Genomic DNA, 72,089 nt, shown 5'->3' with positions numbered 1-72,089 from the left:
TTGAGTAATACAGAAGAGGATGCAGTTGTGAACAAAGCTTCCATCCAGGAAATCCACTTCTCTCCAAATCCTTTAGCTCGAAAAATATCAATGATTGCATCATGCTCAATTGTATCAAAAGCCTTCTCAAAATCTAGCTTTATTACTAATATTTCTTCCTTAGATTTATGACACTAGTGAATGTACTCATATGCCCAACCAAGACAGTCCTGGATCACTCTATCTTTGAGAAAGCCATATTGATTAATATGCACCAACTGTAGTATAACTCTTTGTAGTCTATTGGCCAACAGTTTTGTAATGATTTTCAGAACTCCATTTAGTAAAGAAATTGGCCTGAAGTCATTAGGAGAAAGTGGCACCTCTTTTTTTGGCACTAGAGTAATGAAAGAGGAGTTAATGCTTTCAAGATTTACATTCCCAGCATGAAATGCCAATATAAGCTCAAAGACATCAGTCTTAATAATATCCCAACAACTTTTAATAAACTCATTATTGAATCCATCTGGCCCTGGTGATTTATTAGTAGGTAGGTTTTTGACCACTTCCTCAACTTCCTCTTGGGTAAAAGGCTTTTCTAGATCAATGAAGATTTGGGGGTCCACTGTGTTTTCATAAAGATTATTAAGGTCAAACTGCATTGAGTGTCCATTAGATTGTCCCAATCTATTTTTAAAAGCCTCCCAGAGGATTGCAGCCTTTCCATCATGATCTGTTACTTCAACTTGATCTTTGTTCAGTAGCATAGCAATCTTATTGTGCCTATGATTAATAGAGGCTTTAGTGTGGAAGAATTTTGTGTTTTCATCTCCAAACTTTACTCCTTTAATTTTTCCTCTTTGTTTCCAATAAATCTTCGGATCATTGAGCACAGTTAATAGATACTCCTTGAGCAAGGTCCTGCAATTATTTTCAAATAGAGTAAGGTCCCAGAATTCCTCAATCATATCCCAGAGAAATATACGATCATTTAGAGCTGCAATTTGCTTCTTATGGCATGCAAGGTTTTTGGCCCACAGCTTTAGAGCTCTTCTGACATTCTTGAATTTTGCAGTAATCTTCTTAGAACAGTGTGAATGACCTACTGGAATAGTCCAAGCAGTCTGAACCACCTGTTTAAAAGAACTGTGATTAAGCCAATAGTTTTCAAATCTGAACACTCTAGACTGGGATATTTGTGCCAATTTTAATCATGCAAGGGAGGTGATCAGAAATTGGTTTAGCCATGGGAAGAGCCAAGGTATCAGGATAGTTGGTCATCCAAGCTGCAGAGGTAAAAAAACCAATCTAATTTCTCAAGTAGTGGGTTGTCTTGCATGTTGCTCCAGCTAAACTGCCTACCTTTTAGGGGTAATTCAATCAGGCCAAGTTCACTTATTGCCTCATTAAACATGAGCATTTCATTTACATCCCCTCCAGGTCTGTTTCTGTCCTCGGGAGTTCTGATGAAATAAAAATCCCCCATAATAATCCAATCTATATCATTAGGCATTTGAATATTACCAAACCAGTCAATGAACTCAATTTTATCCTCATGATTGCAAGGACCATAGATGTTTTTGAGGACCCAACTTTTGGAGGATGTCCTGCATGTGAACTGAATAGATAATGAGAATTTGTTTTGAAACATTAGCTCCCCAGAGAATAGAGCTCCATTCCAAGCAGTGAGTATGCCACCTGATGCCCCAATGGAAGGTAAGTACTCAAATTTATTAAACCTTTGAGGACATTCTTTATGAATGTAGGCCAGATCAAAGTTTTCTCTCTTAGTTTCCTGTATACAAACAATTCCAGCAGCACTTTCTTCCACTTTTTGCCTAATAGCCAACCACTTATCTAAGGAATTAATGCCCCTCACATTCTAGTTTAAGATATTCCATGTTGTATTGTTATTCATTAACAATCAAATTGATGTTACTGTAGTCAGCAAGGTCCACCACATGATGACAATCCCAGGCCATAAAATTATTGGGATCCACAAAAAGGACAAAACACTGAAAGCAATTTGAAACATTCCAGCAGGAGACATAAGCAGAAGAACAGGTGAACCAAAGCAACCACATATGATGGCCAGAAGCTTCCATAGCATCAGATAGTATAGTAGTCTCTACCACAAGGAGATACCAGAGCTGACACAGCAGCAAAGTGCATATAACATACAGAATGTGCCTACCAGGGCAAACAAGCATTGTGCAGCAGTTGCAAGCATTACATTTGACTGCATACATAAGACAAGTAATTCCCAAAAGCGAATAGCAGGCCATCCTGCTATCTATCATAGACTGATGTTGTAGACACATCATCACACAGGCCTGGATTTTGCTGCTTCTATTGTGGCCTTGGACACCTTAGCCAGATCTTCCTACCCCTTCTTCTTGGGTTTCTTGGTCAACTTCTCCTGTATCTTTTCCTCAGCAACCTTGCAGAAAGATTTAGACAGGTTTTTAACCACTTAATTGTGAATAATTGGAGGTATCGCATTACATGGTAAACAAGACTGAGTGGCACAAGACTTCCTTCTATAGCCATTGTTATCCTTTTTAGTCCTATCACTTCTTCTTACCTCAGTTTCTACCATAGGTTCTTTCTCCCTGCTTTTCCTTGATATGGCCTCTCCAAGGGGCAGGACTTTATTTGGGGACACCTGCTGAAGAGAACTGCTGGCCCCAGTGGAAGAGTGGGCAGTAGGGCTAATACCCTCATTTCCTTTGCCTAGCCCCAGGATGAAATCCTTACATGCAGGTGCTGGTATTTCTATTTTAAAAGTTGGTGTAGCTCCTGTGTTGCTGCTGCAAAGTGCTGAGGATGTGCGGGTGGGTAGAGGGATGGCCTGGCGGTAGCATAGCTGGCCACGGGAGGAGGGAGCAAGCAGTCCTGCCGGCACTGGTTTGGGTGGCTAGAGCAGGAAGATCAGAGATTGAAGAAGCATGACGGCTGTTGGATGGACATCCAACAGTCACTGCTCTGTCTTGACTAAGTTGACAAAGCCTTGTGTAAGCGTCAATTTTTTTAGGACAGTGTCATCGTTAACCAAGTAGGCCCGGAAATCAGCCTCCAAATCTGTGGAAAACAACATACAACCCATTAGCCATTATTTTCAATAATTTACAACCCATTTGCTAATTCTTAAGGATATTTCGAAGCCCATATTCTTTTTATTAGCTTTACAAACCATATTTTGGGCACTACTAAAAAATTCAATGAAATTTTGCATATTTCGGTGGGGTCCAAACTCTTTTAATCACGAAATTTCAAGTCACCTTAAAAATAATTTTTTAAAACTTATATGAAAATAAAATTCAAAAAAATCTCCACAAAAAATGATTGAAATTTAAAATCCAGAAAATCTGTGGAAAACAGCATACAACCCATTAGCCATTATTTTCAACAATTTACAACCCATTTGCTAATTCTTAAGGATATTTGAAGCCCATATTCTTCTTATTAGCATTACAGACCATAGTTTGGGCACTGCTAAAAAATTCAACAAAATTTTGCATATTTTAGTGGGGTCCGAACTCTTTTAATCACAAAATTTTGAGTCACGTTAAAAAAATTCTTAGAAACTTATATCAAAATAAAATTCAAAAATATGTCCACAAAAATGATTGAAATTTAAAATCTTGACTAGCAAGATGCCCGTGCATTGCACGGAACATCAAGATGCATTTGTATAAGTAGTTTATCTTGTGGGAGAAAAAGCATGAATGAGGGAAGGCCTTATCTGCAAATGTGGATAGGAGTGCGGGTAAATTGTCATAGTTTCCTTCCTATCCATTAGATATAGATCAGACGACCTATATTGCAGGATGGCAAGCACACCATCATCACCAACTTTGTTTTTTATAATAGTATATAAGACAGTAGAGATAGAGATAGAGAAACCCGCATGGAATGCAAGAAACCCACTCCAGCCACACACGTCCGTTTAGGAGCAGGACGCCGGCCAAGCTCCTCCTTCCACCATTTTCAGCTTTTTTATAAGAGTAGAGAAATCCAGAAAAAACAATATCTGAATGTAATTGCCGGTTGGCTTAGGTTTAAAAATTTACAGCCCATTTATTACTAACTTATAGCCCATTTTCTGTGGAAGCCCATTTCTTACTACTTACATCCCTCCTCGTCTTGAAAGATTTGCAGCCTAGTAGGGCTGAGAAAAGCAAGTAGGCCTTGGTTGGGTATTCTCCAAAAAACCCTGAGCTAGCCATTTTCAGAAAGAAAAAAGATATCAACTGGGCTTGTCTTGTTTTTTTAGCAAAGGAACTGGGCTTGTCATGTGCTTAAATAAAAGCGTAATCGTGGGCTAGATGGGCCACAGCCCCCGCACAGCCCGTAGTTGATTGACCTCCATCTCTAAAACTAAAAAACAGCTGGGCGAGCTGCTGGGTCCCTGGTGTTATTTGCTCGTTGTGTAATTTTCTCATTTAATGACTACATTGACAATGGCATGGGACCTAGTTGTCAAACAGTTAGGAGGAAGTTTTTTTGGCTTGTAATAATGCAATGACCCTGGTGGGTCCCTACTGTCAGCCTCTCCGCGTACAATCATCTCCTGATTCCTCTCGGTTATTGACCATGTTGACAACGCCAGACGGTGGCGGGGACCTCGAGCGAACCAAGGCAGAGAATGATGGCGAGGCCTCGGACGAGAACAAACAGGAGCCATGGAAGATGCAGCAGTGTATTGGCAGGCGGAGGGGAGTACGAGCAATAGCAGAGCTAGGTTCAACATATGTCCCAGGTAAGCAATGCAACTACAATGAGCTAAAGTGTTATTTCTGCTATAGTACACTACAGTTAACAAAGAACAAATCCACCACGCTAGTGTCAAGATCATCAAGATATGATACGCCATGTTTGCACTATGCAACGAGAAAAGAAGCTACGCATTGCTGTGCTCCTCTGGGACTGGTGGATGTCGAGGAACAAAGCCAATGCATGTGTAGTACAGAAGACGGCAGCAGAAATCAGTTCTTTCATCACAAAACACTTGACTGATCTCACTTCGATGAACATTCAGAAAATGCCCCAGCCGCAACAACCCCATGTTTGGATCCCTCTAGCTACAAACTTGATCAAGATCAATATGGATGTTGCTTTTCATGTGGAGTCTGAGACTGGTGCGTGGGGTTTCATTGTGAGAGATGAAACTGGCGATTTCCTGGCGGCTGCTGCTAGCAAGATGAACCATGTAAGATCTACACTGCACGCGGAAGTGATCGCTTGTATGCGAGCTATTGAAGGGGCAGCTGACCTGGGTGCACAACGTATCAGTTTTGAGCTGCACGCCCACCTCTTATAAGAAAAAGCTTCTCCTCGTGCTGCGAGGCACCATGCACACGTTGGCGAGGGAGAAGGCGTAGTAAGCAAGCTTCTCGTTGAGTTGACGGGACACATCAAAGTTATTTAGTACTCTCTTCAAAAAGGGCCGACCATGTCCATGGATACCATCCCATGCTCCGTCATTGAGTACGTGCACTATTCAAGTGCCATCGAGGAGAAAAAATATTTCATAGTATACTAGGTGCCATCGAAGTGCACGACTCACTTACGCACTGCATATCTCCATGTCGTTGCATGACACGTCCACCTTGATGCTAGATGTCCCGCATGTCGGCAAAAGGATGAACAAGGCTCATGTCTTAAACAAAAGAGTGGAAGAACATAGATCCCCGACAACCGAGAACTAGCAACAAACCTTGCGGTGGAGCGCCTGCACTCGTAATATTTTATATTATTCAGCGATATAAAATCAACCAAATCACTCCACGTTCCTATACCATTCTATAATATGAGAATAACTTTGAATGTAAGCCATTGATTCACTCTATCCAATGGTCATAGTTGGAAAATCCAAACATAACCAAACATTGGATCAACTCTTTTAGCACTAAGATTGTTGCTCCCTGCCCACCTTGTTCACCTATACATCCGCTCACGTGTGATGACCACAGGAGCAATCCATTCAGATTGTATGTTAAAAAAATCATGCAAACACGGCCGATTATACCCTGAGTAGGTGACCATGCACTTGGCTCTTCGCCTCTTCCAGAATATGAACAATATGATGATGGTAGTACTATAGTATATATGTACTTCTGGCAATCTGACACCGAATGACCGCTGCACGTCCACCGCTTGTACTATAAAGCCTACTATAATTGTAAGCAGAAGCTTCGCCTCATGCTGCAAGCAACCGCGCGTGCGTGGGCGAGGGAGAGGGCGTAGCAAGAAAGCTTCTCGTCATCCTGCAAGTTGACAGGACACATCAAAGTTACTTATTTAGTCCATGGCTACCACCCCGTTCTCCGTCTACATACATGATTCACGTGCCATCGAGGAGAAAAATTATTGCGTAGTACGTCCCATGGAAGTGCACGACTCACTTATGCACCGCTTATCTCCATTTTCTTGGATGACACGTGCACCTTGACCCCGCATGTTTGCAAAAGGATGAACAATGCTCACTTAAAAAAAGAGTGGAAGAACATAGATTCCTGATGACCGAGAAGGAGCAAGGAAGCTCGCGGTGGAGCGTCTGCACTCATAATATTTTATATTATTTAGTGATATAAAATCAACCAAATCTCTCGTCTAGCTGGTTCGTGCATTTCCCCCTGTTTTTTTGCCGCCTGCCCACCTATAGAACCGCCTCACAACCGCCAATTCCTCTCCAAACACCTATGGAGGCGGTTGAACCAAACAAGTCTAACTTGTTTTTAGTGGGTACATTGACGTGGCATCGAAAGGGTGTGATAACTGACTCTGGCAAAATAATTGACTACCACGTTGGCATACATGAGCACGGGGCTGATACGTCTCCAATGTATCTATAACTTTTGATTGTACAATGCTGTTATATTATCATTCTTGGATGTTTTATAGTCATTTTATATCATTTTTTGGTACTAACCTATTGACATAGTGCCTAGTGCCAGTTGCTGGTTTCTGCATGTTTTTTACATCGCAGGAAATCAATATCAAACGGAGTCCAAACGCAACGCAACTCCTGGAGGATTTTTTTGGGCCAGAAGAAAGCCAATGGGCCAGGGAAGCACCTAGGGGGCTGCTCGAGGGGAGCGGCACCCACCAGGGTGCGCCAGGAGGCCCACGCACGCCCAGGTGGGTGCTGCCACCTCGGGTACCCCTCGAACCGCCTCTTTGCTCTATAAATACCACAATATTGCAGAAACATCAACGAAATATTGATCCAGCCGCCGCAGAGTCCAGAACCACCAGATCCAATCTAGACATCATCATGGAGGGGTTCACCACTTCCATTGGTGCCTCTCCTATGATGTGTGAGTAGTTCTTTATAGACCTATGGGTCCATAGTTAGTAGCTAGATGGCTTCCTCTCCCTCTCTTGATTATCAATACAATGGTCTCTTGGATATCCATATGATGTAGGTCTTTTGGCGGTGTGGTTGTTGGGATCCGATGAACTTTGAGTTTATGATCAGATCAATGTTTTTATCCATAAAAGTTATTTGAGTCTTCTTTGATCTCTTATATGCATGATTGCTTATAGCCTCGTATTTCTTCTCCGATATTCGGGTTTTGTTTGGCCAACTTGATCTATTTATCTTGCAATGGGAAGAGGTGCTTTTAGTGGGTTCGATCTTACGGTGCTTGATCCCATTGATAGAAGGGGAACCGACACGTATGTATCGTTGCTACTAAGGATAAAAAGATGAGATCTATATATTCCTCAATAGATAAACGGATCTCGTCTACATCATGTCATCATTCTTATTACATTACACCGTTTCTCATGAAGTTAATACACTAGATGCATGCTGGATACTGGTCGATGTGTGGAGTAATAGTAGTAGATGCAGGCAGGAGTCGGTCTACTAATCTTGGACGTAATGCCTATATAATGATCGTTGCCTGGATATCGTCATGATTATTTGAAGTTTTATTAATTTCCCAACCATAATTGTTTTCCCACTGTTTGCTATTTATCTCGAGAGAAGCCACTAGTGAAACCTACGGCCCCCGGGTCTCTTTTAATCATATTTTCCTTTGCGATCTATTTTCTCTTGCACTTATTTTCAGATCTATTAAACCAAAAATACAAAAATACCTTGCTGCAATTTATTTTTTCCGTGATCTATTTATCCTACCTACCACTTTTTACCTCACGTTATTTGCCTACTTGAGGCGGTGTACCCGAAAGGGATTGACAACCCCTTTAAAATGTCGGGTTGCGAGTATTTGTTATTTATGTGCAGGTGCTATTTACGTGGTGTGAGGAGGTTCTCCTACTGGTTCAATAACCTTGGTCTCATCACTGAGGGAAATATCTACCGTCGCTATACTGCATCATCCCTTCCTCTTTGGGGAAATACCAACGTAGTTCTAGCAGACATCAGGACCCACTTGTCAGCATGCTGGATGGAGGAAGGAACGCAAGACAAAATGGAGCACAGCGGAAGGGTGCAAATCGATTGGCTCACGTGTGATGACCACTAGAGCAATCCACTCAGATTATATTACGTTAAAAAATTCATGCAAACACGACCGGTTATACAATGAGTAGGTGACCGTGTGCTTGGCTTCACCTCTTCTGGAAGTCGAACAATGATTATGGTACTACAATATACTCCTACTTCTGGCAATCTGATACCGAATGAACTGCTGCACGTCCACCACCTGTATTAAGCGCACTATTGTAAAGCAAAAGCTTCTCCTCGTCCTGCGAGCCACCGCACACACGCGTGAGCAAGGGAGAGGTCGTACTAGTAGTAAGCAAAGCTTCTCCTCGTTTATTTCAAAAAGAAAGAAAACTTATCCTTGTTTGCGAGTTGATGGGACACATCAAAAGTAATGTATTAGTCTCCAAAAAGGGCAGACCATGTCCATGGCTACCATCCTGTGCTCCGTCATTCAGTGCGTGCATGATTCATGTTCCATTGAGAAAATAATGTTGCATATGTGCCATCGAATAGAATAACTTAATTTATAACACCACATCATGATCGAACTTTGATTCGTCCATGTGTGGTTCCCATGAACAACTACTACACTCGCCAAATTATCTGGTGAGCTGCCTCTTCATACAGAAATGAGCTCACCGTGTACCCATGCGTGAGTATTAGGGAAAGAGGCAAAGAGTACCTGCGTTGGTGCCTGCACCTCTTCTCTTCGTGCTCGTATTCCTTTTAAACACGACAGCCCAATGTAGTTACATCATACATGGCCAACCCACGCTATCACCATATTTCTTGGCCTCCGTGCGACACCTAGCTCTAGTAATCCACTAGCCTGTATTGCCTCTCGCTCCTCATTGCTCTCAAAGTGCGGCGGGCTGGCGATTTTTCCGTCTATTGAGGTCGGTTAACTCATCACATCTTAGTGACATGCCAAGAGCATTCTAAAAAATATATTGTACTCCATTGTTATGCCAAGAAGAGGAAGCGCTTTGACCGATGGACCAAATGAGACATGCGTGCCATGCTGTGAGTGGGTCAATGTTCTCATTTCAAACTTGTTTGGTGCGGTAGTAACACTTGGTTTTGACTATTGATATAAGATTTTATATAGGGCCTAATGTATTCTTCGAGGTTGCCTTTGACTACTGATAAGATTTTATGTAATTTGCAAATTATATCATTCGAAGATCCTTTCCCATTCCCTTTAAAAAAACCTTTCATGTACGAATTTGACGGCATGCTTTGAGCAACTTGCATGTCCTATATTGCTCCTGTTTGGATACTCTAACTTAGCTATAGGTTAGACTAACTCATGACTAACCCTGAACAACTCTAGCCAAAGAGGTGTTTGGATGACAGGGTTAGATTGACAATAAATGCACTTTACAGAGAGTAAAAAGTGACTTTTTAGTGAGCCCAATGAGAACTAGCTCCAATTAGCACCACTTGTCTAGCGGGATAGAGATCCAATTAGCACCTCTTGGGTGGGATTGTTTTTTGGTGGGTTTGGTGCAACTTGCTCCAATTTCTCTACTCTTATAAAAAACAGAGTTGGTGATGATGGTGTGCCTGCCATTCTGCAATATAGGCCGTCTGATTTATATCTGACAGATAGGAAGGAAACAATGACAATTTTGCAAAAAGATACCCACACCCTCTCCACATTTGCAAATAAGGCCTTCCCTCGTTCATCCTTTTCTCCCACAAGATAAACTACTCATACCAATGCATCTTGATGTTCCGGGAAATGCATGGGCATCTTGCTAGTAACCCTCATGTTTCGATACTTTAGGGCTATTTGAGCACCAACTAGCTCAAACTAACTCTAACCCATGGATCCAAACAGGGCCAAAGTTAGTCTCGGAAAATGCATTAAGCCCTATATACATGGATAGACGGAGTACATGATACTAGCAAACCATGACCATTAGTAGTAGTTAATTGGTTGGTTTCGATTTTTTATTCAGTTGTTGTGCTGCTACCGTCCAATATTCACGTGTGGTTTTTTCTAGAATAAAAATAATAGGTAGTACTTACTGTGGGAAAGGTGAAGTGATGGTTGCTTCACCCGAGCAACTTGTTACTCTGGGAATATTGGAGTAGCAGTGGATTCAACAAAGAGAGAAATGATGGTTGCTTTGTCCGAGCAACATACTATGGCGAAGGTGGGGCTTTGTGATTTGACTGCTCACTAGTCATTATTACCACAGCGCAACGACCTGGGTGAATCTTCCCTGCAGTTGTGCACACAATATTGCTACATGGCAGGTGGAGCCGGATGAAGGATGTCCCACATGTAGGCGAAACAAAGTTGAATTGTTTCTGGCATTGCTATCAATCCTTCAGGATTTGTTTATATGTATGCATAATTTTCCAGCATGAGGCTGGTCATAATGGGGAGTAACTTAGACTAGTAACATGCATAGTGGAGTAGTCTATGTTACTACCTTCATACTGGGTAGTAAACATATGGATGGTAACATGTAAGTCTTCATTAATTGAGATATAGACTCATTTTACCTCGGGGTGTGTTATGTTACAGTAACATATTATGTTTCCACAAGCATCTCTTTCCTCATTAACTCCATGCCACATAAGCAATTTTTTCTTGGGATATGTTATGTTAAATTTACTCCCACTATGGCTAGCCTAATGAAATTGTACTGTGATGCTATGAAGGTTACAACTTAGGATTCATGTGTCCTCTTGCCTCAAGATTGCCTCATTACAACATTCCATCATCAAATACAAATGAAACAACCATGGCTGCTAATGCATCTCAATGGTTCACAGATCAATGCCAATATTCACATCACAACTGAAGACAAAGTTGTGAGAAGGTGTACAAATAAAGAAAATATATAATTGATCGATGCTGTTCGTAGGCATGGCTCCATTTCCTGGGCACAGTGTTCATTGGTTCACAACTTGTTTCACCCGGCTCTGTAGCCAAAAAATAGGTGTATGGAGCAACATCACAATCTGATCATTTTGTGCAGCTCTACTAAAATCGAGCTGATCATCCCTGTTTGCAAAGATATTCAGTCAATGTGATTACAATAATAGTGGAACCAGATGATGAAACATAACACACACAAATAGAAGCCGATCACCTCTGTGATCTCTCTTTAGGACTAACTACTTGTTGGAGAAGATTAGGCACAGAGTTGGATGAGGAGGATAACAAAACCAATCTCCCTTTCTGCAGCCCCACATAAATGTAAAAACATTGTCCGTGTGTCATTTTGGCGGAACTGCACAAAACACTCTTAAGAAAAAAGTGATTTGTGCAGTTCGCCAAAAGGTCGCAATAGCAACGAGGTGAAATGGATAGCCCTGTTTGCAAAAGGAGGTAGAAAGGAAACAATTACTGCCCAATAACACGAGTTGAAGACACATACGCCGACAAAAAAGAAGCATATTCCATGTATAAGGGAAAGATAGCAGCATGTTGGTTTTATCAAAAACGGTTTGAGGACAAGATTGCAAGATGGAAAGTACGTCGGCTGAGATACATTGTAAGCAAACAACTTAAGAAGATTCACATGTAGGATTTTCCACATGCAGCAACATGGGAAGATGGGCAGTGGAGCAAGGCCAGAGGAAGCTGTACCTGTGGGTCATCGGGATGTAAGTAGGAGGGCGCCGGCACCCGGGATCTTCCCATACTGCGGCAACGAGCATGTGGCGAAGGCCTACCGCGCCAGAGCTTGGTCAGAGACAACGGAGGGTACCGTAGATCGGGACGTGCTGCCTCGACACTGTCGAATGGAGAAATGATGCACATCCTCCCTTTCCGTCGATGGACGTGATGCGGTCGGATCAGTGACCAACAGTGTGAGAGAGAGGCCACCGCCGCCTTGTGTGAGATAGCGTGACGAGAGACAAACCCCGGCAGGCAGGCTCCATTGTATACAGTGGAGCAGATTTTTCTTTTTTCCCGACGACAATCATTTTATATTCTGTACGTGCCATTGAGGAATATAACTTTATTTAATACTAACACGTCAAGTCGAACTTTGTTCCGTCTATGCGTGGTACAGGACCCTCCTTCAAGTAAACAACCGCTACACGTGTCAAATGAACTCCACCGTGTACCCGCGCGGGTGTGGCCGGGAACGAGACGTGACTACGTGCGTCGTGAATGCACCTCTTCTTTAGGTGCAGGTACGTACGTGGCTGGGTGTGAGAGAGATGGTTTGTGCAAAACAAAGGCAATGTGTCGATGATATCTCAATCAAAAAAACATAACATATACAATGTGTGTGAAAGAGAGTCATGGATATATCATATATAGAGGGAGCGATCCACGAGAAGATAGTGGAGGGATCATCGGCGTGAGATATCGATAGAATCGATAACAGGGATGAAGTGTGTGCGTGCACGATCGATAAAGAGTGCCATTGAATTTGTGTTTGCCCACGTCAAAGATATATGGCGGCTGGCCTACTGGAATTTGAGAGGGCAGAGGTGCAGTTTTTATCTGTGGCATGGATACCTACCTACAACGTTCGACGATTGGTGTGGGGGGGTGGGAGGGGGATGAGACCTAACTATAGAGAGGTAGATCGACTAGTATATGTGTGGAGAAGGAGAGAGACCTAGCTATGTATCAAGGAAGATCGATCTGCATCCATGCATATGTGTAGCAGAGGAATAAGGTTGGGAGAAAGACAAAGGTAGAGTGTCGGAGGGTTGGTGGTGGAGTTGCTTCTCACAAATGGTGGGACAGGCCTGCTAGACAAACGGACGGTATGAGTGCAATATCAATAAGAGATGGGATGTCTGTCTGTCTATGCATGTGTGTGTGTGAGACGAGCCGGGAGGTATGCAAGGATGATGAGGGGGGCGATATGGTTGTGGTAAGCAGACGTGACTACATAGGAAGATCAATCGTCGTGTGTCCAAGAAAGGGAGAGACATAACTAGTGAGGTAAGTAGATCGGTGCGTGGGGAAAAAGAATTATAGTCGACCTAGCTAGCTATATGTAGGGAGATCTGTACGTATACATGCATGCATGTGTTAGAAGCAAATAAGGTCTGGAGAGATGGACATGTGGAGAGGGGGGCGGCTAGGAAGTGGTGCGAGAGGCCTACTATGTCGAGGGGGAAGGAGTGTGTGAGTATGAGATCAATGAAAAGAGGGGCGGGAGTGTGCACCTGCATGGAACCGTATTGGACATAGGGGGCATGGACAGTGAGAAGACACTACAAAAAAAGACACATCCATGACATTTTGGGCCGAACAAAATTTTTTTATGTCATACATATGACACTTCTATGACGATAATTGTGACAAAACCCGGTATCATCATAGATGTGGTGGGATCCTACTTCTATGACAAAAAATCATGACAGAAAATGGGCTTTTCGTCCTGGGCGGGCTGGAGACGCAGCTGCATGACATTCTTTGGGCCATCCATGACGGAAAAAACCATGGTAGAAGCGAGGGGGAGGAAAATTTTGGGGAGTTCCCGGTTACGGTGGGAGGTCGGGGGCCAAGTGATGCGCGTTTCTCTCGTACACGTACGCGCATGTGTGCGAGGCGTTGGCTCTAACTGAACCCGAGCGAGGCGTTGGGCTCTAACTGAACACGAGCGATTGCACTGCAGGCTACGCATTACTGAACTCGAGCGATCGATCGATGGCTATTAACTGAACCCGATCGAGTGATTCCTTCGCTACTGCTGCTAACTGAAGCCGATCGATGCTGCCTCTGGGATGAATAGTGAGCGTTGCGGGGGGGAGGGGTTTGGATGAACAGTGAGCGGTGGCGTTGCCTCTGGATGAATAGGACCCCATGGTGTGGTGGAGGGCTGGATGAACAGTTGACGGTGGAGGGGTGCCCGTGGAGGGGTGGATGAACAGGACCCCGTGGTGTGGAGGGCTGGATGAACAATAGACGGTGGAGGGGTGCCCGTGGAGGGGTGGTTGAACAGGACCCCGTGGTGTGGAGGGCTGGATGAACAGTAGACGGTGGAGGGGTGGTTGAACAGTAGCCGGTGGAGTAGCGCACGGTGGAGGCTGGATGAACAGGAGCTCGTGGATGAACAATCGTAGGTGGAGGCTGGAGGAGGTCGACAATGGATGAACAGTAGCTCGTGGAGGCTGGAGGGGGTCGATGGTGGAGATGAAAAGTATCCCGTGGAGTCCCGTTTTGCGGTACGCCACACCCCTCCCGATGAACAGGACCCCCATTTCGACCGTAGCGCTCCAACACAAGTCTGTTTCGTCTGTTTTGCGGTACGCCACACCCCTCCCGATCAACATGACCCCCGTTTCGATCGTAGGAGGTTCGTTTCCTTCGTTTTGTGGTACGCCACACCCCTCCCGATCAACAGGACCCCTGTTTTGACCGTAGGAGGTCCATTTCCTCCGTTTTGCGGTACGCTAGACCCCTCCCGATGAACAGGATCCCGTTTCGAACGTGGCCGGTCGAACACAAGGCCGTTTCCTCCGTTGTGCGGTACACCAGGCCTTGTTTCCATCGCCTGTTCCGTCCAAGCCCTCCCGATGAACACGACCATGCATTCCGTTCCGACCCAGCCGGCTGGCTTCCACGCGTTCCGTTGCCTCCCGATGAACACGACGCATTCCGTTGCCTCCCCATGAACACGACGCATTCCGTTGCCTCCCCATGAACACGACGACGACGCTATTTCTTCATTCCGACCTAGCCATGTCAACGAGCCCTTGCCTTACGTATGCGCGAGTAGGCGTTCGAGACCTCGCCTGTATGTACACATACATGGCCGTATTTTCTTTCTTGCACCCTGGCTATTGTACATACGTGTACATGCTACGTGCGCGCCTCTACTACGACACGTGCGTGCCTCTACATTGACCAGTATGTACGTACATGTTCGCGACCAGAATGACAACGCTACGTACGCTTCGACCAGGTGGGTCCCGACTATCAGGCACTTCCTTGCCTGCGAAGATGTAGCTGGTGGGTCCCAGCAGTCAGGGGGCGAATCGTTTTTTTGCCTGGACGCACATCCTTGTGTGCGAAAATGTAGCTGGTGGGTCCCAGCAGTTAGGGGGAAATGTTTTTTTCACGAAATACAGTGGCCCGTCTGGTGGGTCCCAGCTGTCAGGTGGAGGAATCATTATTTTCCGCGTAATAAGGAGGCACTTCCTGCGACCGTGGACCCAACTATCAGCCTCTCCACGTACAGTCCATGTCCGATGGAATTCGTTCCTTGACCACGTTGACCACGGCACGCCGAGAGCACCAGGGCGCTGGACGACAGGGAGCCGGGGAAGACGCTGCAGCGGAAGCCCGCGCGGAGAGGAGTAAGAGGGTTCACTGGTTCGGCTGCGGTGTGAGGCTGCCGTCGCCGCAGGGCCTGGCCAGCGGTGGGAATAGTAGGGGGCGGTGAGCCCTCCGCGGCAGCACAGCCGACCACGGGAGGCAGGAGCATGCGGCACGACCGGCGCTGCTTTGGGCGGCTGGAGCAAGAAGACCAGTGGTTGAAGAAGCACTACGGCCGTTGGATGGACATCGTACAGTCATGGAGCTAGAATTGTTCATATTGACTAAAGTTGACAAAGGCCCCCGTCCCAGTCAACACAGTAGGCCCACAAGTTAGCCTCCCACCATGGTGGGTCCCAGCTGGCAGCGAGAGTATTCATTTTTTGTGCGTAATAAGGAGGCAGTTCCGGTGGGTCCGAGCTGACAGCGGGGGGAACGTTTTTTCGCGAAATACGCTGGCCCGTCCGGTGGGTCCCAGCTATCAGGGGGAACGTTTTTTTGCAAAATAAGGTGGCCGTGGGTCCCTGCTGTCATGTGGAGGAGTAATATTTTGCGCGTAATGAGGCACTTCCTTGCGGCCGCTTGGACCCAGCTCTCAGCCTCTCCACATATAGTACTCTTCCGATGGAAGTCGGTCATTGTCACAGCCCCAGATCAGCCCTTGTTTGTTTTTGCTTTGGCATCCATGCATCATGTTTAAATTTTATGAAACTTGAAATGGGGATTGCCTAAACCCTAGCATTAAAGGAATTCAAATAGGTTCAACTAAAAATATTTTTCAGTGAATCCAATTGGCTTTAGAAAATGTTCATCATTTCTGGGGAAATGCTATAAACCATAACCAGAGGTGCTGCACATTTTCATGATATATTGGGCTCTGGATTTAAATCATACCTTATTTGCATTTGGGCATTTAAATTTTATATATTATATTAAATGTCCAAATATTCATAAACTGAAATTCTGGTTATTGGAAATAATCCAAATAATGGCCATAAGCAGTCTCATGATTTTTGAAAGTGCATAGGTATTTTTCATAAAGCCCAACAGTTTACAGAAAATTAGAAAACTAAAACAAATAATAAAGAGAGGGAGAGAAGGCCACCAGGCCACCTACCTAACCTACCTGGCGCCACCAACCGGCCCAGCACTGCAGCTGGCCGGCCCAGCCCACCACCGCCTCCTTCTCTGTCGCCTTCCTCCTCTGCCAGGAGGATGAGCGCGTGCCGACGCGCGCACGGCCACCGCACGCCACCTCCTGCTTCCCCCGGCCTCCCTAGCGACGCCACGACGACGCCCCATGTCCGCTCGCTCCTCTTCCTCTCTCGCTGCTCCCTCTCTCCTCCCCTGGCTCTCTTCCCTGAGCTCACCCAAACGGAGCCGCCGCCACCGACGAGCTCCACCACGGCCACCGCCTCCCCCTTGCCTCTCCTACATGCCCCGAAGCGCCGCCATCAATCGCCGCTTTGCCCCAACCTGGCCCCAAGTGCTGGGACGGCCTGCATCACCGACTGCCTCATCTTCTTCCTTCTCAGGAGCTGGTCGCCGCCGACGTCGATTCGCCGCCGACAGGACGTCCCCGAGCCCGCTGACCTACCCTGCCGCATCCCTGTGAGCTCCTGCTCCTTTCCCCCCCTTGCTCGCCCCTCCATTCCCGTCCCCTAGCCCCATCCTCCGACCACGGCTGAGCTTGCCGCCGCCGTGCCATGTCATTGCCGTGGCCACAGTCGCCCCCGCCCATTTTTGAGCGTGTCTCCGTGCTCACCGAGCTCCCAGGAGCCGAACGCGTCCAACACCGGCCCCTGCCGTGCACCGTAGCTCCTTCTCCCCTCCCCGCCGAACTCCGGTCGCCGCCAAAGCTCGTCGCCGGCGAGATTCCGGCTGCCCCGCGACCACCCGTCTGGTCCATTAGATGCGCGATTGCAAGAGCTCCTCCCCGGTGCGCTCAGCGCGCCAAACCACCGCCCAAAGCTCAAATCCGAGCCGCACCGCCGTCGTTCTGGTCGCCGCCGGCCAGGCTCCGGCAACTGCCGACGTGGCCATCATTAGCGCTAACCCTGCCAGCTAATGACCCCTCTAATCAACCCCTTAAGCCACTGACACGTGGGCCCATGCGCCTGTTTAGTTTAGATTAATTTTCCTGTTAGTTTAGGTTAACCCAGTGGGACCCACGCGTCAGCCTTGACCGCGCTGACGTGGCCGTTGACTGGGCCCACACGTCAGCGGCACTAACTAGCCCCAGTCACTGACCAGTGGACCCCACTGGTCAGGTTTGACCAGCAGCAGCGTCTGTTGACCTGTTGACGTCATAGTGACGCAATGCTGACGCCATAAATCATTTTCTGGATTTATTATTATTCAGGAAATTTCAGAAAATACCCCAAACTTCTAAAAATCATATAAAATCAACCGTAACTCCAAATGAAATAAATTATATATGAAAAATGATCAGAAAAATCCAATCTATCCATCTGTAATATTTTCATGCATGTTAGAACAATTTATAGCTGCTGTTTAGCACAAAACATATAAATGACATTTGAATTTCACATATGGAGTTTGGTTTTGAACTTAGGGTTTAAACCAACTTCATTTAACTTTGTTGCTAGCTGCATTAGCTCAAATCACATCATATTGCCATGTCACATTCATGCATCATATTGTCGCATTGCATTGATTGTGTTCTTCCTTGTTTGCCGGTAATTGTCCCCTCTCGATAGACGTGTACCGGCGATGTGATCGTTGACACTGATGAAGACTGAATGTTATCTTCAGAAGTGCCAGGCAAGCAAAACACCCTTGTTCATTCCGATATAATCGCACTCTCTCGCTCCTGCTCTCTTTTACTGCATTAGGACAACAACGATTCATCTGTTACTTGCTGCGGTAGCTGATACCCTTTATCCTCTGCATGACCTGTCATTCCACAGTAAATAGATGAAACCCACTAGCATGAGTAGGAGTTGTTTGAGCCCTGTTGTGCCTACTCATTCTTGCTTGTTTGTCATGCTTGCTACTGCTTAGAGTTGTGTCAGGTCTGATTCATCGGGAATGAATCAGAGGTGTGTGAACATGTCCTACTGTGTGTGAGCTAAGTGTGTGAACACGATTTGGTAAAGGTAGCGGTGAGAGGCCATGTAGGAGTACATGGTGGGTTGTCTCATTGAAGCCGTCCTCAGGAACTGAGTTCTGTGTTTGTGATCCATGATTCAGCTACTACCACGCATTGGGCCCGAAACCAATGGACCCTCTCGGCTTCTTAATCACCCTTGTCCTCTGTCCAGGAGTTGCAAGTAGTTTCTGGTGTTTATAGTATGCTGGAGGCCGTGGGCAGCGCTGACCGGAGGGGTGGGCTGTGATGCGGTAGGCACGTGGCACGGTGTACCGGGCGCCCGTTTGGTGTCTCAGGAACCCTGTTCACATCGTTTGGGGCTGTGAGCGAAACTCCGGCCGGATCTCCTCATGGATGGAACCCGAATAGGCGATAAACCTGGACTAGAGACTTGAGTGTTTAGGTAGGCCGTGGCCGACACCCACGTTGGGCTTCCGCTTGAAGGTTGCCGAGTACATGTCGTGTAAACGGCGGTAAGTGGTGAGAGCGTGTGTGAAGAAGTACACCCCTGCAGGGTTAACATCATCTATTCGAATAGCCGTGTCCGCGGAAAAGGACTTCTGGGTTGCTTATATCAGTTCATAGACAAGTGAAAGTGGATACACTAAAATACGCAAGATAAGCGTGAGTGCTATGGATGGTGTTCTCGTAGGGAGACAGGAGCGGATCCATAGTGGTGTATTGATATGGTGAATATGTGGACTCGCGTGCGCCACCTCAAAAGAGTTGCTTGCAGTCGTAGTTTAGGATATCCATAGAGTCAAAGCTGGCTTGCTGTAGTTAAACCCCACCATCCCCTTTGTTGATAATGATGCATATGTAGTTAGTTCTGATGTAAGTCTTGCTGGGTACATTTGTACTCATGTTTGCCTATTTTATGTTTTGCAGAGAGACTTTGGTCTCGCTAGTAGATCCGCGTGGACTTCGACGTTTAGCTTGTTACCTCAGCTACGATCTTGTGCCCTCGACAGGATCTGGTAGATAGTCAGGCTTTCAAGCTTTTTTCATTTATAGGTGTCTGTACTCAGACATGATAGCTTCCGCTTGTGCTTGATTTGTATGCTCTGAATGTTGGGTCGTGAGACCCCTGTTTGTAATATCTCGCTCCTCGGAGCCTATTGAATAAATACTTGAGTTGTAGAGTCATGTTGTGATGCCATGTTGTATTTGCACATATCGAGCATATTGTGTGTATGTTATTGAAATGCTTGGTGTGTGTGGGATCTGACTATATAGTTGTTTATCCTTAGTAGCCTCTCTTACCGGGAAATGTCTCCTAGTGTTTCCACTGAGCCATGGTAGCTTGCTACTGCTCCGGAACACTTAGGCTGGCCGGCATGTGTCCTTCTTCGTTCCTGTGTCTGTCCCTTCGGGGAAATGTCACGCGATGAATACCGGAGTCCTGTTAGCCCGCTACAGCCCGGTTCATCGGAGTCCTGCTAGCCCAGTGCTACAGCCTGGATTCACTCGCTGATGACCGACACGTTCGATGCTGGGTCATGGATGCCTGTCCCTGTAAGTTAGTGCCACTTTGGGTTTACGACTAGCCATGTCAGCCCGGGCTCCTTATCATATGGATGCTAGCAACACTGTCATATACGTGTGCCAAAAGGCGCAAACGGTCCCGGGCAAAGGTATGGCGACACCCGTGGGAATACCGTGCGTGAGGCCGCAAAGTGATATGAGGTGTTACATGCTAGATCGATGTAGCATTGAGTCGGGGTCCTGACAGCGTTGGTATCAGAGCTTGACTGCCTGTAGGATTACCAAGCCAATCTGGTCGAAGTTGAGTCTAGAAATTCTTTAGTTATATAAAGGAATTGATTGTGGGATGGAACGTAAGGCTCTTTTTACTCCTTATACCTCATGGCCTTCTGATCTGAGTCATCATCTTCTCTTCTACGGGGATTAAGAACTAGGCTATCTCTTCTTTCTATCAGGATCACGTGTTACTAATCCGTAGACTTATAGAATTGTTGGAATTAAGCCTCAGTTTAGTTTCTACCTCTGTATGTTAATTGTTGATCTCGAAACCTTCATATTGTGCTTCTGAGTGGTTATGCCACCATTTTCGTGAATGTCTCAAATCTTTTCTGAGCATTTACAGCCGTTATGCTGTCCGAGTCATCCCAGGTTTCTAAATAGTCTGATGCATTTGCAAATCCTTTCTTTCCGTTCCTGATGTCTTTTATGGTCAGAATAAGCACACTAACCGGTGCGTTGAGGTAATTTATTGCCTTGACATATATGTTGGAGCTACTATTATGACCCTAGGTGTTTTAGGGAGTCACCTAGTAATCTAGCAATGTTTTGTGTTCCCAGTGTGAAGATTCTGGCCATCATTCTCAAAAGCATTCCGTGATGCTACTTAGTAGTAGGCATTCTACTCCTGGGTTCTGAACCCGAGATTCACTCTACTTACTTCATGTTGATAGTGTTTGCTAGTTCCTTTAGGATATTAGTAACTTTGCGATAGTCCTCAAGGTCCGTGGTATTTCCTTCTTCCAAATACTATGAACCGTTTATGGCATAAGTTCTTTGAACCAAAAGATCACAACCAGAGTGCTCTTGATGAGTTCTCCATTCCACATTGTGAATCTGCATGTCCTTTCTTTTCAGCATGGGTTATCCGGAAGAAATATGCTGAATTTGTTCGGCATACTAATCCATGTATCCACAACTCAGAAAATTGTATGTTCCATTGAGTTGTCCCTCTTTAGTTGTATTCCAGTGTTCATCTATCCGTTGATAGTCAAGAGTAATTGTGCATTCGTGTTATCGATGCTTATTATTCCTGTGGTCCATCAAGCCATTCTATTCCAGAGTGACTAGGAGAAACAAACTCCAGTACCCTTTTCCATTTCCAGGATTGGGTCAAAGCAGTTGTGTTCTGCAGATCAAGTTGCAATCCAACTTCTGGTCTGTTCTACCTTGAGGTATTACCATTTTTATATCAGGAATATCATGGAAATTGCACACCATCCTATGAACTCTCGATACAGTGATACTCTCTCCATCATTATTCACTCCTCAGTCCCCGTGTTGCTGCAACCGGAATACCGACGGGTGAACTATGATGTGTGAAATCAGTACCCCTAGCAACTAGTTGCTTGGTAGTAAATGGACAATATTCTCATTCTTAGCATGTTGGTTATTGAATCACCATTCTAAGATAGATCGTGCTACCTAGTCCTTATTTCCTGGTGCACTCTTTGATTGATGAGTTAGGATTTTGTTAAGTCCTTGCTCATTTGATCATATCATCTTGCCCTAAAAAGCAAGATTGTTCTCGAGCTTAGTAACATATCGATGGTTCGTGATTTTCCGTATATCTTCTCAGTAGTATTACCAGGTTGTCCCCAGACATTTATGTTGAGTTCGTGATCAAGTTGGTTTATTCCTGTAAACCACCCTTTCTCCAAGAATTCGTGTTGGATACCCCTGAGCTAGTTGGTTAAGCTATACAACAACTTGGAGAGTTGGAAGATAAAAGCTTGCCTGACTTAGTTCGTTCCAAAGGGATATTCTTGTGTGTGTGTGTGTTGAAGAAAGATGATATCTTCATTGATTGGTCCCTGTGATCAGTTGCTGGACCTATTGTCTTACCAATCCTTTGATTTGAGTGTGGGCTATCGTCAAATCAAATCAGTACCAACGATGCTCGTAATGTTGTCTTACTCGTGGTTGATCCCTCGAGCATATACCATTACATCTTTTGGCCTGACCAATACTATCACCGTGTTCACATGATGGTGGAAGTCCAGTGATATGGAAATTCCGATGAGTTGTTGTCGAGCCCATCAGCAGCATTTTGTCTCCCCCATGAGTCATGTTGAACATCAACCTAGTGTTGGAAACTTGTGTAAGCATTTCTTCGTGTTTCGTTCATGAAGCGTATGTTTGGATGAAGGTAGTGACTTCCTTTAATTCATGTGCATCTGATGCAAGTTGCCGCCGTGGATTCGAGAAAGTCAATGTTGTTTCCTTTGGAATCATCCCAAATCAGTCATGCATACGTGCGAAGTATTCTGTGGTTCGGAGACTTGCAACCTCCATTCTATATGTGTCCCTAGCACACCAAGCCACTGATTGATTTGTTCAAGGAAAAGGAGTTGCTGTGCACATACTAGTTCATGCACAAGATTCCTATATCCTCAATGATGGTTCCCTACCAGAACTCGGTCGTGTTTTATTGTAAGACTACCATGTGATCATGTTTGTCTGAGACAGCGTGTTCACACATGTGTAGCAGAACCAGCTCATGTTTTCGAGCTTGCTATCGTAGTTCATTTCCCGAGAATCTCGCAACGTCATTTCGTCGATTTGTGTTGCAAACTTTCATTTTTCTTCCTAGACTCGATGAGTCTGGAATATCCTGACACCAACCAGATCTGAATCTCAGGCAGATATGATGGGTTGGAACATTTCCCAAGAACTATAATATCGGTCCCTCGGAAACCGGTAAAGTGGATGTCGTGGCCAACACACCCAGCCGGAAGACCTGTTATTATAATATCTTGATTGAGGAAGTTGGCCACCTCCCCATAAGGATTTCGTAGGATCTACTCCCTAGTTGATCCTTATGGATTTTTGTGCTCCCGAAGTCCGACGTTTTTACTTGATGGTCTGGTTACCAAACCATTTCAATAAATGGATTACGCTAGCACATTAAGGAGAGCATTAGAAGCGGAGTGCTAAATCTCTCTCGGTCGATCATCCAGATTTTATTTCCTTGGCCTCGCTAAGGTGAAATCTGAGAAAGGTTATCTTCCTTTGCATCTGCATCATCCATCGTTGCTCATCATGGTAGTACGTTGTGTTGCTAGGATCCTTGACACGGATGTTGGTAAAATCTTGATGATTATGGAAATGCTCAAGTTCTTGAGAGCACGCACAAGCGCTACGTGTTATCATCGGCACTAACTGGGATTCCTCTCAGTTTCCTCGGCAATGCTATGACCTTTTCAAATAGTGAATTCACTCTCTATTGTTGGGTTCTTCCTAGTTACCAGAACCATTCCCAGCATTTACATTTTGTTCCCAGCTTGCACCACCAATGTGCCATTCTACCATGGGTCTCTTCCATTTCCGGTGGTAAGCAAATTCATCCATTACGTTGTCTTCAACAAGGTAATCCACATCATCCATTCTAATCCGGGTATGCTATTCTACCGAACCCCTCTAAACAATCGTTCAAGAATTGCCCTAAGTTGGTATAAAGAGTTTCAATGATCTTTGTATCAAAAGTAATTCTTTTTCCCACTTAAGGGAATAGTTCTTTGCGTCACTTTTCCCAAGATGCCCGTTACGGAATCCTGGCAGTTATTTCTTCGCCACCTTGACACCATCCACCATTTTACCTAAGCGTGGAATGGTTGCCTACCAATTTGAACCTTCGTCATCCATTTCTTTACCATCATTCCTAATGTGTGTTTGGTGTCTCAACTCAAGAGTTGTTCTTACGTCTCTCCATGAACTGATCTTGAGTTGCTCGATCTTCAAGAAGAGTAAATCCTGTAGGGTTTCCCCCTTCTTTCTGTTGTTGTGTCGAGTGAAGATCTCGAAAGCAAAGACGGCAAGACCAAAATGATGGAATGAATCAACCTCTTTGAGAAGGGCAATTGGATCATGAAGATTGTGATAGTTTTGTGACTCCCCTTTTCCTCTTACCTCACGTCTTGAATCTCGGGGCGAGATTCTAGTTTAGTGGGGGTGAGTTGTCACAGCCCCAGATCAGCCCTTGTTTGTTTTTGCTTTGGCATCCATGCATCATGTTTAAATTTTATGAAACTTGAAATGGGGATTGCCTAAACCCTAGCATTAAAGGAATTCAAATAGGTTCAACTAAAAATATTTTTCAATGAATCCAATTGGCTTTAGAAAATGTTCATCATTTCTGGGGAAATGCTATAAACCATAACCAGAGGTGCTGCACATTTTCATGATATATTGGGCTCTGGATTTAAATCATACCTTATTTGCATTTGGGCATTTAAATTTTATATATTATATTAAATGTCCAAATATTCATAAACTGAAATTCTGGTTATTGGAAATAATCCAAATAATGGCCACAAGCAGTCTCATGATTTTTGAAAGTGCATAGGTATTTTTAATAAAGCCCAACAGTTTACAGAAAATTAGAAAACTAAAACAAATAATAAAGAGAGGGAGAGAAGGCCACCAGGCCACCTACCTAACCTACCTGGCGCCACCAACCGGCCCAGCACTGCAGCTGACGGCCCAGCCCACCACCGCCTCCTTCTCTGTCGGCTTCCTCCTCTGCCAGGAGGATGAGCGCGTGCCGACGCGCGCACGGCCACCGCACGCCACCTCCTGCTTCCCCCGGCCTCCCTAGCGACGCCACGACGACGCCCCGTGTCCCCTCGCTCCTCTTCCTCTCTCGCTGCTCCCTCTCTCCTCCCCTGGCTCTCTTCCTTGAGCTCACCCGAACGGAGCCGCCGCCACCGACGAGCTCCACCGTGGCCACCGCCTCCCCCTCGCCTCTCCTACATGCCCCGAAGCCCCGCCATCGATCGCCGCTTCGCCCCAACCTGGCCCCAAGCGCTGGGACGGCCTGCATCACCGACTGCCTCATCTTCTTCCTTCTCAGGAGCCGGTCGCCGCCGACGTCGATTCGCCGCCGACAGGACGTCCCCGAGCCTGCTGACCTACCCTGCCGCATCCCTGTGAGCTCCTGCTCCTTTCCCCCCCTTGCCCGCCCCTCCATTCCCGTCCCCTAGCACCATCCTCCGACCACGGCCGAGCTTGTTGCCGCCGTGCCATGTCATTGCCGTGGCCACAGTCGCCCCCGCCCATTTTTGAGCATGTCTCCGTGCTCACCGAGCTCCCAGGAGCCGAACGCGTCCAACACCGGCCCCTGCCGTGCACCGTAGCTCCTTCTCCCCTCCCCGCCGAACTCCGGTCGCCGCCAAAGCTCGTCGCCGGCGAGATTCCGGCTGCCCCGCGACCACCCATCTGGTCCATTAGATGCGCGAGTGCAAGAGCTCCTCCCCGGTGCGCTCAGCGCGCTAAACCACCGCCCAAATCTCAAATCCGAGCCGCGCCGCCGTCGTTTTGGTCGCCGCCGGCTAGGCTCCGGCGACTGCCAACGTGGCCATCATTAGCGCTAACCCTGCCAGCTAATGACCCCTCTAATCAACCCCTTAAGCCACTGACACGTGGGCCCATACGCCTGTTTAGTTTAGATTAATTTTCCTGTTAGTTTAGGTTAACCCAGTGAGACCCACGCGTCAGCCTTGACCGCGCTGACGTGGTCGTTGACTGGGCCCACACGTCAGCAGCACTAACTAGCCCCGGTCACTGACCAGTGGACCCCACAGGTCAGGTTTGACCAGCAGCAGTGTCTGTTGACCTGCTGACGTCATAGTGACGCAATGCTGACGCCATAAATCATTTTCTGGATTTATTATTATTCAGGAAATTTCAGAAAATACCCCAAACTTCTAAAAATCATATAAAATCAACCGTAACTCCAAATGAAATAAATTATATATGAAAAATGATCAGAGAAATCCAATCTATCCATCTGTACTATTTTCATGCATGTTAGAACAATTTATAGCTTCTGTTTAGCACAAAACATATAAATGACATTTGAATTTCACATATGGAGTTTGGTTTTGAACTTAGGGTTTAAACCAACTTCATTTAACTTTGTTGCTAGCTGCATTAGCTCAAATCACATCATATTGTCATGTCACATTCATGCATCATATTGTCGCATTGCATTGATTGTGTTCTTCCTTTTTTGCCGGTAATTGTCCCCTCTCGATAGACGTGTACCGGCGATGTGATCGTTGACACTGATGAAGACTGAATGTTATCTTCAGAAGTGCCAGGCAAGCAAAACACCCTTGTTCATTCTGATATAATCCCACTCTCTCGCTCCTGCTCTCTTTTACTGCATTAGGACAACAACGATTCATCTGTTACTTGCTGCGGTAGCTGAACCCCTTTATCCTCTGCATGACCTGTCATTCCACAGTAAATAGATGAAACCCACTAGCATGAGTAGGAGTTGTTTGAGCCCTGTTGTGCCTACTCATTCTTGCTTGTTTGTCATGCCTGCTACTGCTTAGAGTTGTGTTAGGTCTGATTCATCGGGAATGAATCAGAGGTGTGTGAACATGTCCTACTGTGTGTGACCTAAGTGTGTGAACACGATTTGGTAAAGGTAGCGGTGAGAGGCCATGTAGGAGTACATGGTGGGTTGTCTCATTGAAGCCGTCCTCAGGAACTGAGTTCTGTGTTTGTGATCCATGATTCAGCTACTACCACGCATTGGGCCCGAAACCAATGGACCCTCTCGGCTTCTTAATCACCCTTGTCCTCTGTCCAGGAGTTGCAAGTAGTTTCTGGTGTTTGTAGTATGCTGGAGGCCGTGGGCAGCGCTGACCGGAGGGGTGGGCTGTGATGCGGTAGGCACGTGGCACGGTGTACCGGGCGCCCGTTTGGTGTCTCGGGAACCCTGTTCACATCATTTGGGGCTGTGAGCGAAACTCCGGCCGGATCTCCTCATGGATGGAACCCGAATAGGCGATAAACCTGGACTAGAGACTTGAGTGTTTAGGTAGGCCGTGGCCGACACCCACGTTGGGCTTCCGCTTGAAGGTTGCCGAGTACATGTCGTGTAAACGGCGGTAAGTGGTGAGAGCGTGTGTGAAGAAGTACACCCCTGCAGGGTTAACATTATCTATTCGAATAGCCGTGTCCGCGGAAAAGGACTTCTGGGTTGCTTATATCAGTTCATAGACAAGTGAAAGTGGATACTCTAAAATACGCAAGATAAGCGTGAGTGCTATGGATGGCGTTCTCATAGGGAGACGGGAGCAGATCCATAGTGGTGTATTGATATGGTGAATATGTGGACTCGTGTGCGCCACCTCAAAAGAGTTGCTTGCAGTCGTAGTTTCAGGATAGCCACCGAGTCAAAGCTGGCTTGCTGCAGTTAAACCCCACCATCCCCTTTGTTGATAATGATGCATATGTAGTTAGTTCTGATGTAAGTCTTGCTGGGTACATTTGTACTCACGTTTGCCTATTTTATGTTTTTGCAGAGAGACTTCGGTCTCGCTAGTAGTTCCGCGTGGACTTCGACGTTTAGCTTGTTACCTCAGCTACGATCTTGTGCCCTCGGCAGGATCTGGTAGATAGTCAGGCTTCTCAGCCTTTTTCATTTATAGATGTCTGTACTCAGACATGATAGCTTCCGCTTGTGCTTTGATTTGTATGCTCTGAATGTTGGGTCGTGAGACCCATGTTTGTAATATCTCGCTCCTCGGAGCCTATTGAATAAATACTTGAGTTGTAGAGTCATGTTGTGATGCCATGTTGTATTTGCACATATCGAGCATATTGTGTGTATGTTATTGAAATGCTTGGTATGTGTGGGATCTGACTATCTAGTTGTTTATCCTTAGTAGCCTCTCTTACCGGGAAATGTCTCCTAGTGTTTCCACTGAGCCATGGTAGCTTGCTACTGCTCTGGAACACTTAGGCTGGCCGGCATGTGTCCTTCTTCGTTCCTGTGTCTGTCCCTTCGGGGAAATGTCACGCGATGAATACCGGAGTCCTGTTAGCCCGCTACAGCCCGGTTCACCGGAGTCCTGCTAGCCCAGTGCTATAGCCTGGATTCACTCGCTGATGACCGACACGTTCGATGCTGGGTCATGGATGCCTGTCCCTGTAAGTTAGTGCCACTTTGGGTTTACGACTAGCCATGTCAGCCCGGGCTCCTTATCATATGGATGCTAGCGACACTATCATATACGTGTGCCAAAAGGCGCAAACGGTCCCGGGCAAAGGTATGGCGACACCCGTGGGAATACCGTGCGTGAGGCCGCAAAGTGATATGAGGTGTTACATGCTAGATCGATGTGGCATTGAGTCGGGGTCCTGACAGTCATTCACCACGTTGACCACACCGCGCCCAGAGCACCAGGGCGGTGGACGACAGCGAGGACTAGGAAGGGGATGACTCGGAGCCGGGGAAGACGCAGCAGTGGATGCCCACGTGAAGAGGAGTATGAGGGTTCACTGGTTCGGCTGCGGTGTGAGGCTACCGGCGCCGCAGAATAACAGGGGGTGTGGGTGAGTAGAGGGATGGCATGGCCAACGGTGGGAGTAGTACGGAGCGGTGAGGCCTCCGCGACATCACAGCCGGCCACGGGAGGCAGGAGCACGCGACACGACCGGTGCTGCTTTGGGCGGCTGGAGCAAGAAGACCAGAGGTTGTAGAAGCTCTACGGCCGTTGGATGGACACCGTACGATCACTGCAGGTAGAATCGTTTATATTGACTAAGTTGACAAAGCCCATGGTACGCGTCAACTTAGTAGGCCCACAGCTCGGATTTGGCAGAGAACATATAGCCCATTTGCGATTTGTAAGAATGTACAGTCCATTTTTTAATTCTAATGGAATTAACAACAGCCCATTTATAGTTTGTTAAAAGTACAGCCCAACTTCTAGCTAGGACAACGATTAATAATTTCAAACAACCGCTCAAAATAGAATTCAAAAAAAATGCCCACATTTTGATGGGATCCGAAATATTTTTATCTGAAATTTCTAGTCAGGTTAAATGTAATTTCAAAATAAAGTTGTATTACGCTAAAATCCAACGAAATATTGCGTGCGCAACAAGTAATGAAATTAAAATTTTCAAATTCCAAAAATAATATATTTTTCAAACTAATTACGTGTTTAGTGCATAGTAACTGTCCAGTTATTATAATTACATCCCATTTACTATTTATTAAAGTCCATTTTCTTGTTAAGCCTAATGCATACCTCCTAGGAAAGTTTGCAGCCCAGCGGGGCAGAGAATAACAAGTTGACCCGGATATTGTGTACAACTGTTGGCCTAGTTGCATTGCTGATGTTGAAAAAAAGGCCTGTGTAATACAGTACAACCTAACATGGTTACTCAACCCACATTCAGCGACGCCGGAAAGGCCCAAACAAGGTTTCTGTACAACTTTTTGAAGTCACTGAGCTCAATTAATAACTTAAGAAAAAGTTGGATTATAGTGGAACCTAATTAAAAGCTGTCACGAGCAAATAAATAATTCAACGGGTCCCACTTGTGCGTGTGCGCGCGTGTGTGTGCGCGTGTCTAAGAGAGAGAGATAGAGAGAGAGACCCGTCGGTCGATGCTCGTAAATACATCTTTCAGCCATATGCATTGCTGATGCTCAGTAAAAACTTATATAGTTGACACAATCATATAGAACATCATAGCACACTAAACTTGCATACAAAAATTTCACGCAGGCGGCACAATCATGATGGAAGCAGTGGATCGCTATGGGAAGGGCTATGTTGAAACCAACGAAGTCGTACATAACGGTTGATCGTCGTTATTAATGACGGGGAAATATCTTGAATGTTGTGCAAAGAAAACAGACAGACAACACAATAAGTTCTGCTAGCACATTAAGTTTACGTACATCCCTTTCTAAAAAAAGTTCAGGTACAAAATTAGAACAGGTCACAATCAAATGTACTGGCATATCAGTGCTTCACACCCATAGCTCGATTTTCACTGGTATCTAACAAGATTCAGTTGTTACCTCAAATTAGAGAACATCCAGGCAGCCAGCCCTGCCTCTTCTCCCAAAGAAGCTGTGGCCTCCGCCGCATGATGGTGTAGGCCCTGTGCCATCCATTGTTCCGAGCAACACGGGGAAAGTCTGACATTGACTCCTGTAATGCACGTCGTCGACGGACCCTGGCACCAGCGGTAGCGGCAGGACTTCGATTGATGGATTGACCACTTCTTCGACATGCATGAACACTTGATACAGGTACATCCCTAACGTGGTCCGCGGCGGCCTTGCTGGCGACGAATAGTACAACCCCGGTTCCTGCACCGGTAACTCAACACCAATCACCTTCGGTATGGTGGACGGCTTCTTCATCCATGCCATAACCGTCAGAGCCCAGCTGTCTGGAGGAACAAACATACTTACGAGCTCACCTCCAAGGTCGTTGATAAGCTCGTTCATGGACTCGCTATTCCAAGCACGTCGAGGCATGCCATGGAAGGTAAGTGAGGGAGTCCTAGATTAGGGGGTGTTCGGGTAGCCGGACTATACCTTTAGCCGGACTCCTGGACTATGAAGATACAAGATTGAAGACTTCGTCCCGTGTCCGGATGGGACTTTCCTTGGCGTGGAAGGCAAGCTTGGTGATGCGGATATTCAAAATCTCCTACCATTGTAACCGACTCTGTGTAACCCTAACCCTATCCGGTGTCTATATAAACCGGAGGGTTGTAGTCCGTAGGACAGAATCAACTCCATACACAATCATACCATAGGCTAGCTTCTAGGGTTTAGCCTCCTCGATCTCGTGGTAGATCTACTCTTGTACTACCCATATCATCAATATTAATCAAGCAGGAGTAGGATTTTACCTCCATCAAGAGGGCCCGAACCTGGGTAAAACAAAGTGTCCCCCATCTCCTGTTACCATCCGACCTAGACGCACTGTTCGGGACCCCCTACCCGAGATCTGCCGGTTTTGACAACGACATTGGTGCTTTCATTGAGAGTTCCTCTATGTCGTCTCCCTTAGGTCCGATGGCTACCTCGATCTTCAACAACGATGCAGTCCAGGGTGAGATTTTTCTCCCCGGACAGATCTTCGTCTTCGGCGGCTTCGCACTGCGGGCCAATTCGCTTGGCCATCTAGAGCAGATCAAAAGCTACGCCCCTGGACAGCAGGTCAGGTTTGGAAACCTAAACTACACGACTGACATCCACGGGGACTTGATCTTCAACGGATTCGAGCCACAGCCAAGCGTGTTGCACTGTCTCGATGGGCATGATATAGCTCTGCCGCCGGACAGCGCCTTGGATGCCGCACATGCATCGGTTTCGACCATTAATTCGGAACCTACTGCGACGATCGAGGATCAGCGGTTGGACGCTACCTCAGGGGCTATGATCTCAAAGGTGATCGAGCCGAACTCCGGTCCTGCACTCCGCGTGGCCCATGACTCCAAGGAGTCGGATTCCTCTCCGAACTCCGAGCCCCCCACGCCCCTACCAATCGAATCCGATTGGGCGCTGGTAATGGAGTTCACCGCCGCGGACATCTTTCAACATTCGCCTTTTGGCGACATCCTGAATTCTCTCAAGTCTCTCTCTTTATCAGGAGAGCCCTTGCCGAACTACGGTGAGCAAGGGTGGGATACGGACAGAGAGGAAATCAAAACCCACCCACCACCCACTTTGTAGCCACTGTCGACGATTTAACCGACATACTTGACTTCGGCTCCGAAGACATCGACGGCATGGACGACGATATAGGAGACGAACAGGAACCAGCACCTGTAGGGCGCTGGAACGCCACCCCATCTCACGATGTGTACATGGTGGACACCCCTAAAGGAAGCGACAACGAGGAAAAAGGGGAGGGGACAAGAGATAGACCCCCCGAAAAGCAATCAAGGCGTCGGCGTAAACGCCGACCCAAGCCCTGCCTCGACAAAAACCCAGCCATAGAGCAGGACGAGTCGGTAGACGATGGGCAGGCCTTAGAGCAACCGTCCGAACAGGGCAACATGGATAGAGAAACCGAACATCCCTCCTCCGGCGAAAACGGCATTCTGGACGACCTCACACCGAATAAACTCACGGAGCAGAAGAATCTCCATGGGAGGCTCGTTGCAACTGCACGCAGACTAAAAAAGCAGAAGCGGAAGCTAAAAACAGCGGAAGACGCACTACGGATCAGATGGAGTAAGGTAATCAATGCCACAGATAAGTACGACGACAATCACCGCACTAGAAGCTATCCGAAAAGAAAGCTACTGCCTGAATTCGACGAAGAGGCCTCAGAGCGCTCACATTCAATAAATGAAAAAGCCACACGGTCGGATAGATGACCCCATAAAGCGACAAGCGGCGCCGCACCTAAATCGGCACGCGACCCACTTAAGGATCCGCATCATGGCCTAGTCAGGTCCATTTATGGGCCAAGAAAGCAAGCTCTCGTAAGCAACGCTATGAAGCCATCATCAGAATCCGGCATACCCAAATACAGGGGTGCCGCACACCCCCTATGTTTCACCGATGAGGTCCTGGACCATGAATTCCTAGAGGGATTCAAACCCGTAAACATAGAGGCATACGATGGAACAACAGACCCAGGAGTCTGGATCGAGGATTACATCCTCCACATACACATGGCTAGAGGAGATGATCTCCACGCCATAAAATATCTACCCCTTAAGCTTAAAGGGCCAGCCCGGCATTGGCTTAAAAGCCTTCCCGAAAACACAATTGGAAGCTGGGAAGAGCTTGAGGATGCTTTCCGAGCACACTTTTAAGGGACCTATGTCCGCCCTCTCGATGCAGACGATCTTAGTCACATAACTCAACAACCCGGAGAATCAGCTCGGCAGTTCTGGAATAGATTCCTCACTAAAAAGAATTAGATAGTCGACTGTCCGGACGCTGAAGCCCTAGCAGCTTTCAGGCATAATGTCCGAGACGAATGGCTCACCAGACAGCTCGGCCAAGAAAAGCCAAGAACAATGGCCGCACTAACAAGCCTCATGACCCGCTTTTGTGCAGGGGAGGACAGCTGATTGGCAAGGTGCAGCCCCAGCGACCCAAGTACATCCGAAACCAGGGATGGAAACGGAAGACCGCGACGCAACAAGGACCGTCGCCGGACTAAGGACAAAAGTCCGAAGAGCACGGCAGTCAACGCCGGATTGAAAGGCTCACGACAAAATCAGGAAAAATTGCCCCCCCCCCAGGATAACAGGGATGATCCATCCAACCTAAATAAAATCCTGGACAGGATATGTCAGATACACAGTACTCCAGCGAAGCCCGCTAACCATACCCACAGAGACTATTGGGTCTTCAAACAATCCGGCAGACTTAATGCCAAACACAAGGGGCTCGACACACCAAGTGAAGACGAGGACGAACCCCAACAGCAGAGCACCAGGAAACAAAAGAACTTCCCGCAAGAAGTAAAAATAGTGAACTCACTTCACATAACAAAACGTGCGGTGCCCGTAAAGGTATGCACCACACGGCCCATCCCCAAAGGATCCTGCCACTGGTTGTCAAAACCGATCACCTTCGATCAGCTAGATTATTCTAGGAATATCAAGAATGTAGGTTGGACTGCCTTGATACTCGATCCAATAATTGGCGGACTCAAGTTTTCAAATGTCCTTATGGACGGCGGCAGTGGACTAAACCTGATATATCAGGATACAATACAGCACATGGGGATAAACCCAGCAAGAATCCGCCGCAGCAAAACCTCCTTTCAAGGGGTAATACCGGGCCCGGACACCCATTGTACGGGTTTTCTCCGGCTCACAGTCACATTCGGCTCTCCCAATAACCTCCGCCGCGAAAATCTTACCTTCCACGTCGTCCCGTTCTAAAGTCGCTATCAAGCACTACTGGGACGTGAAGCTTTCGCTCGATTTAATGCAATACCGCATTATGCATCTCTTACGCTTAAGATGCCCGGTCCACGAGGCACCATCTCTTTGATGGGGAAGCACTAAAATGCGCCTCCCCAGCGGAGGACAGTGCGGCCGCTTTAACAGCCCCACAGCAAAATGGCCTCACCGGCCAAAAAAGAAAAAACTTCAAAATAGGTCATTTAAAGACCACGAACGCGGATAGACGAGTTCGGTGCAAAATCATCATTGATGCAGGCCTAGAAGCCATATAACCCCGCACAAGGGGCTCCACGCATATACAATAAGAGACAATAAAGCTCAAACTTCCATATCTTACTTTATACTTTGCTTATTTTAAACTTTTTCTGGCACGACCCGTTTCAACTCAGTTCCTCTCTTTTACAGATGAACGTCGTGCGGCGCCCGTCCAGGATACGGCACAACGGAGACACAGGCGCAGACGTGCAGTAGGGACCCGTCCTAAAGGATTCTTTTTAGATTAAGACCCTGCGTAAACCTTTTTTACTGTCTCTTGTTGCTACACATCCCCTGGTTTTTTCTTTCCAGTATAACCAAGGAGGAGGCTGGCGTCTTGGCATGTGGCCACGTCAGAACTTTTGCACGTACCTGGACACTAGGGGCTTTTTTAATAAAGAGTGTTGTTTGGCCCGCACTCATAAAGACCGAACACCTTATGGAGTGTTCGGCGTCGCGAGTTTTGGCATTATATGCATCAGCTCCGAATCATGTCTTTGGTCAAATGTTGGGTTGCCCGGCTCCTGAGTTCGGCTACCTTACGTTCCGCTCTATCGGCTAAGGTAGCACCAGGAGAACTACTGCGATTGTGCCCCCGGTTCGGCCAGGGCGAGCACCTCAGTAGAGAAAGCCGAAAACTGACTGTCATGATGTAGCGTGAGACTGGTCAGCCACTCGATGACCGATCGGAATCTATCGGATTCCTCCGCTTTAACGAAGGGCCGCTTCCCGGTCAGGCACATACGCGCCCCGAATTCGGACGAGCGCAGTTGCCACCAAGGAGCTACCTAAAGAGTCTCATTTTCAAACTCCTATGGCTAAGTGTAAGTGTTAAAGCATTATAGTCCAGTTGCCTGGCCCGCTGCGCTATCACCTCCTTTGTAGGACCAAGACATTGGGTTAAGTGTGAAAATGTGTATTCTGCGAGCACCCCCGCACTATGTGCGTGGGGGCTGAAGCCACCGACTGCCATCTTTCAGATTCTATATATATATATATATATATATATATATATATATATATATATATATATAAGGTGTTTACAATACTTGGAGGCACAAGTATAAAAAAGGCCACTACAATTTACCAAAATATTACTTCATAATTACATATGCTATCATAACCTAGCATCTTTCGGGCACTGCGTCTCTATTATACGAGCGCCTTCAAGAACTTCCTGAAAATAGTGCTCGGAAGGTACTCGGCCTTTGTCCAAATCTCGGGACGCAACAACGGTGGTCTCCATCTCTGCCTAGTATGTCTTAACATGGGAAAAAGCCATCCGTGCGCCCTCGATGCATGCTGACCTCCTCATTGCAGTTATATGCGGCACCGCGTCAAGGAATTTCTGCACCAAGCTAAAATAACTCTTCGGCTCCGGTCTCCCAGGCCAAAGATGTCCCGTGACGTACGTCATGGCGAGTCCGGACAATCTATTCAGCTCGGCCCATTGAGCCAGGCGATTGTCCAGTGCCAGTGGACGCTCTGGATTGTGAAACTGCGACCAGAAAAGCCATTCCACTTCGCGATCTTTCTGATCTCGAAAGTGTTCGGTCGCATCAGCAGCACTCGCGGCCAAATCCAGATAGGTGTCCTCCACACTCCACATCCGGTCCAACGGAGCAAACTTCGGATCACAAACTTTCCATCGCAGCATAAAGGGCTTTCCAGCCGCAATCTGTTCGGCCTGACGCAGCTCCTCCTTCGCAGCTCTCATCGCAGAGCGCGCTTCCTTGGCATTGGCGACGGCCCTCTCTAAGTCCGTCTGTTTCGCCTGGTCTTCCTTTTCAAGAAGTCTGCAATGGTCGGTAGCACTTTTTAACTTTTTGGCCATCTCGGCCATCTCCTCTTTGCTTCGGCAATGAGCAGCCTGTTCGGCTCTCGGCTCTTCAAGGGCCTTCTTGGCAGCCGCATCGCTTTTTCTGGCTTGCTCCTTAGCTCGGGCAAGTTCTGCCCTAAGATTCTCCACGGCGGCCATACCATCTGCGTCAAACACAAACATTGTAAGACATTGGCATGAAGCTCCTCTTACCTGATGCCGCCCGAAGAATTACATACCTTGAGCCTCATCAAGCCGCTTGTTGACAAGCGCGATGTCAGCATCTGCCACGTCCAGTTGCCGCTTTAGTTCGGCCACATCATCAGTCCGGCTTGATTCCGGACACCTCGCCACCTACATTCAAAAGCGACGTCTTAGACCTAGGATTATGATCCTCTACGTGCCGTCATTTCTTGACAACACGCAGAGTCTCAGGGGCTACTATCTACACAGGGCGCATCTTACTTATGCGCAACTGACAAAAGTGTACATTATCTAATGTACCTCAAAACCCGTCAATAAACTTTTGACGGCCTCATGCAATCCGTCTTCTGCGGATGAAATTCTTTCAATCACCATGCCCATCAATGCACGGTGCTCCTCTGAGATAGAAGCTCGCCCTAGCAGAATCTTTAGCTCCTCCGGCCGAGCACCTGACGGTGCCGGACTTGTCCTATGGCCTCTTTCGAAGGCCGGACGCGGAGAACTTCAGGGGACCGCACTGTCATCTTCCACCCTTGCCGGATTCGGAGAAACCCTCTGCGACGACACCTCAGGGTCGCCCGCCTCGCTAAGCGGCACGGCAGGGGGAGGCGTCCCGCTCTCCATCATCTCCGGAAGAAGATCCCCCGAAGACGAGCTCTGTTGAGAAGGGCTGAGGGACGAGGTACAAGGTAAAATTTTGGTTAGTATTCTCAGATATAAATCAAAGATTTCTCTCATCCCTCAAAAGGAAAAACCTCTCTCTACTTACGGCTCGCTGGAGGGCTGATCCCCTTGAGGGCATAGTCCGGCGGTGGAACTCCCCGGTGCCGGACCCTCTGACGAGGATTTTCTCCCCCGTTTCGAGACCACGGCTTCTGGGTCGTCAGAGGCGGCTCTCTTCTTCCCTTCGGGAGAGGAATTGTCGGTTCCTCCCTTCAGAGCAGCCTCCTTCGAGGAGGCCATAGCTTCCTTGTCCTCCCCCTCCAAAGGCATTATCTCTAGCATCCTGACCAGCACGGGATCCGGCCTGGTTTCGGGAGGGGGATCCAGACACCTGATCAGCTTTGGCTTCGCTATCCACTCCTGTTTAAAAGGACGGCTCTTTTAGGGGCAAGTTTATGACAATTAAACGGATGGAAGGTCCGGGAACAAGGTTGCTTACTTGAGTATCCGGGCGATTGCAGCTTAGACCTGCGTCCTTGGTTAAATCCGGACACATCTCTTGTGATCCGAAGAACAGTCTATACATCTCCGCGGGCGTTGCGCCCATGAAGTTCTGGAGAACTCGTGGTCCCTCCGGATTAAACTCCCACAGGCGAAGGGGGCGACTTTTGCCGGGCAATGTTTGGCGAATCAGCATGACCTGCGTCACCTTGACCAGGTTGAAGTCTCCTTCTAAGAGATCCCTAATGCGGCCCTGCAACAGGGGCACGTCTTTGGGTAACCCCCAAACTAATCCTTTGTTGACCCATGACGATAGCTGTGGTGGGGGACCCGAGCGAAAGGCGGGAGGCGCCGCCCACTTGGCGCTCCTGGGAGCGGTGATATAGAACCATTCTCGTTGCCACAAGCCGAGCTCCTCTTGAAAGAAGCCCTCGGGCCATGGAGCATCGACATTCTTACTTATGACAGCGCCTCCGCACTCTACATGCCGTCCCTCGATCATCTTCGGCTCCACTCCAAAGGTCTTGAGCCATAATCTGAAGTGAGGGGTAACACGGAGGAACGCTTCGCACACAACGATGAATGAAGAAATATGGAGGATGGACTCCGGAGCTAAGTCATGAAATTCCAGCCCGTAATAAAACAGCAGCCCCCTCACAAAGGGATCCATCGGGAAGCCTAACCCCCGAAGGAAGTGAGACATGAACACTACGCTCTCACCGGGCTGGGGGCTGGGAATAGCTTGCCCTTGAACAGGCAACCTATGCGGAATTTCGGCGGTCAAGAACTTAGCATCTCTCAACTTTAGCACGTCCTCCTCCGTGACGGAGGAAGGCATCCATCAGCCTTGAAGGTCGGAACCGGACATTGTCGAAGGTCTGAAGCGCCTGAAATGTGAAGCCTAGGGTGTTGGAACTCGAGGCGACGGGCGAACTCGTTTGAGATTGAAAAAGGAGTAAGGCCTTGGTCTCTTTATAGGAGGTCGAATACCAAGAGCCCTCCCCGTAACCGTTTGAGACTCGCCTTTAATCGAGAAAAGGTGCTAATGGGCACGATTGGGTTACCCACGTCCGTATTGATGAGAATCCCGTAAAAGGGGGGGTGCACGATCTCTGCTTTGACAAGACGTGCCAAGGAAACTGCCTCGCAAAACATGCTGAGGCGGAAAAAGAAAAACGATTCAAGTAAAGGACTTGGCTGTAATATGATGGTGCACTGCAGAATACGTCAGCAGATTTGATTTGTGTTAATATTATTCTCTCTATGGCAATACGTGGAAACTTATTTTACAGAGCCGGACACTACTCTTGGTGATTAAAATCTTCTATGAAGGACTTGGAGTAGGAACCCGCCTTGCAATGCCGAAGACAATTTGCGCGCCGGACTCGTTGTCATTGAAGCCTGGTTCAGGGGCTACTGAGGGAGTCCTGGATTAGGGGGTGTTCGGGTAGCCGGACTATACCTTCAGCCGGACTCCTGGACTATGAAGATACAAGATTGAAGACTTCGTCCCGTGTCCGGATGGGACTTTCCTTGGCGTGGAAGCAAGCTTGGCGATGCGGATATTCAAGATCTCCTACCATTGTAACCGACTCTGTGTAACCCTAACCCTATTCGGTGTCTATATAAACCGGAGGGTTGTAGTCCGTAGGACAGAATCAACTCCATACACAATCATACCATAGGCTAGCTTCTAGGGTTTAGCCTCCTTGATCTCGTGGTAGATCTACTCTTGTACTACCCATATCATCAATATTAATCAAGCAGGAGTAGGGTTTTACCTCCATCAAGAGGGCCCGAACCTGGGTAAAACAAAGTGCCCCCTGTCTCCTGTTACCATCCGACCTAGACGCACAGTTCGGGACCCCCTACCCGAGATCTGCCGGTTTTGACACCGACAGCAAGCTTTGTTAAAAACTCAAGCTCAGAGGGCACCGAGCCCCATCCTGGGTGCCACTGATCAAAGCTCACCAGCGTGCCATCGTAGAACAAACGCCGGGAAGATTCAAACACATGACTGTAGTCGAGAGTTGTCCGGAACCTGACGAAGAAATCAGCCGGTGGCGGACAGACTTCGACGATCAAGTCACTTATTTGGATGCCGTGCGCAATGCCAAGAGCTTTGACAAGGTCATCCGGCAAGACGAGAGGCCGGTCGACGTTGATGGTTACCATTAGCACTTTGCCGGAAAACTGGTCGTCAAGCACCGCCATGCCACTGTTGAGCGACTGCACGCAGCGACCGAAGGCAGGACGGACCTCAGGATCTCCAGCTCAGAGATCCGCGTTGACCGGCGACATGATAGTGCGCTTGAGTACAGGGAGTACAGGAGGGGGATTTGGGGGAACTGGAGTAGGAATTGAGATTCCAGAGGTGGGGGAGGGGCGGGAGACTGGGGATGAAAAGGTAGCATGAATTTCGAGCACGCGCCAATATGCTCTCGGCGCGCAAGCGCACAAAAACATCGGTGGCGCCCACATGTCGGCCTAAGAGTCCTTATTCTTTCTTTTTTGGAGAGCCGGCCTTTTTTCAGGATCTTTTGAGAGCCCAGCCTGAGAGTCATAATTGACATGTTTGGCATTGCGTTACTACTCGGCCCATATTCAACGACACCTCACTGGCCCAAACAAGTGTACATCATCAAAAAGACACTGAGCTCAAATTATATAACTTGAAAAAAGGAGATATACTCTGAACACTAGAGAATGGTGATGCCCTCATTTAGCCCACTAGTAGTTCGAGACAATAAATAGTTTGAAACAACGATATATACAACATTCAAACACTGACTAGTGACTACTACTGACATAAACAGCAAGACATGATAGTTCATAAGAAGTCTTGCACTAGTAGAAAAAGGGTCAAATGTGAAGCACATTAGTGTCGGTTTGAATTTGAGCCGGCACTAATGTGTGCATTAGTGCCGGTTCGAACGGCTATGCATTAATGCCGGTTCGTGTTGAACCTTTAGTACCGGTTCGTGCCACGAACCGGTACTAAAGGGGTGATGGCAGGCTGGCGTCAGGCCGGGGCCCCACGATCACCTTTAGTACCGGTTCGTGTCACAAACCGGTACTGAAGGGCTAACCTTTAGTACCGGTTTGTGTCACGAACCGGTACTAAAGGGGTCTGACCTATAGTACCGGTTTGTGACACAAACCGGCACTATAGGGCGATTTTCAAACTCTACCCCCCACCCCCCCCGTGTGTCCCATTTTAGTTCTGAAAAAATCAAAAGAAAATGATAAAAACTTCAAAAAATAAAATCCTTCGAGAGGTAGTTATATTACTACATCTACTAGTTAGGAAAATTTGAAAACTTAAATTTGGACATGTTTTGCAAAAAGTGTAGGGAAAATGTAAAACGGCTAGAACCTTTGCATACGATGTCGGAAAAAAATGTATAATATATCAAAAAATTCAGCACGAAAATACGCATCCGATGGAAACTGCCTACGGCTTGTTTGCAATTTTTTAGAATCCTCAAATTCCAAAACGAAAAAAAGATATGGTCAAATTTCAGTTTTTTTAAAAAATTGGTTAAATCTGGTTAAACTACTTATTCAAGAAGTATTAATGTTACTACATAATTATTCAAGAATATTAGTGTTACTAAATAATTATTTCAATTTTTTAAATTTTGGTCAAATCTGGTCAAACTATGGTCAAACTTTGGTCAAACTATGGTCAAACTATGGTCAAACTTATTCAAGAAATATTAGTGTTACTAAATAATTACTATTTTTTAGAATAATAGTTTCAAACTCAAACGGTGAAACGTGTGACCTAATGCTCAAGCTAAACTGCTGAGGGTGAATAGGATTGACAGCTTACATTTGTCAGGAAAACAACAAGTGCAGACTTGGAATGTAGGGGGAATAGAACTCCGAAGTTAAGCGTGCTCAGGCTGGGGGAGTGAGAGGATGGGTGACCGGCCGGGAAGTCAGGCGATTTGGAATGAGTGATCCATACTTGAGCAGTTAAGAGAGGTGATTAGAGACTAAATCGTCAAATAATTCAGAAAAATTGAAAAAAAATCAATTTTTTTCCAAAATTTTCAAAAAAAAATCAAAAAAAACCTAACACCAACCGGTACTAAAGGTCCCCCATACCAGGGCGCGAGCTCATGCCACGTGGTGGCAGTTTAGTGCCGGTTCGTGCCGAACCGGTACTAAAGGGGGGGGCTTTAGTGCCCACCCCCTAGTGCCGGTTATGGAACCGGCACTAAAGGCCCTTACGAACCGGCGCTAAAGCTCCATCTACTAGTGTTGCTACACCACCAAAACGCACCCATCTGCAGCGCTTAGACTCTCGTGATCCAGATGAGAATGACATTCTAAACAGAAGCAACTATTACATAGTAAGAGTGACATAGACGAGGATGACCAAATGACAAGGAATATGCATAACAAAATAAAGAACTACCCATCCAGAACCACCAGCAAAGACAACAAAGTCATTCGAAGAGATGATCCAACACCATCATAATTTGTAGCCCCGCTTCAACGACCAGTGATCCGGAGACACCAGTACTCCACCCTTTCGATGCAACAGCCCAATTACCTATCAACCTAAAGGCTTGAACCACATCACTGCCTGTCGTAATTGAGACATGCAAGGATCAAAGTTAATCCGGATGCCTTTGTCATTCTCACCTTCTTTTGGCTGCAGGCTGTATCATTAACAATCAGGGGAGTTTGCTCCCGAACTCCTAGGGCTCGCTGTGTAGACACAGTTTTCCATAGCAAACAGAGCCTCTCTGCCATCAAGGTCCTTACCAACGGTGATCTCCTGGTTAATCGGATAATTGAGTCCGAGAAACAGAGAGTGTGAACCAAGGCTGTTTACCCGCCTCCAACTAAAAAATCCTAAAGGCCCCAACAAGCTGGTATCCTGCTCATAGACATAACAGCCACTGTCTGGATACTCACGTATTACACGGTGCTTGTATACAATGGGGTTTTTGCAATATAACTTTTCCGGCTCATGTGTCCAAATGATCATCAGTGTTTTGCCGTCGTCTGATCGAGCGAGGAACCAGTTGTGCTTCCTGATTTTGGCAAAGGTGGTGTGATTAAAAAGGGCAGTAACTATAGGGACACTGCATCATATCAAAAAGGACAGGCATTGTTAATGTAACATCAGCATTGTTCAGAGTATGATTAGGATAATGCAAGAAACAACATTGATATGTCCCTGTTGGAACTGGGAGGAAAATACAGGGAAATGTATACTGGGTTCAAAAATATAGAAGTGCCATGCATGGTTATACTCATGTTATCTCGCAATCGATTCTTCACAGGCAACTACCATGTCATGCATGTTATGTAATCATGTTCTGTCCTCACAAACAAATTCTTCAAGGTAACTAACAGACCATGCATTGTTATATACTCGTGTTCTGTGGGCAAAAATTCTGTGAGGATATTATTCTAGCCATTGATTGCTGAAGGGCGAATATATAGGTATGTAGACATCGTAAGCATTGCAGGATTTCACTACTTCCAAATATAGAGTTCTCCATATGCACATTTACTTCCCTAATGTATGGCTAGATGAAACCAACAGTGTGGTGCATGTTTCTACATCATGAAAATGAGGAAACTAACATGGCCATTGATACACACTCATATTTAGTAGTAGTATATAGATTACTGTAAAATAAGGATAATATCCATATATTCCTAACCGTTTGATTATTCAGGGTACAAATTGGCTGTAATGACATGGTCACAATCGCATGAATTAGCTCATTCCAAATATAGCTGATTTACGATGTCTCTAATACATTGCCATAGTTCTACTCAAATTCTGCTCAAACAGGGATATGCCAATCATCACAAAAAGTTCAAATAGTGTCATGGCATCATCATTAACACGAGACGGAAACAACTTACACGCGCCGTCCCAGCAATACGTGGTGCCATCTGCTTTGTCGATTGCGTAGATGATGCCATTGTGTTCAATAGCATCACAGAAGTGTGTATCAGCTTTGACAATGATCCTCTGCAAGCCGAGTTGTCTCCAGCTAAAGAAGGCACCGGCGTAAAGATAGGCGAGTCTGCGGTTGAACAAGGCAATTAGCTTGAAGTCTGCGTAATTCGCATGTCGTGTGTGCACTTGGCAGATTACAATCTTCTGCAAAACAAGGTCCGTCCAACTGATGTAGTAATCTAGATGACTTGGACCGTGATGCTAATATTCTATATAATCCAACGGAGGAAGGATAATCTCATGGGAGGTCTGGAAGTTCATGAGCACAAACTTTTTACCGTCTTCTCTGAAGGCAGCCATCCAGTGGGAGTTCACGCCGAACCAGTACATACCTGCCAAGAAGTTTCGGGCGATGGTGATCAGATTGATGTCAAGGGAAATGATGTACGGCGACCCACTACATACCTGCAAAGAAGTTTTCGGCTAATGGAGATCGGATTGAAGTCGAGGGGCATCATGCATGCCTCCGTATCATGGTGAGCCAATCTCGCAAGACCAGATAGCAGCAAGCAGGGTGTCTTGAAAAGCTTAGGCCTCGCTTCGATGATGGCCGTGTGCATGTCCCTCGAGCATGCAGCCAGCTGCAGGGTGCTCAACATATCCATACACGAACAACAGAGGTCGAGGATGTCACTGGGGAGATTGCTCCAATTGCGGCTCATATGGATGCTGCGCGGTTCGCGTTCGGCCATGCTGGAGTTTGGAAGGGGGCTTGATTTACGGGGGAGAAGGATGTCAGTGCTGGAGCGGCTAGCGAGGGAATAGTGGTACTGGGGGAGGCGAGTGAGGCGACGGTACACGGGGGCATAGTGATATGGAGACGGAGACGGAGACGGAGAAGGAGATGGAGATAGAGTGGTGCTATGGGAGCGGAGATGGAGACGAGGCGAGGCGCCAATGTGGTGTATAGGGGCGGTGACAGACTTCACAGTGCACAGGGTGAGGCTGACTTTGATTACCCGAACACGTCGCCTGGACTAGTGTCAGGCGCAGGGTGTTGTCACTTCACTGTGAGGACCGGATGAATAGTAGTTTGACCATCATGTGTACCACAGTTGTACTACTACTACTACTACTAGTAGTAGTAGTAGTAGTAGTAGTAGTAGTAGTAGTAGTAGTAGTAGTAGTAGTAGTAGTAGATACATGAGTACTCTAGTATTGTATACAGGAAATAGGTCTCCCGTGCTAGCATGCCTGTTCACTTCATCGTTCAGGTATCATCCATATTGCGAGCAGAACCAAATTCTCGTGCATGCCCAATCAATGCTCTGCCGTGATGCATGCAGTGGTCGTTCTGGTGCATCCAGGACGACACGCAGATCGTTCCACACTTGAGAAGAGGAAAAATGGAAAGGTAGAACGCGGCAACAGAGGAAGAGAACGCTAGCTAACGAGGCTGGGAGGGGATCGAGCAGGAGGTTAATGCTCCATGCCTAAAGGTTTTGGGAAAACCTGATTTTCATAAGGTGACTTATACTCATCTAAACGGAGGGAGTATTCCCTAACCAGAGAATGTTGTGTCTCCCACTCACGCGCTCAAAAAAAATACGACACATTTTTTATCTGTTTGCATAGGTTCCACCTATCAGGAAGGATGGGCACGTACACGAACAGGTACGACTCATCAGTCTACCCACATAGCCTTTTCATTTAGTCTACCTAGCCTTCTAATCAACTGCCTGCACGCCACTTCTCCCATTTACTTCTCCATCGGGAACCGATTCTCCTCGGCTTCTTCACCTCCCCTTCATCTTCATTTGCATCCAAACCCCACTGCGTTCACATTGTTTTAACCTCTTTAAATAATCATCTACTACTTCACTTAGACTAGCCATCTAATCCTAATTCTCCAAACCATAGCCCTCCATTCCAGCGGTTCCAAATGGCGAAAGAGATCAAGATGCAGGTTTTTAGCATCCAACATGTCCTCGTCGAAGGCTCGATGCGCATAGTTGCCACCGTCACCGTCCACCCAAGGGTTGTTCAGCAGTGGATCAACAATGTATCCAACTCCCTTGAAAAGGTAGAGACGAGGGTCATCGGTCTCGACACAGAGTACACGGAGCGTGCCCCTGGGAAGATCCAGCGCGCCGCCGTCCTTCAGTTGTGCCTCGAAGATGATGTTTTGGTGTACCACATCATACACTCGCCCTCCATACCAGGTGAGCTTCACGATTTCTTGTCTCGGGAGGACGTACACTTCTGTGGGGCAGCCATCGAAGGGGACAAACAGAAGCTGGAGCCGTACAACCTAGATTTGAAAAGCATCGCTGACCTACAAACCAAAATCAAAATTCCTGTAGAAGATTGTGATAAACAGACACCATCCCTATTTGACGTAGCAAATTTTGTGCTTGGTACAAATCTTTAGAATGGTGACGAGACGGTGGCATTAAGGTCGTTTGGATGGGAGAATTATCCGTTGACGTACGAGACGGTGGCATTAAGGTCGTTTGCCCTCGATGCCCGTGTGAGTTTCAAGATAGCTGCAAGGTCCAAAGAGCTTGTTGCGAAGCCGTCTCCCACAGAGAATGAGAAGAAGAAGAAGAAGAAGAAGAAGAAGAAGAAGAAGAAGAAGAAGAAGAAGAAGAAGAAGAAGAAGAAGAAGAAGAAGAAGAAGAAAAGGATGCACCAGCAAGAGGGCATTATGGATGGATGAACTATTTCCTCTCTTATAAAAGAAATTATTCCCTCTCGGTGTATATTGATATAGATGGACTATACTATTTCAATGGTGTGCATGTCTTTGGAACAGAGTAGTAGCGTGGGTCCGCTTGACTATAAGGAACTATTTATCCGCATATATATCTTTCTCTGCTACTCCGTCCAGTGATCGGTATGCAGTGCATGTGTCAGTAGACATGACAACTTGTCCATGGAAGTTCAACTACGGCAACCATCACGTTTCATCTCACGATTCCCATGACGCCTCTCCAACCCACGGCACCACGCCCCCGAACGTGTGCCTCACCCCTCTCAGCCGCACCGCCCCTCTGCCTTTGTGAGCATGACATGTGGGCCACCTAAAATGCGGCGAGCATCAAGTTTCTACCACAACCACCCGCGATTCCCATGACGCCGCTCGAACCCATGAAACCACACGTCCCCTGACCTGTGGCTCACGCCTCTTGGCCCCACTGCCCCTCTGCCTACGAGAGCATTACATGTGGACCAGTCACCTATCGGGTCCACATGTTATTGACTCAAAGGTAGGTGTAGTAAGTCGTTGAAGCTCAGTCCTGACAGCCCTGAGAGGGAAATGTAACTCCTGCTCCAGGGCTTGTGGTGCTCCCGCAGCACAAACTCGTGCCAAACTTGAGATTTGTTTCTTTACTATACATGCACGCAACGATTTAATGGACATTGTAATCTCAACATGTGATGGAGAGCTCTAAATTTGACTTTGAAACTTATAAAACAAAAAGATTCAAAACAAATAAACTGGGAGAGAGGGTGTTGGTGTCAAAACCGGCGGATCTCGGGTAGGGGGTCCCGAACTGTGCGTCTTGGCGGATGGTAACAGGAGACAAGGGACATGATGTTTTTACCCAGGTTTGGGCCCTCTCGATGGAGGTAAAACCCTACTCCTGCCTTATTAATATTGATGATATGGGTAGTACAAGAGTTGGTCTACCACGAGATCGGAGAGGCTAAACCCTAGAAGCTAGCCTATGGTATGATTGTTGTTGTGTCCTACGTACTAAACCCTCTGGTTTATATAGACACCGGAGGGGGCTAGGGTTACACAGAGTCGGTTACAAGGAAGGAGATCTACATCTCCGTATTGCCAAGCTTGCCTTCCACGCCAAGGAGAGTCCCATCCTGACACGGGACGAAGTCTTCAATCTCGTATCTTCATAGTCCAACAATCCGGCCAAAGGATATAGTCCGACTGTCCGGATACCCCCTAATCCAGGACTCCCTCAGTAGCCCCCGAACCAGGCTTCAGTGATGATGAGTCCAGCACGCAGATTGTCTTCGGCATTACAAGGCGGGTTCTTCTCCAAATTCCGAGTACCCGTTAAAAGGTGTCCGGCTTCTTGTAAATGCTGTGCTCCTTGGCTTCTGTGCCGAATAATGGCCACCTTCCACGTGTCAAGCGAATGCGAGGAGCCAGGGTGTTTTTACATTTACCCCCTAGATATGCAAACGAGCTGTCTATTAAAGAGACGAGGATTCTCAGATCCAATCACACTATCTTCCCTCAGCGAGCATCCATCGGGGCGTGCCCAAAAAGATCCATTCCAACATGGCCAGTCAGCGTAGTTCCTCCTCTCGCTCCCCTAGCCCTAAGCTCGGAGATTGGGAGAGGTGTTCCGTCTCGCACAGCCAGTTAGTCAAGCTTCAGACCCAGGGATTTCTCCCCCTAGCGTATATGGTCCCAGTTCAGGCCGAAATCGCCACCTATAATGGCGGGGAACAAGCGGAGACCCTTCCCAACCCCTCTAAGGCAGAGCGGGTATGTCTAGTCCCTTATTTATTAAGGGGGCTCGGATTTCCGATCCATCTGTTTCTCCGAGGGCTCCTGGAGTTCTATGGCCTCCAGTTGCATAGCCTTACCCCTGCATCCATACTTCATATCGCTAGCTACGTAGCTCTTTGTGAGCTATTCTTGGGCTGCGAGGCCCATTTTGCACTGTGGAAGAAGATGTTCTGCCTTGTGCCCCGCTCGCAGAGGGGGTCAATATATCAAGTGGGCGGAGCCAAAGTATGGCGCGTTGCCGGGACCGGATACCTATCCGGAACCCCGAAGAAGGCGTCCGAGGACTGGCCTTCGGAGTGGTTTTATATGGAGGATGTCCCTCTTCTGGACCCTATTCGGATCGGCCTTCCCGAGTTTGATAATGCTCCTTCGAGGAAGCGCCTCAGCTGGCGACCAAGGAGCCCCCAAGGTGGAAGATGACAGAGACATCCTTTACCTGATGGACCGGATAAAGGTATTGGCCCAATCAGGACTGACCATAACCGAGGTTATGGCAATATGCATTATGCGGGGGGTGCAGCTGCTTCAATATCGAGGCCACCCTATGTGGGATTTCAACGGGGAAGATGACGCCACCCGCTGCGGCCGCAGGGGGCCGGACTCGACTGCCACTCTGGCAAAAATCTTGTCCGGTTTGTTCAAGGGAGAAGAGGAGGAATTCCTCCACGTCAATCCACAGGGTGGATTTTCCATGTACAATCCTCCAAGCTGGGTAGGTCAATACTTTCTATGCCCATTCGTTTCATATTCCCATAATTAAGTATTTTACTTTGCGAATTCCTCGCAGGAGCTGCGTAAGGCTGTAACGGAGATCAGCAGGCCACCTCCACAACCAGAGAATCCTGAGCGGTCCCTCGACCCGGCCTTCCAAGAAGATCTGGACATATCCGTGGAGCTGATTGATGGGGTATTTTACCAATTAAGCAGCGACAATGCCTTGGTAGCCATTACGGCCGATTACCCTGGGCTTCTCCCAGCTTCGCAGGTGACTGAGACCGAAGTCCCAACGTTTTGAAAAGGATTCATCCCTGCACACTTTTCTTATCGTATGCAAATTGTGTTTTATAGGGGAGGCCCTCGAGAGCCGCGCCGAGCCCGCGGCGACTAGCCTACAAGGGGCTCCGAGGCCGGACAGGATAAAAAGGAAAGCGGTCCGGATGGAGACGCTGGCGTAGAGGTATGATGCAACATCTCATCCCTGATTGGCATTTATAAAGACATAATGACGCCCACATTCCCCAGAAAGAAGAACGCTCGCCAGACTATATCCGAAGAGGGCGCCAACCGCGCTTCAACCATCCCAGCTCCAGGGCCGGACACGGAAGCGGAAGCGGATACAAGGCACGGGCCGGATTTTCCTCCGATAGAGGATGCGGACAGAATATCCACTACAAATTCCGAAGTGGAGAGTGCCATGAACCACAGGCATCGCCGAGCCGTTCTCCGTGACGCTTGTTTCTCCCAAGAGGCATTTGATGCCTTCAACTCAGGAGACGCGTACCTCCGTGCTGCTCACAATGGTCTAGCCAGAGCCACGGACCAGTATGTAAAGGACATATGGGTGAGAAAATTTGATGATTATATATATATATCAGTAGCCCCTGAGACATGAAACAGTTAGAATAACTGATTTAAGGATCATTTGTTTATGCAGGTTCTTACAGAAAGGAGTACTCAATTGTCCCATGAGCTTGAAGAATGTAAAGCCCAACTTCAGGCCGCACTGGCTGCAGAAGAGAAGTCCAAGAAGACCCCCTCTGGTAAGACATATTTAAAATGATGGATACCGTATAGAGTGCTGCATATGTGCAAATCTCACAACAAATATGGCAGACGACGCTGGAGGAAATCCGGATGAGCAACATCTCTTACGCCGGTTAAAGGCCGGTGAGAGCGTGCTTACGAGGGTTAGGCAGGAGAAAAATAATCTCCAGGATGACAACACCCAGCTGGGGGTGGAACTAAAGGATGTTCGTGCCCAACTGTCGGACTCGGTGAAGGAGAATAAGCGGCTGCGACGCGGCATTTTCAGTAAGTGCTTGAACGAACTTGTTAAAAAGAGTTCGACGAAGAAGCCGGCTAACAGAGTTATGTCTGTAGGTATGCTGATGGGTCGTCCCGCGGATGAGATGCCCGGGTCTGCGGGTGATCTTCTACTAGAGCTGTCACAACTGCACAAACAAGTTCGGCAGGTGATGCGAGGTGTTGCCCAGGCCTTATGGCCATCCGTCTCCCTGCCTGACGGCCTTGGAGAGCTTGTGGAGAAGCTTAAGGGAGCGCGACGACGCTTCCGATTATGGAAGATATCGTCCTGCCGTCAAGGTTCCAGGGAAGCCTGGGCCATGGTGAAGACGTGGTATACCAAGGCTGACCCAAACCACATGGCAGAGGTCGGACCTGTGGGGCCCGATGGGAAAGAGATCCCTGTGAGCTTAGTGTATGGGAAAGTAGAATTGGCCGCAAAGTATTCCCAACAGGACTGTAGACTAGACAGCTTGTTGGATGGTATAGAAGAGGAATTTAGCCGGTCAAGTTGACTATGTAAATAAAGTGACATGTATAATGCCTTATAGCCGGATTGTAGATCATTTGTCGTGGCGGACCTTTTTCGCTTCAACCTCGGGACCCGATAGTCCGGAGTGTATCCGAATACCCTCTCGGTTATGTAAGAACCGGGGCATGCATGGAAACCAGGCGTAGGGGTCATCAGTGCTTGAACAGACAAGTGCCCAACTAGTTATGTTATATTACATGGTTAGTAAGAAACATCTTCCAGGGAGAATAGTTCCGTTAGGGGTTCCTTTCCCTGGGTATGCATGCCCTAAAGTGCATGTCCGGGCTGCGAAAAGAGATGCAGGAAAAACATCTGGGGGCACATATATAAATAAGTAAAAAATCATCTTTTGTTCACCGACCGAATGTTCCCTTAAGAACGCTAGCTTTCGGCTTCACCCAGTCTGAGGTACACATCCGGCTGACCCGGCAGTAACAATCGCAGATGTGCTCCCCTTATGCCCTAGCCGAATTAACGGGAACGTAGGGCATAAATACAAGATCCAGGAAACCCAGCTTGGCCAAAACTTAAGTCATATCGATGCATATAATGGCGAAGAAAAGGTACATGCGGAAGGATGACACATGTGCTGGGCATGAAGCCCGGATAAGTAAGTAAGCTTCTACGAAAGAAACCCCAGGTATAATGAGCGCGGCTAGCGCGTCAATGGAGTGCCGGCAAGGCGTATGTTAGCCTTTGAAGGCATCGATGAAAAATAAAAGAAGAAGGAGAGAGACAAAAGATAGATAATGTATATGCAAAAAATGGACAGAGGAAGGAGACGAACATAGAGTCTGGTGCTAAGCGTAGAATCTTCGGAGCCTGGCTACGTTCCATGGGTTCGGCTCGAGTTGATTATCCGATGCGTCCCACAGACGGTGTGCCCCACCGGTCAGAACTTGGTCAATAATGAAGGGACCCTCCCATTTGGGCTTGAGTTTGTCCTTTTCTTCTCCGGCGGGCGTAGATCTAGCTCGCCGACGTTGTAAGTTTTGCACTAGTAGAAAACCGGCCTTTGGTCCAGGTTTAGTCAGCCCATTAGTCCCGGTTTAGTCCAGAACCGGGACCAATGGGGGAATTGGTCCCGGTTCGTGAGCCCAGGGGGCCGGCCGGGCCACGTGGGCCATTGGTCCTGGTTCATCTGGACCTTTTGGTCCCGGTTGGTGGGATGAACCGGGACCAATGGGCCTCGCTCCTAGCCCACCACCATTGGTCCCGGTTCGTGCCTCAAACCGAGACTAGAGATTAGACCTTTAGTCCCAGTTTGAGGCACGAACCGGGACAAATGGGGTTGAGACCTTTAGTCCCGGTTCGTGCCACGAACCGGTACTAAAGGTCCCATTTTCAAACTCTACCCCCCCCCCCCCCGTGGATTGCCTTTTCAGTTTAAAAAAAATAAAAGTAAATGATGGAAATGTCAAAAAAATAAAAGAAAATAAGTTTCCCATGTGATATGTGGTCTAGTTGTCTCTGAAATTTGTAAAAATGGGCATAACTTTTGCATACTAACTCGGATGAAAATGTTTTTTATATGAAAAATCATCTACTCGAAAAGTTACATCCGAAATCCTCGTTAAACATTTTTAAAATCCTCAAAAACCTAATAGAAAAAAGTTACGGGGCTTTTAAGATCTAGAGTGGAAAAAATCAAAAAAAATTCAAACAGTGGGCAAACTATGGTCAAACAATGGTCAAACTAATTATTCTAGAATATTAGTGTTACTAAATAATTATTTCAGTTATTTCAATTTTGGTCAAATCTGGTCAAACTGTGGTCAAACTGTGGTCAAACAATGGTCAAACTAATTATTCAAGAAATATTAGTGTTACTAAATAATTATTGTTTTTTAAAACAATAGTTTCAAAATAAAACAGTGAAATGTGTCACTTCATGCTCAAGCAAAATTCCCGAAGGTTAATAGGATTGACATCTTACTATTGTCAGGAAAACAACAAGTGCAGACTTGGAGCGAGGGAGAATAGAACCCGGAAGTTAAGCATGCTCAGGCTGGGGGAGTGGGAGGATGGGTGATTGTTCGGGAAGTTAGATGATTTGGAATGATGAGGGGTGATTAGAGGATAAATTGAGAAGTGATGAGGGGTGGTGATTACAGACTAGAGGTTAAAATAATTCAGAAATTTGAAAATAAAAAAATTCAAAAAACGATTTCAAAAAAAATTTCAAAAAAAAAATCACAAAATTTCCTTTAGTCCTGGTTGGTGTTACCAACCGGGACTAAAGGTGGAGCTCCACGTGGCCGCGCCCTTTAGTCCCGGTTCTGGATTGAACCGGGACTAAAGGGAGAGGGATCAGTACCGACCCTTTAGTCCCGGTTCAAAAACCGGGACTAAAGGGGCCTTACCAACCAGGACAAAAGCCCCTTTTTCTACTAGTGTTGGCCCATACTTCTCTGCTTTGGTATCTTCGAGCCTATTGTTGATAGAATGCGGAACGGGCTTTTGCCACGTCGCGCTCCTCCTCCAGGGCGTCCAAACTATCCTGCCGATCGAGCTTGGCTTCTCTTTCCTCGTACATGCGCACTCGAGGTGAGTCATGAATTATGTCGGAGGGTAGAACTGCCTCTGCGCCGTACACCATAAAGAAGGGTGTGTATCCGGTAGTGTGATTTGGCGTGGTCCGCAGCCCCCAGAGTACGGAGTCGAGCTCCTCCACCCAGTGCGTGTTAGATTCCTTAAGGGACCGCACTAATCTGGGTTTAATTAATGCCGCTCAAGATAAGACCATTTGCTCATTCGACTTGACCGTTAGTTTGTGGGTGATAGACAGAAGCATAATCGAGCTTAATGCCCATGTTGTTGCACCAGAGTTTTACCTCATCAGCCGTGAAGTTCGTGCCATTGTCAGTGATGATGTTGTGGGGGACACTGTAACGGTGTACGACCCCGGATATGAAGTCTATCACTGGTCCGAATTCGGCCGTTTTAACAGGTTTGGCTTCTATCCATTTGCTGAATTTGTCCACCATTACCAGTAAGTATTTTTTCTTATGGGTTCCCCCTTTAAGGGGTCCAACCATGTTTAGTCCCCAGACTGCAAAGGGCCAAGTAATAGGTATTGTTTGGAGATCAGTGGGTGGCATATGGCTTTGATTTGCAAAGAGCTGGCAACCGACGCAGCGTTGGACCAAGTCTTGAGCATCTGCCCGGGCCGTCGGCCAATAAAAACCTGTACGGAAGGCCTTGCTTACAAGGGCACGGGCTGCGGCGTGGTGGCCGCCGAGTCCGGCATGAATTTCTGCCAGAAGCTACCGCCCCTCCTCTTCGGAGATGCACCTTTGAAGGACTCCGGATGTGCTTTTCTTATAAAGCTCTCCCTCATGGACCCTATAGGCTTTAGATCGTCGTACTATGCAGCGTGCCTCATTTTGGTCTTCGGGGAGTTCCTACCTAGTTAAGTAGCCTAGGAATGGTTCTGTCCACGGGGCAACGACGGCCATTATTACGTGGGCTAAAGGTGTTATTTCGGTGGCAGAGCCTCCGATTATGTCAGATTGTTCGGTATCGGGTATTGCGGTTGGGTCCGGACTATTGTTACCAGTGTCCCCGTCCGATACCACGGATGGCTTGAACAGCCTCTCCAAAAATATGTTAGGGTGGACCGCATCGTGCTTTGCGCCAATGCGTGCGAGGACGTTTGTCGCTTGGTTGTTTTCCCGGGCTACATGGTGAAATTCGAGCCCTTCAAACCGAGCTGACATTTTTAGGACAGCGTTGCGGTAGGCCGCCATTTTTGGATCCTTGGCATCAAAGTCTCCATTTATCTGGGATATTGCGAGGTTCGAATCCCCGCGCACCTCCAGGTGTTGGATGCACATTGATACTGCCATCCGAAGACCGTGTAAAATGGCCTCGTATTCGGCTGCGTTGTTGGAGTCTGTATAAATTATCTGGAGTACGTATTGAACTGTATCTCCGGTTGCGGACGTTAGAATGACGCCAGCCCCCAGACCAGCCAGCATTTTGGAGCCGTCGAAGTGCATGATCTAGTTGGAATATGTGTCGTACTCTCTAGGGAGTTCGGCTTCCGTCCATTGGCGACAAAGTCTGCCAATACTTGCGACTTAATGGCTCGCCGTGGTTTGTATGTTATGTCGAATGGGAGGAGCTCAATGGCCCATTTGGCAATCCGGCCCGTGGCGTCGCGGTTGTTTATAATATCATTAAGTGGTACCTCCGAGGCTACTGTAATTGAACACTCTTGAAAGTAGTGTCACAGCTTCCGGGATGCCATGAATACCGCATAGGCTATCTTTTGATAATGTGGGTACCGTGACTTGCATGGAGTGAGGACAGTGGATACATAATACACCGGCTTTTGAAGGGGGGGTTTATGTCCGTCCGTTTCTCGTTCGACGACGAGCACTGCGCTTACCACTTGATGGGTTGCCGCAATGTATAGCAGCATTGGCTCACTGATGTTTGGCGCAAACAGGATTGGGGATGGTTGCCAGTACGGCTTTTACTTCTTCCAATCCGGCTGTGGCAGCATCTGTGCACTCGAAGTGTTCGGTGCGCCGAAGGAGGCGATAGAGGGGTAATGCCTTTTCTCCCAAGCGGGAGATAAAGCGGCTTCGGGCCGCCACACATCCGGCTAGTTTCTGGAATTGTTTGATGTCCGTTGGGATAGCAAACTGTGACAGAGCTCGGATTTTGGCCGGATTTGCTTCAATTCCTCTGTTGGAGACAATGAAGCCCAGGAGCTTTCTGGCTGGTACACCAAAAACGCATTTTTCCAGATTAAGCTTGATGTCGTAAGTTCAGAGGTAGTCAAATGTGAGCCTCAGGTCGTCTATTAAAGAGTCGACATGTTTGGTTTTAACGAACACATCATCTACGTATGCCTCCACTGTTTTGCTGATCTGATTTTCCAAACATGTCTGAATCATGCGCTGATATGTTGCGCCAGCATTTTTGAGCTCAAAAGGCATTGTGTTGAAGCAGAAGGGGCCGTATGGTGTGATGAATGCTGTAGCGGCTTGGTCGAACTCCGCCATCTTAATTTGGTGGTAGAAAGAGTATGCGTCAAGGAAACACAATGAGTCGTGTCCTGCGGTAGCATCGATAATTTGATCAATGCAGGGGATGTTGGGGAACATAGTAATTTCAAAAAAAATCCTACGCACACGCAAGATCAAGGTGATGCATAGCAACGAGGGGGAGTGTGATCTACATACCTAGTAGATCGACAACGGAAGCGTTTGGTTGATGTAGTCATACGTCTTCACGATCCGACCGATCAAGCACCGAAACTACGGCACCTCTGAGTTCGTGCACACGTTCAGCTCGATGACGATCCCTGGACTCCGGTCCAGCAAAGTGTCGGGGAAGAGTTCCGTCAGCACGACGGCGTGGTGACGATCTTGATGTACTATAGCAGCAGGGCTTCGCCTAAACTCCGCTACAGTATTATCGAGGACTATGGTGGCTGGGGGCGCCGCACACGGCTAAGGAATAGATCACGTGGATCAACTTGTGTTTCTTGATCTATCTTTGGTGCTAGCCCTGCCCCTCTATTTATATCTTGAGCCCTGGGGTCGAAACTTGGAGTTAAAGCCTTCACAAAGTCGGTTTCACCCGATAGGAAAGAGTCCTTCTCGGACTCCAGGGCCAGACGCCAGGGATCCCGGCGTCTGGACCCAGACGCCAGGGACCCTGGCGTCTGGCCCCTGGACTCTGGAAATATTCCTTTTGCGCTTTCCAAAAACCTTGTGGGCTTTCCCCTTTGGCCCAAATAAAGTGTTCTCGTACCCAAACATTTCGGGAAACATCCGGAACCCCTTCCGGTGATTTCCGGAACCCTTCCGGTGACCAAACACTATTATCATATATATCAAACTTTATCTCCGGACCATTCCGGAGTTCATCGTCATGTCTGCGATCTCATCTCGGACTCCGAACAACATTCGGTACATCAAAATGCATAAAACTCATAATATAACTGTCATCGTAACCTTAAGCGTGCAGACCCTACGGGTTCGAGAACAATGTAGACATGACCAAGACACGTCTCCAGTCAATAACCAATAGCGGGACCTGGATGCCCATATTGGCTCCTACATATTCTACGAAGATCTTTATCGGTCAGACCGCATAACAACATACGTTGTTCCCTTTGTCATTGGTATGTTACTTGCCCGAGATTCGATCGTCGGTATCCAATACCTAGTTCAATCTCGTTACCGGCAAGTCTCTTTACTCGTTCCGTCATACATCATCTCACAACTAACATATTAGTTGTAATGCTTGCAAGGCTTATGTGATGTGCATTACCGAGAGGGCCCAGAGATACCTCTCCGACAATCGGAGTGACAAATCCTAATCTCGAAATACGCCAACCCAACATCTCCCTTTGGAGACACCTGTAATGCTCCTTTATAATCACCTAGTTATGTTGTGACGTTTGGTAGCACCCAAAGTTTTCCTCCGGCAAACGGGAGTTTCATAATCTCATATTCATAGGAACATGTATAAGTCATGAAGAAAGCAATAGCAACATACTAAACAATCGGGTGCTAAGCTAATGGAATGGGTCATGTCAATCAGATCATTCAACTAATGATGTGACCTCGTTAAGCAAATAACAACACTTTGTTCATGGTTAGGAAACATAACCATCTTTGATTAACGAGCTAGTCAAGTAGAGGCATACTAGTGACACTCTGGTTGTCTATGTATTCACACATGTATTATGTTTCCGGTTAATACAATTCTAGCATGAATAATAAACACTCATCATGAAATAAGGAAATAAATAATAACTTTATTATTGCCTCTAGGGCATATTTCCTTCAGTCTCCCACTTGCACTAGAGTCAATAATCTAGATCACATCACCATGTGATTAACATTGATAGTTCACATCATCATGTGATTAACACCCATAGTTCACATTGTCATGTGACCAACACCCAAAGGGTTTACTAGATTCGGTAATCTAGTTCACATCGCTATGTGATTAACACCCAAAGAGTACTAAGGTGTGATCATGTTTTGCTTGTGAGAGAATCTTAGTCAACGGGCCTGCCAAATTCAGATACGTATGTATTTTGCAAAATTCTATGTCTACAATGCTCTGCACGGAGCTACTCTAGCTAATTGCTCCCACTTTCAATATGTATCTAGATTGAAACTTAGAATCATCTGGATCAGTGTCAAAAACTTGCATCGACGTAACCCTTTACGACGAACCTTTTTGTCATGTCCATAATCGAGAAACATATCCTTATTTCACTAAGGATAATTCTGACCGTTGTCCAGTGATCTACTCCTAGATCACTATTGTACTCCCTTGCCAAATCAGTGCAGGGTATACAATAGATCTAGTACACAGTATGACATACTTTATAGAACCTATGGCCAAGGCATAGGGAATGACTTTCATTCTCTTTCTATCTTCTGCCGTGGTCGGGCTTTGAGTCTTACTCAATTTCACACCTTGCAACACAGGCAAGAACTCTTTTTTGACTGTTCCATTTTGAACTACTTCAAAATCTTGTCAAGGTATGTACTCTTTGAAAAACTTATCAAGCGTCTTGATCTATCTCTATAGATCTTGATGCTCAATATGTAAGCAGCTTTACCGAGGTCTTTCTTTGAAAAACTCCTTTCAAATACTCCTTTATGCTTTGCAGAATAATTCTACATTATTTCCAATCAACAATATGTCATACACATATACTTATCAGAAATGATGTAGTGCTCCCACTCACTTTCTTGTAAATACAGGCTTCACCACAAGTCTGTATAAAACTATATGCTTTGATCAACTTATCAAAGCGTATATTCCAACTCCGAGATTCTTGCACCAGTCCATAGATGGATCGCTGGAGCTTGCATATTTAGTTAACACCTTTAGGATCGACAAAACCTTCTAGTTGCATCGTATACAACTCTTCTTTAGTAAATCCATTAAGGAATGCAGTTTTGTTTATCCATTTGCCAGATTTCATAAACTGCGGCAATTGCTAACATGATTCGGACAGACTTAAGCATAGATACGAGTGAGAAAATCTCATCATAGTCAACACCTTGAACTTGTCGAAAACCTTTTGCGACAATTCTAGCTTTGTAGATAGTAACACTACTATCAGCATCCGTCTTCCTCTTGAAGATCCATTTATTTTCTATGGTTTGCCGATCATCGGGCAAATCCATCAAAGTCCATACTTTGTTCTCATACATGGATCCCATCTCAGATTTCATGGCCTCAAGCCATTTTGCGGAATCTGGGCTCATCATCGCTTCCTCATAGTTCGCAAGTTCATCATGGTCTAGTAACATGACTTCCAGAACTGGATTACCGTACCACTCTGGTGCGGATCTCACTCTGGTTTACCTACGAGATTTGGTAGTAACTTGATCTAAAGTTACATGATCATCATCATTAGCTTCCTCACTAATTGGTGTAGTAGTCACAGGAACAGATTTCTGTGATGAACTACTTTCCAATAAGGGAGAAGGTACAGTTACCTCATCAAGTTCTACTTTCCTCCCACTCACTTCTTTCGAGAGAAACTCCTTCTCTAGAAAAACTCCGAATTTAGCAACAAAAGTCTTGCCTTCGGATTTGTGATAGAAGGTGTACCCAACAGTCTCCTTTGGGTATCCTATGAAGACATACTTCTCCGATTTGGGTTCGAGCTTATCATGTTGAAACTTTTTCACATAAGCATCACAGTCCCAAACTTTAAGAAACGACAACTTTGGTTTCTTGCCAAACCACAGTTCAGATTGTGTCATCTCAACGGACTTAGATGGTGCCCTATTTAACGTGAATGCAGCTGTCTCTAATGCATAACCCCAAAACGATAGTGGTAGATCGGTAAGAGACATCATAGATTGCACTATATCCAATAAAGTACGGTTATGACGTTCGGACACACCATTATACTGTGGTGTTCCATGTGGCATGAGTTTGTGAAACTATTCCACATTGTTTTAATTGAAGACCAAACTTGTAACTCAAATATTTGTCTCCGCGATCAGATCATAGAAACTTTATTTTCTTGTCACAATGATTTTCCACTTCACTCTGAAATTCTTTGAACTTTTCAAATGTTTCAGACTTATGTTTCATCAAGTAGGTATACCCATATCTGCTCAAATCATCTGTGAAGTTCAGAAAATAACGATACTTGTCGTGAGCCTTAACACTCATCGGACCGCATACATTAGTATGTATTATTTCCAATAAGTCAGTTGCTCGCTCCGGAGAACGGAGTCTTAGTCATCTTGCCCATGAGGCATGGTTCGCAAGCATCAAGTGATTCATAATCAAGTGATTCCAAAATTCCATCAGCATGGAGTTTCTTCATGCGCTTTACACCAATATGACCTAAACGGCAGTGCCACAAATAAGTTGCACTATCATTATTAACTTCGCATCTTTTGGTTTCAATATTATGAATATGTGTATCACTACGATCGAGATCCAATGAACTATTTTCATTGGGTGTGTAACCATATAAGGTTTTATTCATGTAAACAGAACAACAATTTATTCTCTTACTTAAATGAATAACCGTATTACAATAAACATGATCAAATCATATTCATGCTCAACGCAAAAACCAAATAACACTTATTTAGGTTCAACACTAATCCCGAAAGTATAGGGGAGTGTGCGATGATGATCATATCAATCATGGAACTACTTCCAACACACATCGCACTTCACCCTTAACTAGTCTCTGTTTATTCTGCAACTCCTGTTTCGAGTTACTAATCTTAGCAACTGAACTAGTATCAAATACTGAGGGGTTGCTATAAACACTAGTAAAGTACACATCAATAACATGTATATCAAATATACTTATGTTCACTTTGCCATCCTTCTTATCTGCCAATCACTTGGGGTAGTTCCGCTTCCAGTGACCAGTCCCTTTGTAGCAGAAACACTTAGTCTCAGGCTTAGGACCAGACTTGGGCTTCTTCACTTGAGCAGCAACTTGCTTGCTGTTCTTCTTGAAGTTACCCTTCTTCCCTCTGTCCTTTTCTTGAAACTAGTGGTCTTGTCTACCATCAACACTTGATGTTTTTCTCGATTTCTACCTTCGTCAAGTTCCGCATTACGAAGAGCTTGGGAATCGTTTCTGTTATCCCTTGCATATCATAGTTCATCACGAAGTTCTACTAACTTGGTGATGGTGACTAGAGAATTCTGTCAATCACTATCTTATCTGGAAGATTAACTCCCACTTGATTCAAGCGATTGTAGTACTCAGACAATCTGAGCACATGCTCACTAGTTGAGCGATTCTCCTCCATCTTTTAGCTATAGAACTTGTTGGAGACTTCATATCTCTCAACTCGGGTATTTGCTTGAAATATTAACTTCAACTCCTGGAACATCTCATATGCTCCATGACGTTCAAAACGTCTTTGAAGTCCCGATTCTAAGCCATTAAGCATGGTGCACTAAACTATCAAGTAGTCATCATATTGAGCTAGCCAAACGTTCATAACGTCTGCATCTGCTCCTGCAATAGGTCAGTCACCTAGCGGTGCATCAAGGACATAATTCTTCTATGCAGCAATGAGGATAAACCTCAGATCACGGATCCAATCCGCATCATTGCTACTAACATCTTTCAACACAATTTTCTTTAGGAACATATCAAAATAAACACAGGGAAACAACAACGCGAGCTATTGATCTACAACATAATTTGCAAAATACTTCCAGGACTAAGTTCATGATAAATTTAAGTTCAATTAATCATATTACTTAAGAACTCCCACTTAGATAGACATCCCTCTAATCCTCTAAGTGATCACGTGATCCAAATCAACTAATCCATGTCCGATCATCACGTGAGATGGAGTAGTTTCATTGGTGAACATCATTATGTTGATCATATCTACTATATGATTCACACTCGACCTTTCGGTCTCCGTGTTCCGAGGCCATATCTTTATATGCTTGGCTCATCAAGTATAACTTGAGTATTCCGCATGTGCAACTGTTTTGCACCCGTTGTATTTGAATGTAGAGCCTATCACACCCGATCATCACGTGGTGTCTCAGCACGAAGAACTTTCGCAACAGTGCATACTCAGGGAGAACACTTCTTGATAATTTAGTGAGAGATCATCTTATAATGCTACCGTCAATCAAAGCAAGATAAGATGCATAAAAGATAAACATCACATGCAATCAATATAAGTGATATGATATGGCCATCATCATCTTGTGCTTGTGATCTCCATCTCCGAAGTACTGTCATGATCTCTATCGTCACCGGCATGACACCATGATCTCCATCATCTTGATCTATATCAATGTGTCGTCACACGGTCGTCTCGCCAACTATTGCTCTTGCAACTATTGTTATCGCATAGCGATAAAGTAAAGCAATTATTTGGCGCTTGCATCTTATGCAATAAAGAGACAACCATAAGGCTTTTGCCAGTTGCCGATAACTTCAACAAAACATGATCATCTCATACAACACCTTATATCTCATCACGTTTTGACCATATCACATCACAACATGCCCTGCAAAAACAAGTTAGACGTCCTCTACTTTGTTGTTGCAAGTTTTACGTGGCTGCTACGGGCTTAAGTAAGAACCAATCTCACCTACGCATCAAAACCACAACGATAGTTTGTCAAATAGACTCCGTTTTAACCTTCGCAAGGACCGGGCGTAGCCACACTCGGTTCAACTAAACTTGGAGAAACTGTCACCCGCTAGCCACCTTTGTGCAAAGCACGTTGGGAGAACCGGTCTCGCGTAAGCGTACGCGTAATGTCGGTCCGGGCCGCTTCATTCAACAATACCGCCGAACCAAAGTATGACATGCTGGTAGGCAGTATGACTTATATCGCCCACAACTCACTTGTGTTCTACTCATGCATATAACATCAAACCATAAAACCTAGGCTCGGATGCCACTGTTGGGGAACGTAGTAATTTCAAAGAAATTCCTACGCACACGCAAGATCATGGTGATGCATAGCAATGAGGGGGGGTGTGATCTACATACCTAGTAGATCGACAACGGAAGCGTTTGGTTGATGTAGTCGTACGTCTTCACGATCCAACCGATCAAGCACCGAAACTAGGGCACCTCTGAGTTCGTGCACATGTTCAGCTCGATGACGATCCTCGGACTCCGATCCAGCAAAGTGTCGGGGAAGAGTTCCATCAGCACGACGGCGTGGTGACGATCTTGATGTACTACAGCAGCAGGGCTTCGCCTAAACTCCGCTACAGTATTATCGAGGACTATGGTGGCTGGGGGTGCCGCACACGGCTAAGGAATAGATCACGTGGATCAACTTGTGTTTCTTGATCTATATTTGGTGCTAGCCCTGCCCCTCTATTTATATCTTGAGCCCTCAGGTCGAAACTTGGAGTTAAAGCCTTCACAAAGTCGGTTTCACCCGATAGGCAAGAGTCCTTCTCGGACTCCAGGGCCAGACGCCAGGGATCCCGGCGTCTGGACCCAGACGCTAGGGACCCTGGCGTCTGGCCCCTGGACTCCGCAAATCTTCCTTTTGCGCTTTCCAAAAACCTTGTGGGCTTTCCCCTTTGGCCCAAATAAAGTGTTCTCGTACCCAAACATTTCGGGAAACATCCGGAACCCCTTCCGGTGATTTCCGGAACCCTTCCGGTGACCAAACACTATTATCATATATATCAAACTTTATCTCCGGACAATTCCGGAGTTCCTCGTTATGTCCGTGATCTCATCTCGGACTCCGAACAACATTCGGTACATCAAAATGCATAAAACTCATAATATAACTGTCATCGTAACCTTAAGCGTGCGGACCCTACGGGTTCGAGAACAATGTAGACATGACCGAGACACGTCTCTGGTCAATAACCAATAGCGGGACCTGGATGCCCATATTGGCTCCTACATATTCTACGAAGATCTTTATTGGTCAGACTGCATAACAACATACGTTGTTCCCTTTGTCATCAGTATGTTACTTGCCCGAGATTCGATCGTCGGTATCCAATACCTAGTTCAATCTTGTTACCGGCAAGTCTCTTTACTCGTTCCGTAATACATCATCTCACAACTAACATATTAGTTGTAATGCTTGCAAGGCTTATGTGATGTGCATTACCGAGAGGGCCCAGAGATACCTCTCCGACAATCGGAGTGACAAATCCTAATCTCGAAATACGCCAACCCAACATCTACCTTTGGAGACACCTGTAATGCTCCTTTATAATCACCCAGTTACGTTGTGACGTTTGGTAGCACCCAAAGTGTTCCTCCGGCAAACGGGAGTTGCATAATCTCATAGTCATAGGAACATGTATAAGTCATCAAGAAAGCAATAGCAACATACTAAACGATCGGGTGCTAAGCTAATGGAATGGGTCATGTCAATCAGATCATTCAACTAATGATGTGACCTCGTTAATCAAATAACAACACTTTGTTCATGGTTAGGAAACATAACCATCTTTGATTAACGAGCTAGTCAAGTAGAGGCATACTAGTGACACTCTGTTTGTCTATGTATTCACACATGTATTATGTTTCCGGTTAATACAATTCTAGCATGAATAATAAACATTCATCATGAAATAAGGAAATAAATAATAACTTTATTATTGCCTCTAGGGCATATTTCCTTTAGTCTCCCACTTGCACTAGAGTCAATAATCTAGATCACATCACCATGTGATTAACATCGATAGTTCACATCATCATGTGATTAACACCCATAGTTCACATTGTCATGTGACCAACACCCAAAGGGTTTACTAGATTCGGTAATCTAGTTCACATCGCTATGTGATTAACACCCAAAGAGTACTAAGGTGTGATCATGTTTTGCTTGTGAGAGAATCTTAGTCAACGAGCCTGCCAAATTCAGATACGTATGTATTTTGCAAAATTCTATGTCTACAATGCTCTGCACGGAGCTACTCTAGCTAATTGCTCCCACTTTCAATATGTATCCAGATTGAGACTTAGAATCATCTGGATCAGTGTCAAAAACTTGCATCGACGTAACCCTTTACGATGAACCTTTTTGTCATGTACATAATCGAGAAACATATCCTTATTTCACTAAGGATAATTCTGACTGCTGTCCAGTGATCTACTCCTAGATCACTATTGTACTCCCTTGCCAAATTAGTGCAGGGTATACAATAGATCTAGTACACAGTATGACATACTTTATAGAACCTATGGACAAGGCATAGGGAATGACTTTCATTCTCTTTCTATCTTCTGCCGTGGTCGGGCCTTGAGTCTTACTCAATTTCACACCTTGCAACACAAGCAAGAACTCTTTTTTGACTGTTCCATTTTGAACTACTTCAAAATCTTGTCAAGGTATGTACTCTTTGAAAAACTTATCAAGCGTCTTGATCTATCTCTATAGATCTTGATGCTCAATATGTAAGCAGCTTTACCGAGGTCTTTCTTTGAAAAACTCCTTTCAAATACTCCTTTATGCTTTGCAGAATAATTCTACATTATTTCCGATCAACAATATGTCATACACATATACTTATCAAAAATGATGTAGTGCTCCCACACACTTTCTTGTAAATACAGGCTTCACCACAAGTCTGTATAAAACTATATGCTTTGATCAACTTATCAAAGCGTATATTCCAACTCCGAGATTCTTGCACCAGTCCATAGATGGATCGCTGGAGCTTGCATATTTAGTTAACACCTTTAGGATCGACAAAACCTTCTAGTTACATCGTATACAACTCTTATTTAGTAAATCCACTAAGGAATGCAGTTTTGTTTATCCATTTGCCAGATTTCATAAACTGCGGCAATTGCTAACATGATTCGGACAGACTTAAGCATAGATACGAGTGAGAAAATCTCATCATAGTCAACACCTTGAACTTGTCGAAAACCTTTTGCGACAATTCTAGCTTTGCAGATAGTAACACTACTATCAGCATCCGTCTTCCTCTTGAAGATCCATTTATTTTCTATGGCTTGCCGATCATCGGGCAAATCCATCAAAGTCCATACTTTGTTCTCATACATGGATCCCATCTCAGATTTCATGGCCTCAAGCCATTTTGCGGAATCTGGGCTCATCATCGCTTCCTCATAGTTCGCAAGTTCATCATGGTCTAGTAACATGACTTCCAGAACTGGATTACCGTACCACTCTGGTGCGGATCTCACTCTGGTTTACCTACGAGATTTGGTAGTAACTTGATCTAAAGTTACATGATCATCATCATTAGCTTCCTCACTAATTGGTGTAGTAGTCACAGGAACAGATTTCTGTGATGAACTACTTTCCAATAAGGGAGAAGGTACAGTTACCTCATCAAGTTCTACTTTCCTCCCACTCACTTCTTTCGAGAGAAACTCCTTCTCTAGAAAAACTCCGAATTTAGCAACAAAAGTCTTGCCTTCGGATTTGTGATAGAAGGTGTACCCAACAGTCTCCTTTGGGTATCCTATGAAGACATACTTCTCCGATTTGGGTTCGAGCTTATCATGTTGAAACTTTTTCACATAAGCATCACAGTCCCAAACTTTAAGAAACGACAACTTTGGTTTCTTGCCAAACCACAGTTCAGATTGTGTCATCTCAACGGACTTAGATGGTGCCCTATTTAACGTGAATGCAGCTGTCTCTAATGCATAACCCCAAAACGATAGTGGTAGATCGGTAAGAGACATCATAGATTGCACTATATCCAATAAAGTACGGTTATGACGTTCGGACACACCATTATACTGTGGTGTTCCATGTGGCATGAGTTTGTGAAACTATTCCACATTGTTTTAATTGAAGACCAAACTCGTAACTCAAATATTTGTCTCCGCGATCAGATCATAGAAACTTTATTTTCTTGTCACAATGATTTTCCACTTCACTCTGAAATTCTTTGAACTTTTCAAATGTTTCAGACTTATGTTTCATCAAGTAGGTATACCCATATCTGCTCAAATCATCTGTGAAGTTCAGAAAATAACGATACTTGTCGTGAGCCTTAACACTCATCGGACCGCATACATTAGTATGTATTATTTCCAATAAGTCAGTTGCTCGCTCCGGAGAACGGAGTCTTAGTCATCTTGCCCATGAGGCATGGTTCGCAAGCATCAAGTGATTCATAATCAAGTGATTCCAAAATTCCATCAGCATGGAGTTTCTTCATGCGCTTTACACCAATATGACCTAAACGGCAGTGCCAAAAATAAGTTGCACTATCATTATTAACTTCGCATCTTTTGGTTTCAATATTATGAATATGTGTATCACTACGATCGAGATCCAATGAACTATTTTCATTGGGTGTGTAACCATATAAGGTTTTATTCATGTAAACAGAACAACAATTTATTCTCTTACTTAAATGAATAACCGTATTACAATAAACATGATCAAATCATATTCATGCTCAACGCAAAAACCAAATAACACTTATTTAGGTTCAACACTAATCCCGTAAGTATAGGGGAGTGTGCGATGATGATCATATCAATCTTGGAACTACTTCCAACACACATCGGCACTTCACCCTTAACTAGTCTCTGTTTATTCTGCAACTCCTGTTTCGAGTTACTAATCTTAGCCACTGAACTAGTATCAAATACTGAGGGGTTGCTATAAACACTAGTAAAGTACACATCAATAACATGTATATCAAATATACTTATGTTCACTTTGCCATCCTTCTTATCTGCCAATCACTTGGGGTAGTTCCGCTTCCAGTGACCAGTCCCTTTGCAGCAGAAACACTTAGTCTCAGGCTTAGGACCAGACTTGGGCTTCTTCACTTGAGCAGCAACTTGCTTGCTGTTCTTCTTGAAGTTCCCCTTCTTCCCTCTGTCCTTTTCTTGAAACTAGTGGTCTTGTCTACCATCAACACTTGATGTTTTTCTCGATTTCTACCTTCGTCAATTTCCGCATTACGAAGAGCTTGGGAATCGTTTCTGTTATCCCTCGCATATCATAGTTCATCACGAAGTTCTATTAACTTGGTAATGGTGACTAGAGAATTCTGTCAATCACTATCTTATCTGGAAGATTAACTCCCACTTGATTCAAGCGATTGTAGTACTCAGACAATCTGAGCACATGCTCACTAGTTGAGCGATTCTCCTCCATCTTTTAGCTATAGAACTTGTTGGAGACTTCATATCTCTCAACTCGGGTACTTGCTTGAAATATTAACTTCAACTCCTGGAACATCTCATATGCTCCATGACGTTCAAAACGTCTTTGAAGTCCCGATTCTAAGCCATTAAGCATGGTGCACTAAACTATCAAGTAGTCATCATATTGAGCTAGCCAAACGTTCATAACGTCTGCATCTGCTCCTGCAATATGTCAGTCACCTAGCGGTGCATCAAGGACATAATTCTTCTATGCAGCAATGAGGATAAACCTCAGATCACGGATCCAATCTGCATCATTGCTACTGACATCTTTCAACACAATTTTCTTTAGGAACATATCAAAATAAACACAGGGAAACAACAACGCGAGCTATTGATCTACAACATAATTTGCAAAATACTTCCAGGACTAAGTTCATGATAAATTTAAGTTCAATTAATCATATTAGTTAACAACTCCCACTTAGATAGACATCCCTCTAATCCTCTAAGTGATCACGTGATCCAAATCAACTAATCCATGTCCGATCATCACGTGAGATGGAGTAGTTTCATTGGTGAACATCATTATGTTGATCATATCTACTATATGATTCACGCTCGACCTTTCGGTCTCCGTGTTCTGAGGCCATATCTGTATATGCTTGGCTCATCAAGTATAACCTGAGTATTCCGCGTGTGCAACTGTTTTGCACCCGTTGTATTTGAACGTAGAGCCTATCACACCCGATCATCACGTGCTGTCTCAGCACGAAGAACTTTCGCAACAGTGCATGCTCAGGGAGAACACTTCTTGATAATTTAGTGAGAGATCATCTTATAATGCTACTGTCAATCAAAGCAAGATAAGATGCATAAAAGATAAACATCACATGCAATCAATATAAGTGATATGATATGGCCATCATCATCTTGTGCTTGTGATCTCCATCTCCGAAGTACTGTCATGATCTCTATCGTCACCGGCATGACACCATGATCTCCATCATCTTGATCTATATCAATGTGTCGTCACACGGTCGTCTCGCCAACTATTGCTCTTGCAACTATTGCTATCGCATAGCGATAAAGTAAAGCAATTATTTGGCGCTTGCATCTTATGCAATAAAGAGACAACCATAAGGCTTTTGCCAGTTGCCGATAACTTCAACAAAACATGATCATCTCATACAACAACTTATATCTCATCACGTTTTGACCATATCACATCACAACATGCCCTGCAAAAACAAGTTAGGCATCCTCTACTTTGTTGTTGCCAGTTTTACGTGGCTGCTACGGGCTTAAGTAAGAACCAATCTCACCTACGCATCAAAACCACAACGATAGTTTGTCAAATAGACTTCGTTTTAACCTTCGCAAGGACCGGGCGTAGCCACACTCGGTTCAACTAAACTTGGAGAAACTGTCACCCGCTAGCCACCTTTGTGCAAAGCACGTTGGGAGAACCGGTCTCGCGTAAGCGTAAGCGTAATGTCGGTCCGGGCCGCTTCATCCAACAATACCGCTGAACCAAAGTATGACATGCTGGTAGGCAGTATGACTTATATCGCCCACAACTCACTTGTGTTCTACTCATGCATATAACATCAAACCGTAAAACCTAGGCTTAGATGCCACTGTTGGGGAACGTAGTAATTTCAAAAAAATTCCTACGCACACGCAAGATCATGGTGATGCATAGCAATGAGGGGGGAGTGTGATCTACATACCTAGTAGATCGACAACGGGAGCGTTTGGTTGATGTAGTCGTACGTCTTCACGATCCAACCGATCAAGCACCGAAACTACGACACCTCTGAGTTCGTGCACATGTTCAGCTCGATGACGATCCTCGGACTCTGATCCAGCAAAGTGTCGGGGAAGAGTTCCATCAGCACGACGGCGTGGTGACGATCTTGATGTACTACAGCAGCAGGGCTTCGCCTAAACTCCGCTACAGTATTATCGAGGACTATGGTGGCTGGGGGCGCCGCACACGGCTAAGGAATAGATCACGTGGATCAACTTGTGTTTCTTGATCTATATTTGGTGCTAGCCCTGCCCCTCTATTTATATCTTGAGCCCTGGGGTCGAAACTTGGAGTTAAAGCCTTCACAAAGTCGGTTTCACCCGATAGGCAAGAGTCCTTCTCGGACTCCAGGGCCAGACGCCAGGGATCCCGGCGTCTGGACCCAGACGCCAGGGACCCTGGCATCTGGCCCCTGGACTCCGCAAATCTTCCTTTTGTGCTTTCCAAAAACCTTGTGGGCTTTCCCCTTTGGCCCAAATAAAGTGTTCTTGTACCCAGACATTTCGGGAAACATCCGAAACCCCTTCCGGTGATTTCCGGAACCCTTCCGGTGACCAAACACTATTATCATATATATCAAACTTTATCTCGGGACCATTCCGGAGTTCCTCGTCATGTCCGTGATCTCATCTCGGACTCCGAACAACATTCGGTACATCAAAATGCATAAAACTCATAATATAACTGTCATCGTAACCTTAAGCGTGCGGACCCTACGGGTTCGAGAACAATGTAGACATGACCGAGACACGTCTTCGGTCAATAACCAATAGCGGGACCTGGATGCCCATATTGGCTCCTACATATTCTACGAAGATCTTTATTGGTCAGACCGCATAACAACATACGTTGTTCCCTTTGTCATCGGTATGTTACTTGCCCGAGATTCGATCGTCGGTATCCAATACCTAGTTCAATCTCGTTACCGGCAAGTCTCTTTACTCGTTCCGTAATACATCTTCTCACAACTAACATATTAGTTGTAGTGCTTGCAAGGCTTATGTGATGTGCATTACCGAGAGGGCCCAGAGATACCTCTCGGACAATCGGAGTGACAAATCCTAATCTCTAAATACGCCAACCCAACATCTCCCTTTGGAGACACCTGTAATGCTCCTTTATAATCACCCAGTTACGTTGTGACGTTTGGTAGCACCCAAAGTGTTCCTCCGGCAAACGGGAGTTGCATAATCTCATATTCATAGGAACATGTATAAGTCATGAAGAAAGCAATAGCAACATACTAAACGATCGGGTGCTAAGCTAATGGAATGGGTCATGTCAATCAGATCATTCAACTAATGATGTGACCTCGTTAATCAAATAACAACACTTTGTTCATGGTTAGGAAACATAACCATCTTTGATTAACGAGCTAGTCAAGTAGAGGCATACTAGTGACACTCTAGTTGTCTATGTATTCACACATGTATTATGTTTCTGGTTAATACAATTCTAGCATGAATAATAAACATTCATCATGAAATAAGGAAATAAATAATAACTTTATTATTGCCTCTAGGGCATATTTCCTTCAGGGGAGGGGGAAGGGATCCTTTGGGCATGCCTTGTTGAGGTCCTTGAAATCGACGCACAGGCGCCAGGATTTGTCCTTCTTTGGTACCATCACTAGGTTTGCTAGCCAGTCCGGATGTTTTATTTCTCTAATGAATCCGGCCTCCAATAACTTGGCTAGTTCTTCTCCCATAGCTTGTCTCTTAGGTTCAGAGAAACGCCGAAGAGCCTGCTTGACCGGCATGAATCCTTTTAGGATATTGAGGCTGTGCTCGGCCAGCCTGCGTGGGATTCCTGGCATATCTGAGGGATGCCAGGCGAATATGTCCCAATTCTCACGAAGGAAATCTCGTAGTGCGGCGTCCATGGCGGGGCTTAACTGTGCCCCGATGGTGGCTGTTTTTGTAGGGTCCGTTGGATGGACTTGGAATTTTACTATTTCATCCGCTGGTTTAAAGGAGGTGGACTTGGATCTCTTATCAAGTATCACGTCGTCCCTGTCCACCGTGGAGCGTAGCACAATTAGTTCCTTAGCTGTGAGGGCTTCGGATGATGCCTCGAGGGCCAGTGCGGCTGTCTTGTTTTCGGTGCGGAGTGCTGTGTACGGATCGCTAGCGACAGTGATGATTCCGTTGGGCCCGTGCATTTTGAGCTTCATATACCCGTAATGGGGTATGGCTTGGAAGATTGTGAACGCCTCCTGCCCTAGAAGGGCGTGATATCCGCTATTGAACGGAGCCACTAGGAACGTAATCTCTTCGGACCTATAATTCTCCAGCGTGCCGAACACCACATCTAATGTGATTTTGCCTGTACAGCGCGCTTCCCGACTGGGGATTATTGCTCTAAAGGTTGTGCTACTTCGCTCAATGCGGTTCCAGTCTATTTCCATTTTTGAAGGGTTTCCTCATAGATGAGGTTTAAT

The sequence above is a fragment of the Triticum aestivum genome, chromosome 2A, assembly GCF_018294505.1.
Source record: "Triticum aestivum cultivar Chinese Spring chromosome 2A, IWGSC CS RefSeq v2.1, whole genome shotgun sequence".
NCBI classification, from domain to species: domain Eukaryota; kingdom Viridiplantae; phylum Streptophyta; class Magnoliopsida; order Poales; family Poaceae; genus Triticum; species Triticum aestivum.
Note: the sequence above shows the minus strand (reverse complement) of the source record.